Source organism: Brachyhypopomus gauderio, chromosome 9, assembly GCF_052324685.1.
Source record: "Brachyhypopomus gauderio isolate BG-103 chromosome 9, BGAUD_0.2, whole genome shotgun sequence".
NCBI classification, from domain to species: Eukaryota; Metazoa; Chordata; class Actinopteri; order Gymnotiformes; family Hypopomidae; genus Brachyhypopomus; species Brachyhypopomus gauderio.
This window is the reverse complement of record NC_135219.1, coordinates 2,650,293-2,722,381: the sequence shown is the minus strand read 5'-3', so window position 1 is coordinate 2,722,381 and position 72,089 is coordinate 2,650,293. Positions and strand designations below refer to the sequence as shown.

The window sequence follows — 72,089 nt, the reverse complement described above, 5'->3', positions numbered from 1 at the left end:
GTTGTTATGTACTGAGGCATTAAATGTATTTCAATTTGTTATATGACATTACTACATCTTTTCCTTTTCTTTATTTCTTTCTGTTTAAATTGTTGTTGTTGTCATGGTGACCGGTGTCGGCCAGAGGAGGATGGGTTCCCCCCCTGAGTCTTGGTTCCTCTCAAGGTTTCTTCCTCATGCAAAAACTAGGGAGTTTTTCCTTGCCACTGTCGCCCTTGGCTTGCTCACTGGGGGCTAGGACTCGGTACTTGTAAAGCTGCTTTGTGACAACAACCATTGTAAAAAGCGCTATATAAATAAAATTTGATTGATTGATTGATTGATTATAAATAAATAGATAGATAATTTCATTGTTCTACAGAAAGTAAAAAAAATGAGTTAAAAATAGCAAATTCACTTAATTATTTCATGATTGTTTATAAGTTAACACCCAGGTATTTGTCATGATTCCGGGGTGTGAGTTCGGGAGGGAAAGTAAAATAATGCGAGAAGTGAGTTAGGAAGTGTTGTGCTTGATCCTCTTTCACCTTAGCGCAGCATGTTCATTGATGCAAGAGAAAACATTACCAGTCTTGTCTTTAACCGTTTATTATAAGCAAGTAAAAATACAGAGATCTCTGGAGAGAGAGTACGCAAAACGCTAACTACTCTACCCTGTAGCATTGTGCGCAGGTCTCTCTGACAGACACTTTTTCCTTCTGTACTTTATAGTATGATCTGGGTATAAGCCCCCACATACTCTGTGATGGAATCTCCCTGTCTGAAGACTTGTCTGCCTAATTCTCAAAATAGAAAACCTGTCAGCCACGCTGCCCCCCCCCCCCCAGTGCACTTGATCTGAGCTTTTACTCTTTTGCACGTCTCACAGAAGCTGACGACTTGTTTTCAACTTAAAACATATTCTGTGAACTTGCACAGGTGTTAACACATTCTGTGGAACATCCTGTTTGTCTGTTGCTGAGGGCACACTAATATGCTGCTTTAACTCTTGTAATGCCCCTTCCAAAATTAGGAATATACTTTTGTAATTTAATGCACCTTATGCAGCATTCATATCTAACTTTAATATCAAGTTTACTGGTAAGCACTATATATTGTTGCTAATGTTACTGCTAAGCAAACACCCACTATCTCAACACAATAGATGAGGTCATTCTATTTTCTTCTCACTTGCTATAGCAGTTCACACCTCGGGGTCACAGACGTCAAATACACACATACATTTTCTTCTCTAGAACTAAAAGCGATGTTCCAGCTTTCCATTTCCAAATGTCAACTCGTTTTGCAAATGCAATAAAGCATCCTGTTATTACAACTTATAACATGCTTTGTTGGCTCTTTTGAAGTGTCTGTAAGACACTTTTGATACTAAGCAGACAAACAGTTTGATTTACATTGTAAATATAAAGAGATTAAAATAAGCAGTTTGATTAATACTGTAATGCTAATTAATTTTAAATAGAATTTCCAACAATTCCCCCTTTTGATATCTTAAGATATCACAACTTGGTTTCTTCCAAAACTACCTTCTCATCTTCTGACTCCAACAATGACATCATACCCTATCATCCTTGTGGTTCCTTCCTTTCAATCTTTCTGCTGATGAAACGTTCCACTAAGGTTCTTATGCATGGAATACAACAACATCCTCATATAATCACAATACTCAAAATACTGCAATAGACGTTAATGCTGACATAAGAACTTTATGCTTGCTAGATGGCCGTTCCAGCCGGCCAGTAATAGGATTATCAACCCCCAAATCTTTATGTACTCTCTCCAAGCGTACTCAATTTTGCAGTTACTATTATGACAATAATGGCCTTGATCCACCATGGACCCACATACACAGGGGGCAGTTCCCTGGAAGGTCCTGGTGACCCAAACAGTGTATGGCCAACATGCTGTTGAATAATAATAATCACACTGCTGCTAGTTTTAATGATAATGCAAAAACATGTAGTCAAATAAACAATGTTAAACAAGGCCTGTAAAACAAAATTAGATAATATTAGCAAAAATCCAAATACATCCCAAAACGTTTACTTCATCAGCTGCCAGCGTCCTCTATTCTTCTGCCCTCGTTGGAGGCCGGGATAGACTCCCCATGACGTGCCTCTGCTCTCGGGAAAAGATGTAGTAATGTCCATCATGGCTTATCCAGTCAGGCAGTAGGTGGCTGGCACAGGATGGATCGCTTGTCTCTCCTTGTCTCATTTTTCCACGAGCAGGCGGGCAGCCATGTGGAGAAAATAAAACAGGGAGAATTAGCGCTGTACGGGGACATATACAGGACAGGTGAAATTATAAACATTTCTGGAGTGTGGCAGCAACTCCGGCATTAAGTTAAATTATTACAGCCTAGCTAAAAAGGCAGAACCAGAAGGTAACATAGGCTTGGGGGCATTCTGAGACAAAGGCATCCATCCACTGCACTGTCAACAAACTTGAGTGACCACGAGCAGTGACAGGATGACAGCACCAGCGCCCCAGTCTACCATAAAACCCTTCGTCTATGAGCCCCCTGCTCCGTCCAGGGGAAGTTGTGGTGGCCGGTCAATCGGCGCTCCCTCAGCGGCGGTCCCTGTAACTTCATAGTTAGTTTATTTACTTCAAACTTCATAGTTAGTTCATAGTACTTCATATCATAGTTAAGTGTGTGTCCAACTATACTCTCACTGGGGTTATATAGTGACCTACAATACCTTGTTTTAGTTAGAGAGCATTCCCCATCTAGCTCGCCTATTGTTTGTGCGTGGTGTTTGTGGCTGTAGTGGAGAGCTCGGTTTGGTTTCCACGCCGTCGAGTTTCTCTTAGTCTGAAAGACCTCCTCCCCCATATGCATGTACACATGCACGCGCACCCACACGTACTCAAATACACAACCACACACACACTAGCCGACTCTTTTGCCCTTTTTGTTTGCTATGTTTTTATTATGGAATGTAGTAAATAAATGTTTTCGTTTAAACACGACAGCTGTCGTCTGAGTCTGAGTCGTTGCTTCCCAGTTACGACCTGAAGCCAGAACTATTCTTTGAACTGTAATTGTCAGATTTATATTTTGTTAATCAAACTAATTGGGCTATGGGAGTTGACCACAAATAGTGGAGACCTTAGTTAAATTGAGTTAATATCAAATTGGGTAAATTTGACACTGTCTAAACTTTCGCCATTTCGTAGGTAATTTTATGAGACTGATTACTAAATAAATTTGGCCAGCACCTACACCACAGATATACATACACACCAAAAAAGAATCCTGATGCTACTGAAGATATGGAGGGATGGATGAACACGTTATGTAGTGCTTCCATTTTCACTAGGTTAATTCAAACGACTATTTAGACTGTTTCTGCACACTTTAAATCCGTCTTTTTTTCTCGCTGTGACCATTTTACGTTCGCCACCCAGCCCCCCCCCCCCCCCCCCCCCCCGTCAACAATTTACGTTCGCGTATGACAGAGTGTCCTTGTTTTTTGTCAGACCGAGGTGGCAACCCTAGTTTGAGGAATGATTCACTTACTCTGGTTGGCGTTCAGCCTCCCCCTTCTGAGTGAGACGGTCGAGTGGGGCAGTGTTCACGGAAGTGTCCTTCTTCACCAGTACAGGCATAACCCATCTGGGAGTCGTCTAGTCCTCTCCTGGGGAGTTAAAGGTGCCCTACCCAGCTGGATGGGTTTAGGCGGTTCTTTCGGATTTTCGGAGAAATGATGGAGGTCACTCGACGAGGTGGCGGCAATGGTATTCCTCCGAGGGCCGGGATAGTGAGTTTGTAGGAGCTTGTCTACATTCACCGCTAACTGAATGAACTCGGACAGTGAGGATGCTTCTCCTGTGCAGGCGAGTTCCACTTGTAAGTTCGTACCAAGGCCTCTGCCTTTAGGTCCTTTTCACTCCATCCATTCCCGGCTGCTACAGTCCGGAACTCTCAGGTGTATTCTGCTGCACTGTGTTGCCCCTGGCGAATTTCACCCAATGGTGTACCCACGTCATGACCAACTGCAGGGTGATCAAAAATGGATTTTAACAAGTGGTAAAACGGGGCTTCAGATTTTAGGGAGGGGTCGTGGCTGTCCCAGGGGGCCATGGCCCAGTTACCCGCGTCTCCCATCAGATAAGACAATATGAAGTGAATTCTTTGTTACTCAGTTTGGTATTGTGTCAGGTGATAGGTAAAATACAGGGAGCACTGCATTAGAAAGTTCCTGCATCGCTTGGGGGAGCTGTCATATCTTTCCGGTGTTGTTGCTGCCACAGTGGTTGTTGGGGCTGGAGGGAGTGTCCCAGCAAGCCTCAGGGTGAGCTCTTGAAACTTTAGTTTAGTGATCAAAGCTTCCTGTTGGGCCAGGAGTTGTTGCATCTCCACTGGATCCACAAAGAGTAGTATTCTGTAACGTAAGAATGAGGCAGAGAAGGATCCAAATATGGAATATAATTCCTGAAAGATACTGCAGGCATAGGCAGGGAGTGGCACTGAGCACAAGTCTCATCACTGAACACTGCCGTGCAGAGTTCATTGTCAAGCTGGTCCAGGGTCAGTTCGGAGTAGCAGAGTCTGGGAGGTACAGGAGGGCTAGGCTGGAGGCTAAGTCGATAGGGAAGGCAGAGGTCAGAATACCAGGAAACTACATGGAGAAGAGAACGCTCGGTATGCAGCATGAGTCTTACTTTTAGCATCTTTAAGGTCCCCTTTAAGAAAGTGCTTGTACCCCTAGCAGATCATGTGTGTGGACTACCAGAAACAGCACGTGTGCATCTAGTCTGTTACAGTCCACATTGAAATGTTAAAACAGGTTTCTGAGGAAACAGCTCCACCTGGAGGCCACAGCATGTATGTGCATCCCACAGAGCGAGTAGCAGGGTGAGACTGGGTCAGTGTGCTGTGAAGGGTTAGAAAAGAGAAAAAGGAAGTGTTCTCACACCACATGGGTGTGGTTATGTGAGACTAAAATAACTGCTGATGAGAACATTAAAGGACAGAAGAGCTCTGGTGAAGTTCATCTGTTCTCAGTTCCTCTCTGCTGGGTGGACACCAGGGTCTGGAGGACTGAAGTACTGCTGAGAGACGTCTGGAGACAGTGTGTGTCCACAGTGCTAGTGGTGTTCTGGGTGGAGAGTTGTCAATGTGTGTCCACAGTGGTAGTGGAGTTCTGGGTGGAGAGTTGTCAGTGTGTGTCCACAGTGATGGTGGATCACCAGTGATGTTTCCATAGTGACAATGCTGTCGAGTTTGTGTCTTCTCATCATTCTTGTTCATTTATGTGAAAGTGAGTTAAAATTATTTCATAATACTGAATTGTATTTAGTATTTGGTATATTCTTCATTAATTATTTGTTAATTTCAAATTGGTTAAATCTGCTAATCCTCTGATGTAAATTAACGTCTTGCATGTTTAAACAGTATAATGCATATAAACAGTTAAAGTACTGATTATTGCATGTTAACACAGTATAATGTTAATAAACCTTTAACGTACTGGTTTGTGCTTCTGCAGGCTGCACTGTGGTAAAAAGTTCTCAAGCCGTTCACATCAGAGCTCATGTAGGAGAGTCGGTACTGCTGCCCTGTTCCTGCACCAACACACACACCAGACCTGAGAGATTCACCTGGGAGAAATACAACACACACACAAACACATGGGACGAGATCTCCAGTGAGAGTGAACAGTACAGAAACAGAGTTCAGCTGGGTACTGCTCACTCTCCAGGAAATCTCTCTCTACTCATATCACACCTCACTAAAGAGGATGGAGGAGTGTACAGGTGTGATCTTGGAGGACAGGAACACACAGACAGGATACTCACTGTGGAAGGTAAAGTCATTCTTAAGATCTGTGTTCCTATTTTCATTTTAAGACTAAATTATTACTAAACTAAATCATGTGACATCTTGCAAATAGAGATTTTGAAAGATTATGAACTCAGGTGAGTTATGAACTCAATCATCCTGCCAGTAAAAAACCAACCAAGAAAACAACAGTAGTAAAACCATTGCAAATTATCTCATAACAAACTGGTGTCTCTGGTGAGAAAGCGAATACCAATAACTGAATTCATCCTGTGTCCTTAAATAATGAGGAGATTAATGAGGAATCTGTGTGCATCGTTTGTGAGATGGTAACTATGGTAATTGTAACGGGGGAGGAGTCACACTGAGGTGTGTAGGAGGGTGTGGGTGTGTCCTGCTATCTGAGTGATAACTGGACAGTGACACAATCATGGTGATCATAGATCGTAGACAATACAAAAACATCTGTTTTGATTGACCTTTGTGGCAACATTGTGTTGAGTTGCGTTGAAATATAACAGCGGATTCAATCATTTTAATGAACTGAACAGGTAAATTATCAGCAAATTCAGCTCCAGGAGGGTTCAGCTCCAGTTAAGATCAGGAAAATGCTCTGTTGTCTTCATTGTTATAGTGAAATTTCAGTTTGTTGGAGACAAACATTAACACACAGACTAACGCGCACACACACACACACACACACACACACACACACACACACACACACACACACACAATCAATGACAAAAGTACTTTTTTCTCAATGTTTCAGGCTCCTCGGACACCTTTAACAAGTACTTCCTCATTGCTATTCCTGTTTTGTTGCTGTTTTTGGGACTCGGAATCATATTTTGGACATTCAAAGGTACACACACACACACACACACACACACACACACACACACACACACACACACACACACACATATACAAAGTATCATCAGATCTATCCATCATATTTGATGCGTCCCACTGTCTGGCCTCCTGATGTAGTTCAGAGACGTGGACAGACGGCAACCAGTGTGGGACAAACAGGACAGTGGAGAGATCAGCAGACACAGGTGAGTGTTCACATACCGTCTGTCTTGGCTTGTATCTAATACCTGAATGTAGTATCAGGTTCTTATTAGTATCAGTGGCAACTCAACCCAATCTGTCCTCAGCTGTTTTATGGCTATGAACATAAACATTTAGATAGTTGAGCTCATCTGACTGGTCTGTACAGACGTACATGGTGTGGTTTAGGACCATGAAGGATAAAGGCACATTGTTCCTTAGTTAAAGTATTAGAGGAGGTGTTGGAACTTTCCTTCAGAGACAGCAGTACCAGACTGTGTGGTTGTGTGTGAGCATTAATGTTTGCTGTGTTCGCTTTACAGGACGATGTGATGTACTGTACAATCGACTCCAGTAACACAGCCAGAACAGTCCCAGAGATGGAGACTGGAAATAAAACATATTATGCAACCATCAATTCAAATTAATGTCCATATTGTTCACTTGAAACCTGATCAGCAGACCAGCTACAGACCTACACACCTGTTTACAACACAATCCACAAATTTATAGACCCGATCAGCAGACATGCAGACAAAGAGTACAGTTATACTTGTTTTATACTGTTTTGTCAGTAAAGCATATTGAAGCTTGTATTTCATTAAAATGTCTCTGACTATGGATTATGGGTTCTTGCTGCATATTTTTTATATATTACTATATTTAGTTGGTGTCACGCTGTCTAACATGGACTCCACTACCCAGAATCAATCTACCAATAATCCATCCAAGTATTGTGATCTTGCCAGATCTGCATCCTCTGATTATTGATTACCTTCACCTCTCCATCTCCCCATTTAAACCCGCTACACTCACCCAGCCGATGTGAAGTATTGTATTGTTAGTATTGTTAAAGTATTGTCAAGGTGTTCTATTATCTGGTTTCTCTGGTTATCATTCTGCATTGGCTTCTGGTTTTCGACTTTACTCCTTCCTTGTCTGGTTTGTTAGTTTAGGCAGATTGACTCACGGCTTCAGACCCATCAGACTGTTCTCACGTTTACCCCCCTGTGTCTGCTCCTGTGGTTTTGATCACCATCTCAGTGCGTAAAGAGACCAGAACGAGAAGAAAAGTGTTTCCCCCTTTAATAAAATGAGTTTAACTGTCTGCAAGCATTTAGTTTTTGATGTTCTCGTTACAATAAGACATCTATCCATCCATTATCTGAACCGCTTAATCCCGCTAGTCAGGCGAAGGAAGGGTACAACATGGGCAGGTCGCCAGTCCACTGCATGGCCAACACACACGCACGCACTCACACCTACGGGCATCAGAGTGTTTAGAGTGATCAATCAACCTAACACGCATGTCTTTGGACTGTGGGAGGAAACCGGAGTACCCAGAGGAAACCCACGCAGGCACAGGGAGAACATGCAAACTCCACACAGAGCAGCCCAGACCTAGAATCGAACCCAGACCGCCTTGCTGTGAGGCGACAGTGCTAACCACCACACCACCATGCCGCCCTACAATAAGACATTATTCATAAAATAAAATATTATTTCTAAAGTTGCGCTTTAATTTATATTTATATCTAAAATCAAGTAGTAGTAGTCAAGTAAGAGACTGAGAATTGTTCAACAGAAGTCAATAACGTCTTTATGTCATAAACTACACGACCCAGATCACCTGAGGCTTCACTGCGTCTGAAGCCTTTGTCATGTCCCAGAAGCCTTTGCACTCTGGGTTTGAACTTTGTAACTGAAGCCAATATAGAAATAAAGATAAATGTGCCATAAGTGGTTCGTTCACCTCAGTAAAACAAATAGCTTGTGTTTTCTTGAAAACAGATCAAATTGTCTCCACTGCAGTAATGAACTGAATGCTGTTCTGGCTCTGCTGGGATTTCAGCTGTCAGAACAGCCCTGGCTGCCTCATTTGTCTGGAAAAATTAATTTATTCAATGTTAGTTCAGCACTTAAACCTGCAGTGAGTTCTGCCCCTCCTCTGATCTCCATAGTAACACACAGTAAAAGGCCTTGGATAGGTTGGCTGTGTTAATATTCATGAGATCAGAACTCACTGTAGCCCTTCCCCCAAATCCACCCCACTCCCCCCTTGGGAAAATGCGCAGAAACACCAAACACCTACATCATACCCCACATGTAAAGTACTGCACCACATATACAATCAACCACAATGAGGTGGGACCTCTGTCACAGACAGCTGGATACAGAAGTGGGTAGAGGACATAGAGATGAGTCATACACAGAATAAACAAGTGAGAATAAATAACAAACATAAATTAACCAGTGAGCACATTTCATATACCAAACCATGTTGACCCAGTTAAGCAATACATGTCTGAGAAGGAAGAGGTGCATGCTGGGAATTCTCACATACAGTAAACATGTAGCATGGCCACAGTGACATCAGAATAAAACATTTCTAATTAGTGTAAAAAAAGACTTTAAACTGGAGTCACTGGACTGAGTTACTGAGTCAGTTAGTGATTGGCTGAATAAACCATGAAGGTCAGAACTGAATCACAGTCACTAATGAGGATTTGGAGGTTGTTTGACCGTCTTCATGGAGGTGTGAAAGAAGAAAGGATGTCTGTACACACCACTAGAAGAGGAACAACACAACAGAATATAAAGCCCACAAACCAAACAAGGAGTGTGTGTGTGTGTGTGTGTATCAGGTGTCACATATAGGCTACCATATATCATATGTGGGTCTGGATATCCTACAGGAGCCATACATGTATGCATGTGTGTGTGTGTGTGTGTGTGTGTGTGTGTGTTAGCTATGTACTACTAAACAGTGCACCATCTTTAGAAAAACATGTAATTTCCATTGCATTGCTAGATGTTGCACCATGTCTAGTAATACACATGTAAGGAGGAAGTGGTGGATGCTGGGAAACTGTACTGCCTTCGTGGTCTTACAGTTTTTTACCATTTTTAATACAAACCCTGTGACCCCTAAACAGAACTGACGCTAACTCCTGTAGCCTACTGATCTATTATACTAAGCACATTCTCTGATGTACTTTGCAAAAAAACAAACTTTTTACAGAACACTAAACACAATTCTCTACATTACTCCCATAATTCACAACTGAAATACACACGTTTCATCTTGAATACACTGCCATACAAATGACACACCCGTTTACCAATGACCCAAACCCAGTCCTCACAGGGAAAAACATGTGTAGCCAATTTGAGAGCATTTGGAGGCTGATTGACAGTCTTCATGTGTGTGTGAAAGAAACATGGACGTCATTCACACACCACTGAAGAGGAACAAAAGAGGAGACTTGAACCCAAACAAGGAGAGAGAGAGAGAGAGAGAGAGAGAGAGAGAGAGAGAGAGAGAGCTATACATTGCTAGATGGTGCACCAAGTCTAGCAATGCATATGTAAGGAGGAAGAGGTGAATTCTGGGAAACTTTGTGGTGTTCATTTTTTCTCTGAGGTTTTTCATTTGTAAACCCCACCAGTTTTTATAAACTTCTGCAATAAGAGGAACAGCACAGCACAACAAACCATGAGAGCTCAAAGAGGAGTGTGTGTGTGTACACATGTACACACATGTACACACACACACACACACACACACACACACACACACACACACACACACACACACACACACACACACATCCTACAGCACCAATACACTGTCCTCATCCATCACTCAGATCAGTGAGAACCTGAAAATGTCCCACAAAGCTGCTGAGAAAGAAGCTGATGGGTTTTGTAGTTCCCGTGTGTCACTGGCTACTGATTCAGGAAATAATGTCAGTGAGCTTCAGCTAAGTGCAAACTAGCATATTGCTAACTTGCTAATGGTTTACAGCTTAAGGTTTTGGGTGGAAACTGCACTGGAGATGGTGGTGCATCATCTTCATCAGTGTTCACATACAGACTACTGCATATTCTCCACAGGACCACATGCACCAAACCATAATGAAATGGCTACATACACTTATGTAACGGAGTTAAAAATGTGCCTAGCGATTTATGAATTAATTCAGCCAAAATTGCAAGGTGTCAGTCCGTCAAATCTAATTGTTTCTTTTCTTTCTAACATTTCATTGTTCATTACAAGTTGTATACTTCTGTTATACAATAACAACATCCTGCCAGTCAGCTACGTAACTACTTTCGCGCGTTTTGTTCCTCTGGCTTTCCGCATTCTGGCAGAATTTTAGAACATCGCCAGAGGTGAGTCGTGAAAATGAGCGCCAGAAATGATTTCACCATTTCAAGTCAGATAATAATTTAATAACTTATAGGTTTAATACATGCTCTTCTTTAACATTAGTAGCATCGAACCAATATGAGATTTTTCTGTGTAGCGAAGCGTTTTGATTGTTTAAAACCTCCGAGACTTAACCACGCTATGCTAGCGGACTCCGCCATTGAAATCACTCACTAGACAAATGTTTTTATTGCCAGAGAGAGGGTACGAAAGCCGCATCTAAGTGGTGTTACTGCTGATTGTGTGCAGGTATGTTGTAAAGTGTCTGTATTTTGTTTCACAATTATTCCTTGAAATATTATCCATTTCGGGCTAGTCAACGGAGCTATGTAAAAAGAACGGCACGTTGTCTTAAATCACTATACGATCACGTATATGGAGATGATTCCGTGCCTATTCGAAATGTAATCGCTACTAGGCAAAAATGGAAATGCAATCCACAAAATGCATTGCTTTTCCATACAAACATGCAGAATACGTGTCACAATGAAATGCAAAAGCACTATTACATTACGTTTCAATGCACTTTATCTCTTTATTGAAAAACAATACACAAGAATTACCATTCAAAACCAAAACGCTGAATTTGTGCCAGAATTGAATATAATACAGCTCGAAATGTAATCACGGCACCGATGTATTGCTTTTCACCGTACGGTATTTCTGACATAAATGTCTCCTTTAAATGTAATGATCGCGAGATTGATTTAAACACTGATGTGATGAAAACGTGCCACAATGAAAAGTAAAAGCTTCAGTGTATGTGGATTTGTATTTAAAGAAAGAAACGCTGAATTCGTGCCAGAAGCCACCTTGAAATGCAATCGACTGAACGTCATTGTATTTCACTGTGTGTGTCTCTGCGAATGTGCAAAAGCAAATCACAATGTGTAGGATTACATTCCGTCTAGAGGCAGCGCTGTATTCGTGCCAGAATGAAATCTAATCACTGTCCAATAGGAACGCTCGCATGAATTTGGGGAGGGGCATATTGGACCATACAAACATAATCGACCACCGATTACTGGAACACTCAAGTCAACCGATCAATCAAAATTTATTTGCATAGCGCTTTTCAAAACACGTTGTCACAAAGCAGCTTTACAGGATTTACAAGTTTTAACAATACTATGGGTCCAGATCCCTAATGAGCAAGCCAAAGGCGACAGTGGCAAGGAAAAACTCCCTAGATGGTGGGGAATAGGAAGAAACCTTGGAAGGACCAAGACTCAAAAGGGAACCCATCCTCCATTGGGCGGCCCGTTAACTCACAAATTACACAAAAACAAATTATACAGACGAATACACAAGTTATAAACAAATCACACAATCAGGTATAAGGTATAAGTATAAGGTAACTAGAATGAAAGTTCTGGGTGTTGATATTGTCAATGTAAATGTCTGTTGAACGCCAGGTTTTCATTCCGTGTCGGAGCGATGACACTGATATTGTAGGCTCCGACTGCAGTTACTCCCCAGGTGAACCTCGGAGAAGAAAGATATGATGTGGAAAATATGTAACAGATTATTCAAAGGCCAAACTAAACAGATAAGTCTTTAGTCTATATTTATTAAACATTGAGACCGTGTCTGAGTCCCGAATAAAGGCAGGAAGATTATTCCAGTTGTGGAGCTTTAAAAGAAAAGGCTGTTCCACCTGCTGTGATCTAGGAACAGTTAATAACCCTGCGTCCTGCGAGCGAAGTGAACGTGCTGGGTTGTAATGATCAATAAGTTCACTAAGATACTCTGGAGCTAAGCCATGCAGTGTTTTATATGTTAATAAAAGTATTTTATAGTCAATACGGAATCTAATTGGCAGCCAGTGTAATGACAATAGTACGGGACTAATGTGATCAAACTTTTTAGTTTTCGTTAAAACTCGCGCTGCTGCGTTCTGAACCAGCTGGAGTTTGTTTATCGATTTACCAGAACATCCAGCTAGAAGACTATTGCAATAATCTAGACGAGAGGATATGAATGCATGAATTAGTTTTTCCGCATCACTATTAATATGTTTCAAATTTTAGCAATGTTGCGTAAGTGAAAGAACGCTACCCTAGTTATATTATTAATGTGTGTATCGAACGAGAGATCTGGGTCTATTGTGACGCCTAAGTTCTTTACCTCTGCGCTGGGGGTTATAGTAAAGGAATGTAGATTCAATGCTACATTACGTATCTTGTCTCTCGCTGCCCTAGACCCAACTATTATTAGCTCGGTTTTATCTGGATTTAGTGCTAGAAAGTTACACGCCATCCAATGTTTTATCTCTTCTATCAGTGGCGTGCAGACATAGACATCAGGTGGTGCTAAAGCACCACCAACTCTGCCCTTTATCAACGAAAGTGCCCTTTTGAAACTTCGGTTTGAAAAATATATATAATTATTATTTACATTTTACTGAGGTCGATTTAAAATGATCTTTTGAAAACCTGAGCGATTAAAAACAATGCCCTGAAATGAGCCACCACCTCGCACACACCCGACCTCTCTCTTCCTTTAACACCAGATGCGCTGCAGCTGCAGTTCAGTTCAAGGAAGCGTCTTCAGCACAATACGCACGCTCACAGATAGACTTCTTCTCCCGTGCCCCACCAGCCAGGTCACATACACATCAAGTCAAATCGTACCGTTTGCCCTCTAAAGCTGGGCGTACACTGTACGATATTTTAAATCGTGTATTCAGCTCCAACTCAAACTGTACGACTAAATCGCAGGGTTTAAAATTCACAGCTCACGATTCATATACTCACACTATACGACCCGACGCTCTCATGCGATCTCACGAAGAGCGATTTGAATTTCAAACATGTTTGATATTCTTGCGACGCTGCGATTTCTGATTGGGAGTTGGTCGTTAGGTGTGAATCGCTCCTCGTTTACCTGTGTAAACTATACGATGCGCGACACGCGATTGAGCCGAAACTCGGCCCGATCGCAAAAATAGTCGCACGAGTGAAAAATCGGCTGAAAATGGGCCAAAGATCGCAGTGTACGCCCAGCTTAAGCCCAACGTGAAATCATTTTCTTGTGCTGTAAAATGTCTCATACAGCACCAAACTACTAAGCATTTTTAGCCGACTGGTCACTTGATAAACTAGTCGCACTAGCCCAAATCAGTGATAGATAACGTGAGGACGACCACACACAAATAATTAAGGTAGAGTTTGCAAATCTATGTGTTAAGCTGAACGTTTTCTGTTGTATAGGTTTTGTTAGGCAACATAAATTAACACATTCGTTTGTGAAAGAAGAAACGGGAAGTTCCCCAATACCTGTGAAAAATGCCCATCTGCATTCGTGTAATGAAAACACTCAGTAGCCTATAACTCCTTCTCGTACTTTTTGGTCTTTTTACTGTCTTAATTGTAGGCCTATATTATAGATTTACTAATTGGAAAATATATGCAACAAGGCCTGCAGACAGTGGAGGGTAAACAGAAGTTAACTGAAGGACTTAACAATGACTGTATATAGTTAATATTGGATATGGATTTTATCAGTTGGTGGTGTGACTTTTTTTCCATTGAAAACTCACGTTTAGAGAATGTTACAAATAAAAGTCAAATTTCATTCAACATGTGCTTGTAATGTTTTAAATAATGAAGTGTTCCACGTGCGCTAAAAAGTGCACGTGGAAATGGTTCAGAGGGGCAAGTTGAGTTTTGAGGTTTGCCTGGCCCAGGACCTTACAGGCATACAGCAAGCCTCTGAGCTTGCCCCTCTGAACCATTTCACCTGTGCGCTTTACTCAATATGCCATGTTTCCTGTTAGATTTGAGGCATAAAATGATGTCGGGCCAGGCCAAAATGAGGTTTCTCTTACAGATAGTAACCGTTTACGTATGATGCATGTGTTGCTTGTCTGGCCCGACGCATTATAGGCATACAGCAGACCTCTGAACTTGCCCCTCTGAATCATTTCAGTGCGCTTTCTGTGCGCTTACCTACTCAATATGCTGTGTTTCCAGATATATTTGAGGTATAAAATGATGTTGGATCAAGCTAAAATCAGGTTCCTCTCCAATTTCTCTGGTCCACCATCAATAAGGCCTTCAATAAGAAACCATATAGATACCATAGAAACCATTTTAAATAAGGAATGCTTTCATTATATTTTTATTTTTTTTCTACATTCACAAAATCAGTATCGGAAACAATAACCTCTTAAATGTATGCTCATATGCTCGTTTGTTTAATCTATCTTTTTTAAACAAAGCGCGCAGCAAACACGCATCGTGAACACAACCTTTTTGAATAAGGAACCAACTTCAGCCGCCGAATAAGGAGCTGCGAATAAGTAACCAAACGAATCTCAAACTGCGAAAATTGTGGAGTGTAGTGGAGTGTTGTGTACGATAAGCTCATCTCGGCAACGCGATCGCCAGAGCCGGAGTGGCTAATCAGGAGATTCGGGAGGATTCCCGATGGGCCGGCTCATGGCCCATCGGGCCTAGTTTGGGCCGATTGGGGGGGGGGGGAATAATTTTGGGCCGGATTTGGGCATGAAACTCCCGGGCTGAAAAAGTGTCCCACTCCGGCCCTGGCGATCGCTCTCTCACGCTGTACGCACGAGAACATTGTTCGTTTTTTTTATACTGTATTTATGCGTAAAAATTAAAGCGTATCTAAATCTAGGTGCACGCTTAAAAACAAAAGCTGCTTTACGACAGACATTTCAGTCTCTAAACCCATCGTTAAGCGGGGACTCATTGTACATTTAACTGAACTGATCAGTTTCTGAACAGTGCCTGACAGTTCAGAGTTCATGCCTGTAAGGTCTTTCGGCCGGTGTTGTGTTGAATTCGTTTATCCGCGCATAAAGACGCTACAGATTATATTGTCGATTTATGTTTCTATGCATAAATAAGAGATAGACTTTAATTATCCATCACAGCAAACGGCACGGAATTATCTATGTCCAAAGCCACACTGGCTCAAGGATGTTAATTATTTTAAATAAAATACACACTGGCTATACGAAGTTCACCTCTGACCACGACTTTGCAGTATTACAGCAGTATTATGTCTAAATATCTAGTTAGGACAAAACTAGAGTGCTCAATGAACTAAGTTAAAATCACTGTAACTCCGGAATATCATCTGTAGTGTTTTTATGCATGTGCAGTATATGCATGTTCGTTTGAAAAAAATTCTCCGTCGTGCCTTCTGCTTGCATGAGTTAAATGAAAATGAGCACTTTCTTCTTTGATTTACCACTTTGTCCTACCACCTGATTAACTTTCTGTTCCACCCCTGACGGGTGAAGAAACATCTACAGAAAAGCCACACCTCATTATAAGTCGCATGGTTCAAAGCGTGAGGGAATAAGTAGCGGTTTATAATCTGGAAAATACGGGTAGCAATCGCGGGGGCTCCGCTGTGGTGTGTCGAGGTCGCGTTCCGCTCTTCAGCGCTGTTTGCAGGGTTCATCCACCTTTACAAGGTGGAATTCAAGCACATGTACGACACTTTCAAGGTCCATTTTCAATATTGTCCAGCACCTTCAGCTTAATTAAGTTAAGCACGTAGTCATCTATAACTGCACCAGCCTCAATTTGTCCAATTTGACTGTTTATTTCCTCTTTTATTCTGTCGTGAAAAGACATTTCTGCTGCTTTCAAGTCAAACTACGAGCGATTGCTTCTGACTGGAGTCTAAGCCCCGCCCCAAATTCGGCGAGCGTTCCTATTGGACAGTGATTAGATTTCATTCTGGCACAAACACAGCTTTGCAGAGACACACAGTGGAATACAATGACGTTCAGTCGATTGCATTTCAAGGTGGCTTCTGGCACGAATTCAGCGTTTCTTTCTTTAAATACAAATCCACACACACTGGAGCTTTTACTTTTCATTGTGGCATGTTTTCATCACATCAGTGTTTAAATCAATCTCGTGATCATTACATTTAAAGGAGACATTTATGTCAGAAATATCGTACGGTGAAAAGCAATACCTCGGTGCCGTGATTACATTTCGAGCTGTATTATATTCAATTCTGGCACAAATTCAGCGTTTTGGTTTTGAATGGTAATTATTGTGTATTGTTTTTCAATAAAGAGATAAAGTGCATTGAAACGTAATGTAATAGTGCTTTTGCATTTCATTGTGGCACGTATTGTGCATGTTTGTATGGAAAAGCAATGCATTTTGTGGATTGCATTTCCATTTTTGCCTAGTAGCGATTACATTTCGAATTGGCACGGTATCTTTTCCATACACGTAGCGTTGTATTTTCTTTTCATGTCTGAGTAGTAATGTCTACCGTCACTTCGGTGGCGTAGCGTTCAAGTGTGTATGTGGACACATATCGAGGGTATGTGTGTTCTGGCAGAATTTTAGAACATCGCCAGAGAGAGAGGGTACGAAAGCCGCATCTAAGTGGTGTTACTGCTGATTGTGTGCAGAAATAAAGACCGACTGCCCGGGAAGAGAGTTGTCTGTGTCCTTCATCTGACACACACTTCGTCGCGCTGTTACTGCGTATTACTGGCGTAATACCTCCGTCACACTTACACTCCTCATACAGAACTATTTCACATCGGCTGTTTCTCAATTCAGGGGCTGCAGCCCACGAAGTGCGCATTTGTAGGCCGGTTACGTCACTGCGCCGCGACGAGGCTGTCCCAATTCGTGGACTCCTTCTTAAGCCTGGTTTATACTTTCGCGAGCGACCGTAGCGCGCGACTCCGCCCACCTCGCGCGACCCTGCGCGAGCGGTGTAGGCGTTTATACTTTCGCGAACGTCGCTGCAGTGTTCTCCGAAACGATAGGTGGCGATAGGTGGCAGTGGAGAATAAAAAACCTCTGCAAAACCGGGGAAAGAACATTTTTACCTGACCAGAGACCGTATATATACATTAGGTATCAAACATAAATATGGCTTTGCAATGTTGTCCGAAACGATATGTGGTAGTATAAAGAAACACCCCTCAAAAAAAGGGGAATGAACATTTACCTGACGCATTTTGATGTTGCTTTGTGTTTCAGGTTTGAAAAGTGCTGGAATTTAGGCTAAAGTACATTAAAATGTTGAAATTACGTTAACAAATACTAGCCTCTTGTAATTCCAGGACGAAACATGAGAGAACGTGAAGACATTAAGATTGAGCGTTTTGAAAATAAACAACCATTAAATAATGTGATAAAAAGCGAATTATTTCGACTATATGTATTAATATTTAACTTAATTATGTTTATCGTGCTGTAAAATATTGAAATGGACCTTGAAAGTTCCGTACAAGTGCTTTAATTCCACCTTGTTTAGGTGTATGAACCCTGCAAACATGACTTTGTCGATCGCGCTGAAGCGCGGCGCGCGCGCGAAGTTACAAAATTCGATAGGTGCACGACCTCGCGCCGCGACAGCGCGCGAGGCCCTCGCGCACGGGCGGAGCCACCGCGATTACGTCATTTTCGCCGCGCAGACCCTCGCGCCGCTCGCGGCGCGTCGAGTATAAACCAGGCTTTATGCGGCCGACGAATGTAGCCTTCAAAACCCCGAAAACGAAGGATGCATCTGAGTATCCTTGGCGTCCCACCATATCCCAGGATTCATTGCTCTATGAACAATAAACAGGCGGAGTCTAGTGTACGGGCCGAAGAATTCGTTTTTAAATGTCGGTATTTTTTAAATATGGACATTTATACTGTAATGAGATGCTAAATAACATGCCAGTTATTAATGACATTGCAGGTAAACATGTGCTTTGAGTATTTACTAAACGTTTTTACGTAAAAGTAACGTAAAAGTAACGTTTATAAAAATACATTGAATTTTGTTATGAAGTTATACTTCCCGTCAAACGTGAATACATGTTCAACGCATTTTCTTTTAGGCATTTGTTTGTGGGTGATGTGATATTTGTCGGACAGCTCGCTAACACGTATGTAACGTATGAAACGGGGCAGAGCGTGGTCACGCAAACATACGTCTTGCGAAGACTAGACCGTTTCATTTAACAGCCGTGAGATGCAGCCTACCCGGCCTTCGAAGTGTGTGGCCACCGTGGGTTGCGGTCTACGCGGTCTACGTAGGCTGCAGCCCCTGAATTGAGAAACAGCCATCATCTATCCACGATTTTCCTGAACTTTAACCTTTCCCATGATTCGTAGCTGAATCCGGTTGTTGGTTTCCGGTTGTAGTGTTTACGTTAAGAGTGAATCAGAAAGTGGACGTTCGTTGCGGATTTATTAATAAAACATGGCCAAGAATACTAGGTGGCTGCACAGTACGAGCGATTTAAAAAGTTGTGGTGACTGTGTTTTAACAGTGCCCCACCCCTCCGCGCTCTCAGAGTGGGTTGATGACATGAAGCTGTGGCCTGAAGTTAGCTATATTGATATAGTTAATTACTTCGTCTTTTCCGAGGGCGTAGATGGCGAAGCGCTACGGAACTATAAAAGCACAGAGGCATACAACTACCTTTATAGCAACAAAATAGGAAAGGTGTTGTATAAAAAACACGGTGACTTCATTTTTTTGAAAGCTGAGGTAGAGCCTGTGTGAGATTAACTTTAGACACCATAGAGCAGAGGAGACATATGACTGCAAGGACAGGACTAGAGAGTCTCAGTCACTCCCAAAAACACCACATCACCTGTCACACAAAGAGTTTAAAGAGAGTGTAGACACAGCTCCTAGCAAGCCACTCTTTCTTTTAAAGAATACTTTACTGGAGAAGTGTTACAGTGCCACTCCTTCAAAGGCACAACCTTGCAGGGAAACAAACACAGTAGATAAAAAAATCTTTATGGCACACCAAACTCACAGTAACGATCTAATTTGTGAAGCATGCAAGGCATTCTACCAGGCATATATTGAGGTTACTGATATAAAAGCAACTCAAATTGAATTTGAGACGAGAGCAAAGTGCATCTGATTTGTGGCACAGTGCAAGAAAACTCAGAATTACAGCTAGTTCTGCAAAAAAAGTTCCAGTACATACTACCACAAAAAAAGACAAATTTCTATGTGAGCACATGTACCCTACCTTTAGAGGCAACTATGCAACCAATTATGGAAAAGAAAGTGAACTTGCAGCTTGCAAACAACTGAAAGACAAGGGCATAAATATTTCACACAGAGGGACTGTTATAAGTCTCCAAGAACCTTGGCTCTCAGCAAGTCCAGATGGAGTCATTGACTCCAGTGTGCTTCTTGAGATAAAATGTCCTGTGCCAAACAAAAGCCACATGTCACTCATTGATCAGCTTACTCATAAATGCAGTGACCTCAAATTAGTGGATGGAAAGCTTCAGCTGCAGAAAACTGGTAGCAGAGGATACTACATGCAGTTACAACTTGCAATGTTCTGCACATGTCTGAACACAGCCAGATTGTTCATCTGGACACCTAATGAGAATGTCATTCTTACAGTTGAGTTTGACAATGTGTATGTACAGGAGCATGTACAGCGTCTGAAAGGTTTTTACTTTTCATGTATGCTGCCTCACCTTGTAGATGAATTTGTTGGGGGACGGTTTACACTGAATAGCAGATATGTTGACATTATGAGAAAGGTATAGATTAAAAGTATAATGTGTGCTGTACAACAGAATCAAATCTCTGAATGCATTTGAGCTGTGTAAATAAATTATTCATTGTAATGTAAAGCATGTACAACATAGCACAGAAATACAATTTATTCAAATTGTCTTCACTGCAATAACAATACACTTCACAAGTTAGAGGTTATGTAAACAATTCATTACATATAACATGTTCAAAATATACCAATGGTTTCCATACGGCTATGATAATACTAAATATTTTACAAATACATTTATCTTCAGTAAATAATCAACTTTGTTCCAAGATATCTTTCTCTAGACATTTATTTGTCTGTGTTTTGATAAAATATACTTCTCAAAAAGGAGAATCAGTGTCAGATCTGGTGCTTTGTATGACCACAACTTTTTTAATTTAATGTAGAATACATATAGTAGTGTTACTTGTACCCTTAAATAAAATTACTCAGAATCACGAATAAGTTCATCCCTTAGGTTCACAAGGGCAGCACATACTCTGAGAATTTTGTCTATCTTAGATGCCATGGTAATTGGTACAACCTGTGACAGAATTTTATATACTTTCAAACGTCGAATTGCTCTTTCCACATGGATTCTAACATTTGCAATTCTTCTAGTTGCAGTGACCTGTTCTTCAGTGAGCTGAGCTCCTTTTTTAGTGAATGATGGCATTACTAACTTTACTTTTCTTTCGAAGAGTACATCTCTTATTAAAAAGCCCCGGTCTGCCATTACTTCATCTCCAGCATTCAAGTAATCTAAAATCCCACAGTCCATTGTTATAAATTTATCACTGGATCTGCCACCATAAGCTGCAGAGATGAACATGATAAGTTCACATGGGGCAACTGCTACAAGATATTTTACTGTGTTGTGTGAATAGTAATGGCTATATGATTCACCCCTTGAATCCAAGTTTTTGGGTTTTTGTAGTAGGCTCTCGCTGCAGTCTAAAATGCATGTAATATTTGGAAATGTTTTAAATGCTGCTGGCATTGTTGCCTGTATAGTTTCCTTTGGAAGCCATGGAATAAGGGGTCGTAAGACCTCCTCCAATTTGTCAATCCAATATGAGATGATCTTACTTGCCATGCTCTGTGATACACAGAATTGCCTACTCAGGTCTCCTAACACACGGTTCAGTTTCAACTTCATAAGCGTCAATAGCAATTGGTCTCGTATGGGCATTTTAAAAGCACTGCTGCTAAACATTTCCAGTGTTGAAACAAGGGTGTCGAATGTTTGAAGTTTTAAGCCAGTGTACAGCAGGGAATCTGTGTCATTTTGTAACATGAAGTACCCAAAGTCATTACACTGTGTCATCTGGTCCCGCGTAGCCTTTTCCTTGACTGTCTTTGTGTAATCATGATCAAGCAGGGTGCAGTCTTCCCACTGTGTGTGAACAGAGTGGCACTGTGAGGCAGATGTACATTGAATGCTTGATAGTTCTATGTCAGAGGGTTCCAGGGGGAGGGCCACACTGCAATCTGATAAGACAAGTGTAAACACAAAGTAAATACAGGAAAGAAAATTATACATGTATATCTAAATAGCAAGAGGAGAATAATATCACATCACTTCTTAGATCCCTGCTAACAAATACAACATGTCCAACTCAAGCTGGTTAAGATGGTCAACTACCTTTTGATTTTGACCTGCATATGGTATGTTATATTTTCAGTTTGATGGCTTAGCTGGTCAAGAAGCATGACCAACTTGACCAAGCTAGATAACAATTATGACCGAGCTTAACCATGCTGGTAGACTAGTATGACCAGCAAAAGCATACTGGCCAACCAACACGACCAACATCTAATTCCACATACACTATGCTGGTAAAAAGCTGGTTAACCTGTTGCAAGACAGTGTTGTAAAACCACAGAAAGAGTTAATAAGAGTTCCGCACAAGAGAAAGAGTTAATCACACTCACGAGGTTCACCGTCTGCATCTTCATTGAGGTTGGTGGTTGTAGATGCCGTTTGGCTCATGCGAACTAGCTTCCGTCGCTTCTTTTGGGGTGGTCCATCATAACCCAAATACAGCTCCGGGTCAGGATGTAGCTCTGTAGGCTTCTTTTCAACGAAGTGAAACGAGCAAACATATATCTTCTTTGGAGGGTATTTGAGTTTTAAAGCTGCAAGCCACGCTAGGCTCCTTCCCTTCGGCATGGAATGCAAAGCATAAGGAGCTGGACACGGACAGTGTTTACGAAGCTGGTGATGTTCAAAGCATGTATTTTCCAACAACAACTTCAACTTTTTTGAGTTGTAATGGCACCCGACAACGGCACACGTCGAGCCTGAACTCATACTTGAAGGACGAAATCCAAGCTACTTTTATTCGTCTCAAAGCTCAGTCACTATCACCAGCAATGTTTTGCTTAGCGATGCTGAAACGCTAGCGAGAGCGGAACTAAGGAACCGTAAACCGGAAATAGTGAGACGTCATGGCAACCCCCATTGGGATTCCAGGAATAACGTGGATACTTTCCTCAGCACCATCTCCTATAACCAGCTTACGTTCACACTGTATCTACCCTCCACACAGAGCACTGGACCACAGTCACCTGTGTGGGATAAACGGTGGTTTTGACATTTGGTGTTTCTGTTTGAGTCTGAGTGAGACTATTTATGTCACTGATCTGGTTTTACACTGTACGGTTCTGGAGAGTCATCTGCTCCTGTGTTCAACCCTCCTGATCAAGTTTGTCTGTAATGTGTAATGTGCCAGTACTGTGTGTATGTGAACCAGACCACAACTCAGTAAGAATGGTTTACACTTTAAGGTCCTAAAGAGAGAGAAACAGACAGTGTTCTGTCCAACTGCTGTCAGTGAACTGCACTCTACACACATTCTGCTGTCAGTGAACTGCACTCTACACACATTCTGCTGTCAGTGAACTGCACTCTACACACATTCTGCTGTCAAACTGCCTCACACACTCATTCATGACGTATGTGGTGGTCAGTGGTTGTAAACAGAAACCACAATTCTCTGTCCTGCTTAAGCTCTTTATTATGAAACTCTAACACTGCAGATGTGTACAGACAACAGCATTTGACTTAAATAAACATGCTTAGCAATAGATAATAATTGTGCTACTAATTAAAGGTCAAATATACCTTCAATAGACACACAAATAAAATGCCAAAAAATATTCTGCTGAAAAAAACCTACGTCATGAGACATTGACATAAAAAAACATAATAAATTGTTTTGCAAACAGGAGTTTTGTAGATTAAAATGACATTTAGCATGTTTAGTATTTAGCTTAGAAGTTAGCCTCCTGTCCCAAGTGTAAAATGTGTAAAAGCGCATATGCTTGTGTGTGTGTGTGAGTGTGAGTGTGAGTGTGAGTGTGAGTGTGTGTGTGTGTGTGTGTGTGTGTGTGTGTGTGTGTGTGTGTGTTCGTACTCATATGTCTTCCTCTTTGTTACTTTAGTTTGATAGTGACATATTCTGTATTCTCTCCTTTATCCATTGCTCTTGGTGTTGGTCTGGTGGTGTTAATATGGGTTACAGTAGAGTACATCACATCATCCTGCAGAAAACATCACAATAACAAGATAATAATCCTTGTGGATTAATATCGTTATTAATTTCCATGGTTAATATAACAATACATTACAATGTTCTTGTCAAAACCCAAACTAACCAAACGGCACGTTTGTACACATTAAAACACTCATCCAAAAATGTACACCTAGATACCTAGACTCTACACACACACACACACACACACCAGGCAATTGCCATACATTTGACAATCCTTGACAATGACAATACATTTGGAAATTTGTAACCCATCACAGCTGTTGTGCTATGGGGTCCAGAGACTGACAGTTCAGATTACAGCAGAGTGGCTGGAGTTTGTACACAAGTGTAACTGTACTGTAGGTCTATAAAGCACCTAGAAGAGAACTGGATGTAGGTGCAGAGGTGGTTCTAACAACCACAACTAACAACCTAATCACATACATACTGTCACCTCCCCATTCTGAATTCAAATGATAAATGTGCATGTTCCTCTTTAATGAATGAGTGCTTAGTGAAGAGACCATGAGGACTAGTCAGACTTTAAGGGTTCTTGTCTCATTCTGGTGCCAGTTGAAGGTCTAAGAACAATAACACTGACGTTATTTCCACTCACCCTAGATGGGGCAGACAGGTGTTTCTCCTTCAGTTTACAACAAGAGCTGCTAATGTTGTTAACAAACACTTAGAGACAACAGCAACACCAGCTAATAGTCTTTGTAAATACGTTAGACAGTTACAAACTTCTCTCCACCTGCTCAGACCTGATCCAGGCTGCTGCCCGTAGTGCTGACATGTTGATTCACTTTTATAGTTCACAGTCATACTCCACACCGACTGCTCTGTGGGACCTTTATTAAGACCTGGATGTGGTGTAAGAGATGGTTGTGGGCCTGTATTATGAAGGTTATATTTGGCGTGCTGTCGATCATGTTTTTATCAACATTAGTTAACACCTTTTGTTCTAAACTAAAGGAAGAAAATTTGGACTGCAGAAATAAATCCTGAATGTTTTGCACTGTAATTCTCTTTTAAATGCCTGAGCTCTCCCCTCTGGGTCTCTGAAACAGACACTACACCTTACAGAAACATTAATGCACGTCATGTTTCCTTCACTACTGACACTGTAGAACATCCCTGTAGTGACACAGAGTCCAGTGATGTTACAGCACGGACGTGAACACTCACCTGTGTCAGCTGATCTCTCCTCTGTCCTGTTTGTCCCTCTCTGCTCACCGTCTGTCCACGTCTCTGAACTACAAAATTAACTCAGTGTGAGATGGATTTGTGTGTGTGTGTGTGTGTGTGTGTGTGTGTGTGTGTGTGTGTGTGTGTACCTCTGTATCTCCAGTATATGACTCCTCCTAATCCCATCAACACCAGTATACCCCCCACACCAGCTACATAAGGTGTGTAGTGTGGAACAGTGTGTCCTGTATGTGGGAATATTTGTTATTATATTTCTGTATTGGGAAGTGCAATTGAATGTGTTTTAAATTTAGATACATTAAATATTATGTTGAAGGCACTTTATAACAAACATGCAGCACAATTTCTCTTATTGTTGTCCCAGAGGTTTAGTCTCTCTCTCTCTCTCTCTCTCTCTCTCTCTCTCTCTCCTCTGTTCTAATCACCCACATCACCTCCTGTCATGTCTCTGTTGTACTGGGACTGACACGTCCTCTCACTCTTACTCCACCAATCCCAGTGTCTGTGTTTGTCTGTCCCCAGTCCTGTGTGAATCTGTCCCAGTCCCAGTTGTGGTTCCAGTTCCTGTTGTTCTGTCCCTTGTCCTGTCCATCTCCCAGTCTGGTCCTGTACAGACTCCTGTCCCTCCTCTCAGCTGCCTCCAGTCTGTCCCACTGTCCAACCTGGAATCCGGACTTGTCCTGTCCATCCCTCTGTCAGGTCTCTGGTTGTGGTACAGGGTCATGTTTCCATCCCTCACACTACAGACCTTCTCATTTGTCTCCTTTCCCAGTTGTCCCTGTCCAGGTTTCTGTCCCTGTCCAGGTTTTTGTTTCAGGGAACAAGGACCTTAACTTTAACTGTAGAACCATCCTACGCACCACGGACTTGTGGTAATGGGCCGCCCAATGGAGGATGGGTTCCCTTTTGAGTCTTGGTCCTCCCGAGGTTTCTTCCTAATCCTCACCATCATAGGGAGTTTTTCCTTGCCACTGTCACCTTTGGCTTGATCATTAGGGATTTGGACCCATAAGATTGTAAAGCTGCTTTGTGACAACATGTGTTGTGAAAAGCGCTATATAAATAAATTTGACTTTGACCCCCTATGTCAGCTGGTACACATACTGGGAGTTGTATGTTAAGGGAGGGGGGAGGGCTGGGGGAGCTTTCATTTCCATCAAAAACCAAATCAACCCAAAACAACTCACACTTACATCCTGCCCAACACTTGTTACACAGATCTTACCTTTAGTGGTAGTTGATGGACTGGATGAGTTATTACAATATTGAGATGTAGTAGGAGATGTTGATGATGTCCTGTGACGACACTCCTGTTTCCTGTTTTCACCGGCGCACGGCAGCACGCTCGCACGCAAACGCGGATTCACGTATCACATTAGCATAGCTTAGCTATAGCCTAATACACTTACATTAAACACTACAATTCTAAATCAGTATAATACACTTACCGACATCTGATTATTTTATCTCGTTTCTGTTTTCTCGTCTCTTTTTTCTCCCTCTGTTTTCTCCCCCTGTTTCTTTCTTTCTCCCTCTGTTTTGTCTCCCCTGTTTTTTCATGGCTACCGCGGAGGAACGGGCTCTCGTCAAGCTCGGCTCGGAGCTGGACAAGCTGGGTCGGCAGATCCAGCGTCTTCTGGAGAAGCAAGCGGAGCTCACCCAGGAGAAGACCAGGCTCGAGGCCGCCCGCGACGCTGCCTACTCGGCCGTCTCCACTCCCTCGTCACGGCGGCTCAGCGCGACCGCCATCTTGACCCGGGCACCAGGCTGGGAGCGCCAGCGAGGACGCGGAAGGCAGCCAGCGTCGTCACCCCTACCTCAGCCGGACTTCTCCTCTGCGAATCCGTTCGAGGTGCTCAGCTCCAGGTCCTCCGCCTCGCCCTCACCCCTGCGTCCGACACCACCCTCACCAGCGCCGGCACCGAAGAAGAATAAGGGCGGTATCCTTGTTATCGGCGACTCGATAACACGACACGTGAAGATTCACCTGCCAGGCGCTAAAAGAACCCCCACTGTGTCATGTTTTCCAGGCGCTCGTGTCCTGGACGTGGCCAGGCGGCTTCCCTCGGCGCTGAAGCAGCGAGACGACTTCGGCACCGTCGTCCTTCACGTGGGGGCTGTCGACACCTTCGCCCGGCGCAGCGAGATCCTGAAGGAGCACTACCGATCGCTTCTGGATACCGCGCGGAAGAAGACGTCGGCCAGGCTTGTTGTCTCCGGTCCGCTTCCAACGTTCCGGCGAGGGTGCGAGTCATACAGTCGTCTTTTCTGTCTCCACAGCTGGCTCCGGGACACCTGTAGCAGCGCCGGCGTGGACTACGTCGACAACTGGGAGAGTTTCCGAGAGCGTCCATCACTCTACCGCCGAGATGGACTTCACCCCAGTCGCCTAGGCTCGGCAGTCCTCTCCAGGAACATCGAGGACGTGCTACGTCGGGCCTGACCAGCCACAACAAACCACGCAAATCAGCTAAGTAGAACTTACTTCCCTAACTACCAAACCATTGAGACTGTGTCTGTTAGCCGTGGCAGGTATAAGAATAACAGGGCGATATGTTTTAAAAATCTAATTAAAATTAAATTAAATAATCAACATGAAGTGAGCAGCAATATTAAGCTAAGGCTAGGACTTTTAAACATTAGATCACTTGCATCAAAAGCTGTGATAGTAAACGAAATAATCTCAGATAACAGACTAAATGCACTCTGTTTAACAGAAACATGGGCTAGAGTAGGCGAATATGTAAGTTTTAATGAAGCAGCTCCTCCTGGATACAGTTATGTTCATCAGCCCGTATCACAGGGCGTGGAGGTGGAGTAGCCACAATATATGACACAGACATAGGTTTTACTGTAAAACCAACCACCTCTATTAACTCATTCGAGGCTTTGATAGGTGAAATAGGCAATAATCGTATAGGCAATAAAACAAAGCTTAAATTAGTGACCATCTATCGACCGCCGGGTCCCTACTCAGAATTTCTTCAGGAATTTGCTGAGTTTCTTTCGGAACTAGTCTTAACCATCGAGAGATTTGTAATTGTGGGTGATTTCAACATTCATTGTGAAAATGAATCAGACCCACTGAAAATTGCGTTCGACTCCATACTAGATTCAGTAGGTATAGCCCAAAATGTGACAGGGCCTACCCACCGCTGTAAACACACCTTAGACTTAATACTTACTTACGGATTAAACATAGAACATCTGGCAGTCATCCCCCAAAATGACGCCATTTCAGATCATTTCTTACTAATATATGAAATGACTTTATACAATGTACATCAGATGCGCCATACAAAAACCACGCGCACTATTACATCCGACACTGCAGCAACATTTATAAACTTACTGCCAGAGCTACCGAACACTATGCCACTGCAGCCCAATGAATTGGAACAGGCAACACAACAGTTTTATTCCACACTCAGCAATACCTTAGACAGTGTAGCTCCAATTAAAACAAAATTAATTAGGGAGAAAAAGCTATCACCATGGTATGACGAACACACTCGTCTTCTAAAACAGGCAGCTCGAGCAGCGGAGCGAAAATGGAAATCCACCTCACTAGAAGTGTTTAGAATCACATGGAAAGACGCCATAGTCAAATATAAACATGCCCTAATAAAAGCTAGAGCCGCATACTATTCGACACTAATAGAAAACAACAAGAATAACCCTAGATTTCTCTTCGCGACGGTATCTAAACTAACAAGAAATATCAACGACACTAGTTCTAACACAGCACTTACACACACTAGCGATGAATTTTTAAACTTTTTCAATAATAAAATAGATAATATCCGACTACAGAGTCATAATACATTGCAGCCTAACCTCCAATCCAACCCCAGTAGTTCAGCTATTAGTAACTATGCATCCAAAAATATTACTGAGCTAAATATCTTCAATCCTATATCGCAAAAAGAGCTCACAACATTGATTAATTCGTCTAAGCCTACATCATGTATATTTGACCCAGTTCCAACCCGTCTATTTAAAGACCTACTCCCAGCCACTGCAGGGCCCTTACTTAATATGATTAACTCCTCCCTTAACCTAGGTTACATGCCCAAACAATTAAAATGCGCCGTAATTAGACCCTTGATTAAAAAACAGAATCTCGATCCGCAGATTTTAGCCAACTATAGACCCATTTCTAATCTCCCATTTATCTCTAAAATTTTAGAAAAAGCAGTTTCCAATCAGTTAAACCACTATCTCCAATCAAATAGTATCCATGAAAAGTTCCAATCAGGATTTAGACCAAACCACAGCACTGAAACAGCTTTACTCAGGGTAGTGAATGATCTACTAATATCGGCCGATAATGGGCTCGTCTCGTTCCTTATACTGTTGGATCTTAGTGCAGCTTTTGATACTGTAGACCACAACATTTTGCTGGATAGACTAGAAAACACAGTAGGTATTAAAGGAGTCGCACTCTCCTGGTTTAGATCATATTTAACTGACCGCTTCCAATGTGTAAGTGTTAATAATAAAACCTCTAAATCTGTGCAGGTTAAATATGGTGTCCCACAAGGGACAGTCCTAGGACCACTTCTATTCGCACTGTACATGTTACCCTTAGGCGAAATTATGCATAAGCATGACATCAGTTTCCATTCCTACGCAGACGACACTCAGCTATATTTATCGGCAAAACCCGATGATTTAGGCGCAAACAGTAAGATTGAGAAATGTGTAGAAGAGATAAAACATTGGATGGCATGTAACTTTCTAGCACTAAATGCCGATAAAACAGAATTGATAATAGTTGGGTCTAGGGCTGCGAGAGACAAGATACATAATGCAGCATTGAATCTACATTCTTTTACTATAACCCCCAGCGCAGAGGTAAAGAACTTGGGCGTCACAATAGACCCAGATCTCTCGTTCGATACACATATTAATAATATAACTAGGGTAGCGTTCTTTCACTTGCGCAACATTGCCAAAATTAGAAACATATTAAATATTAGTGATGCAGAAAAACTAATCCATGCATTCATATCCTCTCGTTTAGATTATTGCAACAGTCTCCTAGCTGGATGTTCTGGTAAATCGATAAACAAACTCCAGCTGGTTCAGAACGCAGCAGCACGAGTTTTAACAAAAACTAAAAAGTTTGATCACATTAGTCCCGTACTATCGTCATTACACTGGCTGCCAATTAGATTCCGTATTGACTATAAAATACTTTTATTAACATATAAAACGCTGCATGGCTTAGCTCCAGACTATCTTAGTGAACTTATTGAACAATATAACCCAGCGCGTTCACTTCGCTCGCAGGACGCAGGGTTATTAACTGTTCCTAGGATCAAAAAGATCACAGCAGGTGGAAGAGCCTTTTCTTTTAAAGCTCCACAATTGTGGAATAATCTTCCTGCCTCTATTCGGGACTCAGACACAGTCTCAATGTTTAAAACTCGATTAAAGACTCATCTGTTTAGTTTGGCCTTTGATTAATCTGTTACATATTTACTACATCTCGTATCTTTTCTCCGAGGTTCACCTGGAGAGTAACATTGCAGTCGGAGCCTACAATACCAGCATCGCTGCTCCGACACGGAATGAAAGCCTGGCGTTCATCAACAGACATTTACAGTGACAATATCATAACCCAGAACTTTCATTTTTACCTTTACTTAGTCTGATTGTGTGATTTGTGTGTGACTTGTGTATTTGTCTGTATTTTGTGTAATCTGTGTGTTAACGGGCCGCCCAATGGAGGATGGGTTCCCTTTTGAGTCTTGGTTCTCCCGAGGTTTCTTCCTATTCCCCACTATCTTAGGGAGTTTTTCCTCGCCACTGTCGCCCTTGGCTTGCTCATTAGGGTTCTGGACCCGTAGTATTGTTAACCTTTTAAATCCTGTAAGGCGCTTTGTGACAACATGTGTTGTGAAAAGCGCTATACAAATAAACTTTGATTGATTGATTGATTGATTGATGTAGTAGGAGATGTTGATGTAGTAGTAAATGTTGATGTAGAAGTAGATGTTGATGTAGTAGGAGATGTTGATGATGTGACTGTTGTAGTAGGTTTACCTGAAACTGTTGGACATGAATTATCAGTGTCCACTGTAGTAGGATTTCGGCCCTCTGCAAGAATAGAAAAATGTGATCAGTTGAAAGTAATGAGACATGTTTACCTTTAGATTTTGTTCTACAGAATTGATGTATTTACATCTTGTCCAAGTAGAAGTGTTCAGTGTGCTATGTGTTAGTGGAGGGTATAAGTGTTCAGTGTGCTGTGTTAGTGGAGGGTAGAAGTGTTCAGTATGCTGTGTATTGGTGGAGGGTAGAAGAAGTGTTCAGTGTGCTGTGTGTTAGTGGAGGGTAGAAGTGTTCAGTGCGTTGTGTGTTAGTGGAGAGTAGAAGTGTTCAGTGTGCTGTGTGTTAGTGGAGGGTAGAAGTGTTCAGTGTGCTGTGTGTTAGTGGAGGGTATAAGTGTTCAGTGTGCTGTGTTAGTGGAGGGTAGAAGTGTTCAGTGTGCTGTGTGTTAGTGGAGAGTAGAAGTGTTCAGTGTGCTGTGTGTTAGTGGAGGGTAGAAGTGTTCAGTGTGCTGTGTGTTAGTGGAGGGTAGAAGTGTTCAGTGTGCTGTGTTAGTGGAGGGTAGAAGTGTTCAGTGTGCTGTGTGTTAGTGGAGAGTAGAAGTGTTCAGTGTGCTGTGTGTTATAGATCTAAATGTAGTTACTAAATGTTAACCACATTTCATACACACTGTACATATACAAGAGGTTGGTTTACCTTTGAGCTGGATGTGTATAACATGATCACTGCTGATCTTACACCTGTACTCTCCCCAGTCCTCTTTAGTCAGGCAACGTATGAATATAGAGAAATTTCCTGGAGCAGTAACCAGCTGAATTCTACCAGTGTAGCGGTTTGTCTGGTCAGTTGGGTAGATGATGTTAGATTCATCAGTAAAACTCCATCTGAGCGTCTTTGGGTTGGTCAGCAGTTGAGTGCAGTAACAGGGCAGCAGGACAAACCCTCCCACGTATCCACTCACCACTGTGAGATGATTCTCAACATCCTTACAGACTAGAGAGAGCACAAACACTCACATGTTACACTACTGTTATGTAACCTGGACAAGCAGTGAAATTCATTTGAGAACCAACATGTGAAGACAAACCATATTTGCTCAATTTAGCATCCTTTTGTTTTTGTAAACAGTTTATACTCCATGTCACATGTATTAACATATGAATGAATCAGAATAATCTTGTATTTGTAGAGTCAGGGTCTGTAGCCCATCTGGTGCAGTACAGTTAGTGTGATCCATCCTCCAACTCCAGTCATGGTCAGTGTCTGTCCACTGAACCACTGCTGGCTGTATCTTTCACTGACAGACCACTCTCCACCTCCCAGTAGCACTGAATCCAGCACCACTGCTGGACCTGAACCACTCATACCAGCACAACACCCACTACCAAGACACCAGCACTGTAGTGGGACTGACGTGTGGAGAACGCTTCAGCATCCACATGTACCAGCCATCTGTGGTCAGAAACTGAGCAGTGATGTTCTGGTGCTCAATGACACACAAAATGTGTGTGACACCTGGTGGACACCTGGTGGACACAGTCTGTTATTACACCTACACACAGGCCCGTCGCGATGGGGCAGGCAAACCAGGCAATTGCTTGGGGCCCCAAGCTGGCCTGGGGCCCCCAGACAACAACAGGTTAAGAATTAAATGCAGCGACAAACTGTGTGAGCCCCCTTTACATTCTCAAAGTCATGAACAATGACACTGTTCTCAGAATCCTCCTCAAGGGGGCCCCTCCCACCAGCTGCTGAAGGCAGGCAGACACTGTCCTGGCAGACAGCCAAGTTTTAGACGCCGGCAAATATGAAACTTAACCATGAAGTGAATTTATCCATCAGGAAGCCAAAAGAGAAAACAAAAGAAGGAAGAGGAACACAAAAAAACTAGTGGTGGGCCGTTAACGGCGTTCGTTAATTTGATACTCTTATCGGGCGATATAAAAATTATCGCCGTTAATCTATCTACTAAATGGGTAAGCAAACTATGATGACTTTCAACTTGACAGTTTAGCTCGGCTGTAATCCTAACCAAATTGCACAGTAGGGGCGAGAACGAGTTTTCAAACCTGTGAATTAAAAATCGTACGTGTGTTTACATGGATGCAGCCACGAAGTCGCCAGGTTTGCTTCATGGAAAATTCATTTTTAGGAACGTAAAATATTACCGGAGCGGAGCTCGGAGCGGTCGTTTTCTGCATGGTCCTAGCGCTAGATTCGTCGCTATTTAAATATTTATTTTTAACCGTTAAAACTGCAGAGGACCAAACCGGCTTTTGAAAAAGTCCCCCCCAAATTATGTCCGTGAGGTTAAATGTACTAAATGTTGGCTTACATTTCAAATATCATGTTTAGCTGAATAAACATGTTATCAACCCCTTTTAATGTACAGTATGTAGGCTTACAAATTCATGTTTAACTGAATAAACCGTTGAACATGAGTAGCCTACATTTTATTGAGTATGTTTTTTTTCTTCAAGTATCAAAGTAGAACAGCTTCCTCAAGCAGTCATTGATGCATTTTGGAAACAGGAGATGAGCCCCTGGTCTAATGCACCCTCTGTATTAAGAAACCCTATCTCAAAAGCTGACTTTTAGTTATTACTTGGGTAGCACACATATGAGCCATTTTAATATAGATTAATCTAGATTAATTTCAAGATTTCAGTGAGATTAATCTAGATAAAAAAAATTAATCTATGCCCACCCCTAAAAAAACACAAGACAGTGGTAAGTGATGATTTACACTGGATAAATTAGGCCTACCTGTACAAATGGTGTAATTTAGCAGCAGGTAGGCTAAAAACAATATATACTCCCGGGTAATCCCATACTTAAATCTGCTATGTTCAGCTACAAGTAGTAAATTTGTAAAGTAGTTAGTTTGAGGTGTATATGCTGTGGTTCTTGAAGGTGGACTGCGGCCAGATATGTTTTTTTTTTTTTTGGCCGGAGGGGGGTTTGGGCATAAGATTTCTGGTGTGGAGGTTGGGGGGGCCCCGGTTGGTGTCTTTGCTTGGGGCCCCCAAATACCTTGAAACGGCACTGCCTACACATTCACTTATTAGAGCAGTGGTTCCCAAAGTGGGGGGCGCGCCCCCTAGGTGGGGCGCGGAGCTATTGCAGGGGGGGCGCGGAGCTTGAAAGTAAAACGTGCACATGTGTCAATATTAGGGATGCACCGATTCCGATATTAATATCTGAAAAAATTCTAGATCGGGTATCGGGGACAATGTGACCGATCCATAAAAACAGATCTATTCAGTCTAATTCTATGCTTGTATTGCTTGCTTTTCGGAGTTAGTTCAACCTAATACTCGCGCTGGTGGTATTCCACTTATTCCGTTGATTTGCTGGTTGACCAAAATAAACCTGGGCTCCAGCAATACTTCACTGTTCATACATGAACTGGTGAGTTGTCCAAAGCTCATTTAATGCGTTACTTACAGAAATAAAATAAAGAGCAGTGGTCTGACTCGGTCTACGACAGAAAGCTAAAAAAACAATATTCCATACGCGCGCTCAACTCGCTCCCTTAAAGAGACAGTACACATATTTCTGGCCGTTACATGCTTTGTGCTCTGCGTGATGTCTGCGCTTGCAAACTAGCCGCATATGTATTGCTGTTTCTCATATTTCATCTCCTTATTTATTTTAAATTATATTTAGAATTCTTGAACCATTTAAAAGGTTTCTTGCAGTTTATTTTTTCACGTTTGACCAAAGTTGTGAACCTATTGTTTTTGTAAGTTTCAGGTTCTTTGGTATTATTTATTTTACATTCAATGTTATATTCATAATTGCACTGACTGAACAAATGCAAGTTGTGTTGTTTTTACATGTTTTATGTGTGTTTAAGTGTGCTATACTGGTGCAGAGTTTTCAATAAACTTGTAATTCAGTATGTCTGTGTTTAAAAAAAAAATGCTTTAAGTCGATTCAGCACAGTTTTACTCTATCAGATCGGTATCGGCAGAGGCGGTCTTTGCATAGAGGCATGGCTAGGCAACTGCCTTGGGCCCCTCCCACTGCAGCCCACTGTAGCGGCCCCCTGATTAGCTGACTTATTTTTCGCATATTAATGTTGATGGGCCCCCTACCTAATTTCGCCTTGAGCCCCCAAATTGCTAAGTCCGCCACTGGGTATCGGATCAGTATCGGCCGATACGAAGCCTCAGATATCTGAATCGGTATCAGAAGTGAAAAACGTGAATCGGTGCATCCCTAGTCAATATGAGGGGGGGGGGGGGGGGGGTGTAGGGGGGGCACAAAAATATTCTCATCTACTAAAGGGGGGCACGGCAGAAAAAGTTTGGGAACCACTGTATTAGAGGGACTGAAAGTGTTTTCAGTTGAGTTTGTGTTTAACTGTGTGTTAGACTAATGTCAGAAGATGTGGTGATTAATATTTGAAAGTAGATTGTTGGATTTGTTTTAAAATGTACTGATTGCGGATTTTTTGTAATATGTGTTATAGGTTTCTAAAAGTGTGTGCTAAATGTATTTATATTCCATTAATTTTTATGTTTTAAAAACAAAAACAAAAGCTCATGCTAGTGATCTAAAAGGTTAAATGTCCTTCTGAGATTTTAATTGTATTGTAAATGTGTTTGTTAATAGTATTTTACCTTTAACATAAAGAGTGATGTATCTGTATTCATTCTCTTTAATATGACACCTGTATTGTCCTCTATCCTCTTCAGTGAGGTGTGATATGAGTAGAGAGAGATTTCCTGGAGAGTGAGCAGTACCCAGCTGAACTCTGTTTCTGTACTGTTCACTCTCACTGGAGATCACATCCCATGTGTTTGTGTGTGTGTTGTATTTCTTCCAGGTGAATCTCTCAGGTCCGGTGTGTGTGTTGGTGCAGGAACAGGGCAGCAGTACTGACTCTCCTGCAAATCCAACAACGTCTTTTTTGTGATGATCCAGTGTACAGCCTGCAGAAACACACATGTAGAAGACCTTCACTATCAATCCCCTCAGCACATGTGTATGTTCCAACATTTAAAATCCAGCATGTTGTACCAACATTTAAAATGTACTTTATGACATGACAAACATACTGCTCTAAACACATTATTATAAGTAGAAAGCATCCTAATCTTGTCCGCTCTGGTACGTTGCATCAGTTCTGAACTGGTATTGTACTGACTCCTCTCTCACTCCTCTCTGACATCTCTCACTAATCTCTCACTCCTCTCTCATTCCTCTCTTACTCCACTTTGTCCCTTTGTCCAACACTCTGTCCCTGTGTTGGTCCTTCCTATGTCTCCCTTGTCCTCCCAGGGACCCAGTCTTAGACGGGACTGTTGGTCTGCTCTCTCCAGGGGAGGCAACTCCTGGAAATGATGTAAAACTCCTCAGTAATCATGCAGGTAAGATGTGCTGCTACAACGTGATCCCCTTCAGTGATCAGGTAAGATGTGCTGCTACAACGTGATCCCCTTCAGTGATCAGGTAAGATGTGCTGCTACAACGTGATCCCCTTCAGTGATCAGGTAAGATGTGCTGCTACAACGTGATCCCCTTCAGTGATCAGGTAAGATGTGCTGCTACAACGTGATCCCCTTCAGTGATCAGGTAAGATGTGCTGCTACAACGTGATCCCCTTCAGTGATCAGGTAAGATGTGCTGCTACAACGTGATACCCTTCAGTGATCAGATAAACTTTTGCACTAAGTGATCAACAGGGCTCTCAAGTTTAGAATTCATTTCAGAGTGTGAGAATCGGAGGGGGGGGGTGGCGAACGTAAGTTGTTGAGCGGGCGGGGGAGGGGGGGGGGGGTTTGGTGGCGAAAGTAAGTTGTATATCGCTTGTATATCGATCAGAGGTAAATAAACTAGATATTTTTTTTTTCGCCGTGTGAAGTGTGGCGTGTGAAGACGGTCAAATGCGTGTGTCACACGCTCAATGCGTGAGACTTGAGAACACTGGTGATCAGTGGCGTGCACGGAGATTTTGGGGAGGCAAGTGCTCGGGGGGGGGGGGGGGGGGGGTTGAAGGGCACTTTTTAGTGCACGTGGTACATTAAAAATTACGAGCACATGTTGAACCAAATTTGACATTTTATTTGTAACATTCTCTAAAAGTGAGTTTTCAATGGAGAAAAGTCACGCAGCCAACTGATAAAATTCATATCCAATATTAACTATATACATTCATGTCCTTCAGTTAACTTCTGTTTACCCTCCACTGTCTGCAGGCCTTGTTGCATATATTTTGCAATTAGTAAATCAATATAGGCCTACAATTAAGACAGTAAAAAATTGACAGTACCAAAAAGTACGAGGAGTTATAGGCTACTGAGTGTTGTCATGAATGCAGATGGGCATTTTTCACAGGTAATGGGGAACTTCCCGTTTCTTCTTTCACAAATGAATGTGTTAATTTATGTTGTCTAACAAAACCTATACAACAGAAAACGTTCAGCTTAACACATAGATTTGTAAACTCTACCTTAATTATTTGTATGTGGGCTAGAGCGACTAGTTTATCAGGTGACCAGTCGGCTAAAAATGCTTAGTAGTTTGGTTCTGTATGAGACATTTTACAGCACAAGAAAATGATTTCACGTTGGGCTTAGAGGGCAAACGGTACGATTTTACTTGATATGTATGTGACCTGGCTGGTGGGGCACGGGAGAAGAAGTCTATCTGTGAGCGTGTGTGCTGTGCTGAAGACGCTTCCTTCCACTTGCTGAACTAAACTGCTGCTGCAGCGCATCTGGTGTTGAAGGAAGAGAGAGGTCGGGTGTGTGCGAGGTGGTGGCGCATTTCAGGGCATTGTTTTTAATCGCTCAGGTTTTCAAAAGATCATTTCAAACCGACCTCAGTAAAATGAAAACCTAAGTTTCAAAAGGGCACTTTCCACTGCTGGTGATCAAAGTGCCAATCTGAATGTGTATCTTAGCAAATATTAGAGAAATCAGACAGGAGCAGATCCTACACACTACACACTGATCACAATAAACATTCATCCTTTAAAATAACATAAGACCATAAAATAGATACAACTTCATGCTTTTCTACAAGTGTGAAGAAACTAGGCAGGTCCTTTAATCATATATGTATTATTTTTGGCACACTGTAGGCTAGACAGCATGACAGATGCTTAGTGGATGTTTTTGTGCATATACATAAATACATATATACATACATGGAGTATAGCAAACAGTTCATCAGCTGTACAGGATCAGATTGAGAAGGTGAATAGAAAGACTGCTAGCTTTAGCTGTTTACACTGGTGTTGGCGCTAATGCTGTCACTCTCCTCCACTTTGTATGGAGATAAATCAGTGTCACAAGAACCTGAACCTGAAAACATGATTTCTTGAAATAAAAGTATGCCAAATGTAGTCAGGTATCCAAAAATTCAGGTAAACAAAATTCAGGTGATAAATCGGACATTAAGGTAATTCGAGTTAAGGTTGAAAAAATGAGTCTGATGGGGAGAATCACAAACAGAACAGACCAAGTTCTGCAGTTACATGCACTTACTGAACTGGAACCAGGTTTCAGATATGTAGTACACGTGGTCTCATTTGGATGAATATGCTTTGTGTGTTTGCAGTGTGAGGGGTCTTGTCAGGAACCTCAGCCCTTCCATAGATACAGCTCCACCCAGAGACGCTACATTCTACAACAAACGTTCCCAACCTCCAGAATACCAACACCAACACCTTCATCCACTACCACACCCACACCAGTCCTATAACATTACAGTGGTGTCACTTCCTCATTGTGAAGCATTACCTACGTATTCGCTCTACTAAACATTTCACTGCTCAGATGGTTCTTCTGTGTTGCACCTCTGTCTCCTCCTTAGATCTCACACCCTGCCCAGTCCCTGGTCTTCTCATGGTCTCTGCTCTCCTAGCTCCACTCTGGACTGATCTGGCTGCTCTATCACTGCAGCTGATTCTGTAGACAGTGTCGTGCTTTCGCTACGCCTGATTTGTTCAAGTGTTGTTTTGCCTGTGGCGGCTGTCTACTTAAAATGAAATGAAACCCGCTCTCTGTATTTGGATCTGTGTGTGTCTCGTCTCTCTCAGAACATTACAGGTCTTCATGGCCACAGTAGAACTGGCCCTGACCAACTCTTTGTCTATTCAGTACCAGTTTAATTCACCTGCAGGTAGTGAGTTCTGCCCTTATGATGGAAATGATGTCAAATGTAATGAGAACTCACTGTAGCCTCATGCACAGAGACACCAAACACCTACATCATACCCCACATATAAAGTACTGCACCACATATACAATCAACCACAATGAGGTGGGACCTCTGTCACAGACAGCTGGATATAGAAGTGGGTAGAGGACATAGAGATGAGTCATACACAGAATAAACAAGTGAGAATAAACAACACAAACACAAATGAACAAGTCAGAATAAACAACACAAACACAAATGAACAAGTGAGAATAAATAAAGCCAATAAATAACATTGGTTTGTGTCTTCGTGTGTGTGAAAGATGTGAGCATGTCATTCACACACCACTCAAAGAGGAACAACACAGCAGAATTGTGTGTGTGTCTGTGTGTGTGTTTGTATTGGTGGAGGGTTCTTGCATTTACAAGTATGACTTTGAATGTGCATTTACTGTGTGTGTAATATATATAATATATATATATGTCTATATATGTCTTGTCTTTGTACCAGTTGACTGCTGGTTATTATATCCATGATTTGTATCATGTCACAGGTTTTTGGTTTGTGCACTTTCGGCATTAAATTCTCCTTTTTCCCTGATACTTGGCGGGATCGCTTTTTTTATTTCAAACTCCCTGCCCGTCAAACTTTGCAATCCTAAAACATCTTTTTTTTTACAGAAAACTAAGCACAATTCTCTACATTACACCCATTATTCACAAAATACACATTCACTGAATTCCACATGTTTCATCTTGAATACACCGCCATACAAATGACACACCCATTTACCAATGACCCAAACCCAGTCCTCAAAGGGAAAAACATGTGTAGTCCATTTGAGGCCACAGGTTATGTGTGTTGGTTTGGATATCAGTGGAGGGCAATACTGGAGAGAGAGGAAGAGGAAGAGGAAGAGCAGCCATCACAGACGAGATGGCTTTGTTTGGACAAAATAAACCATGTTTTCAGGAAATGTGTAAAACACTGTAAACACACACAACTAATTACTGTCACTGAGGAGGATTTGGAGGCTGATTGACAGTCTTCATGTGTGTGTGAAAGAATCATGGACGTCATTCACACACCACTGAAGAGGAACAAAAGAGGAGACTTGAACCCAAACAAGGAGAGAGAGAGAGAGAGAGAGAGAGAGAGAGAGAGGGAGAGAGAAAGCTATGCATTGCTAGATGTTGCACCAAGTCTAGCAATACATATGTAAGGTGGAAGAGGTGCATGCTGGGACTTTGTGGTGTTCATTTTTTCTCTGAGGTTTTTCATTTGTAAACCTCACCAGTTTTTATAAACTTCTGTAATAAGAGGAACAGCACAGCACAACAAACTATGAGAGCTCAAAGAGGAGTGTGCGTGTGTGTGTGTGTGTGTGTGTGTGTGTGTGTGTGTGTGTGTGTGTGTGTGTGTGCGCGCGCGTTTCCTCCAGTCCCACTTCAACTCCCCATATTATACTCACTAACAGTACAACTCACTCCAGACTGTATATATGAAGTCATGTACACACAACATGGTGTGATGAGTCATTGTAAGTTAATACTGGATTGCATCTATGGAACATCTGGGTAATGCCAGTGTTTTCACACACACACACACACACACACACACACACACACACACACACACATACACAAATACACATACCCACACACAAACACATCATTCACTGTCACTTACTGTCCTCCTGTGTCTTTAAAGTGTATTTTATATGTGGTCAGACTTGTAAATGTTGCCTCTAACTGGACTCCTACTAGATGTGTGAAGTGTTTCTTATAAAGTATCTACTGAGAGGATATTTGATGATGTTCAGAAGTAGAGAGAAAGTCACACTCACCATCTGCAGCATGGAGCACAAAGAGCAGATACACACACACCTGCATTCTTACTGAGTTCAACACACTACACACACACACACTGCAGGACTGATACACAACACACTCTTCAATACTACAGGCTACTGAATACTCTGACAAACACACTTATAGTGGAGAGGAAGTGTATTCAAATGAAGGTCTGATGTCCTTCTAACTTCAACACACTCCAAATATAGTGGTGCAGTGGGGGTGTGTAGTTGTCATTTGGTACGTCCTCTTTATCCTTATCAGTCAGTGATCTAGCAGATATTCTCACATCCTCACAGCCAATGTTGTCATTCTGTGTTAAATGGCTCATTGTCATAGAGACAAGACGTGGTATCTGGTAAACACACACATAGAGTTAGGGGCTGTATGTCACACCAACAGAATAACACACGAAAAAATAAGCAAACCTAAGTCCTACACTAACCAAGAGTCGACCAAACCAATATTTTTATATTATTGTATTATTTATGTTGCCAGGTGAATGATAAAGTTATTACTTCTATATGAAGTAGATATCATTCTCTCCTGTGCCTCGCATGCTATTTTAAGTGTCCAGTAGGTGGCACTGTCGTGATATGTAGTATGACAGAGTTTCTCGCGCATGTACGTAGTTGCACTCATGACGTCACTCAGCACGAGAGCCCAACTGAAACTGTAACTGAGTGAAACGTTGCTAAGTAGCGCCAACCGCCTCGCTGGAAATATGAAGTAGCAAGACGGCGTGAATGTTTAAAGTTAAGATTTATTGAATGTTTGTATGTCGTGTTCATGTGGTAACGATGTAAAAATGAGTTTTAAAGACACAGATGTACATTTGTTTGGTTTAGAGGGGAGATAGCACTGTCCACTGGAGTGTGTCCTAACGTTAGACAGACTGTCCGCAATTTTGAATGTAAGCAAGCTGGTATCGTCAGAGGCGGTCTTTGCATAGAATAGAGGCGTGGCTAGGCAACTGCCTTGGGCCCCTCCCACTGCAGTTGTTGTCACAAAGCAGCTTTACAAGTGCTGAGTCCTAGCCCCCAGTGAGCAAGCCAAGGGCGACAGTTGCAAGGAAAAACTCCCGAGTTTTTTTTGCATGAGGAAGAAACCTTGAGAGGAACCAAGACTCAGGGGGGGAACCCATCCTCCTCTGGCCGACATCGGTCACCATGACAACAACAACAATTTAAACAGAAAGAAATAAAGAAAAGGAAAAGATGTAGTAATGTCCATCATGGTGTAGGCTCATCCGGTCAGGCAGTAGGTGGCTGGCACTGGATGAATCGCTTGGGTTTCCTCATCTCATTTTTCCTTGAGCAGGCAGGCAGCCATGTGGAAAAAATAAAACAGGGAAAATTAGCTCTGTATGAGGACATATACAGGACAGATGAAATTAAACACATTTCTGGAGTGTGGCAGCAACTCCGGCATTAAGTTAAATTATTACAGCCTAGCTAAAAAGGCAGAACCAGAAGGTAACATAGGCTTGGGGGCATTCTGAGACAATGGCATCCGTCCACTGCACTGTCAACAAACTTGAGTGACCACGAGCAGTGACAGGACGACAGCACCAGCGCCCCAGTCTACCATAAAACCCTTCGTCTATGAACCCCTGAATCTGTACCTTTATCTAAGGGGGGATGTTAATTTATCAAACGCTAAACCAAATAGATGGGTTTTCAACCTAGACTTAAAGATTGTGACTGTGTCAGAGTCCCGTACGCATTTTGGAAGGTTGTTCCAAAGCTGGGGGGCCTTATAAGAAAAGGCTCTTCCCCCTGCTGTTACCTTATTAATTTGTGGAACTAATAAAAGACCAGCACCCTGTGATCTTAGTTGACGTGGGGGTTCATAGTAGGAAATAAGTTCCTGGAGGTATTCAGGAGCAAGCCCGTGCAGTGCTTTATATGTTAATAATAGAATTTTAAAATCAATACGGAATTTAACTGGGAGCCAATGCAGGGCTGATAGGACTGGTCTAATATGCTGAAATTTTCTAGTTCTTTTTCTAGCACTTGTTATAGTTGTAATTATTTTTAAGTATCCAAATCAAACATAATTTGATTTGGATACTTAAAAAGCAGACAGTAAATAAAATCCTACATTAATTTTGGAGCTGTCTGGTTTGTGTGATTCTCTTCTACTACACCTGGCCACAATATTTTAAATTTGGCACAAACCAGAAACTGCAACACGAAACTAAACTAAACGGACATTGTGGAAGCTACTGTACTGTACTAAACAAAAGCTGCTTTCGAGCTAGTTTATTGTACTAATTTTATGACGTGACGTGCAAATGTCACCACACTGATTTTTCTCCGTTCCGTCCTTTGTGCAAGAGTCGCCATCTCGCGGTAATTATGTGTCAGTACCATGTTCCTCTGTTTAGACCAGGGGTGTAAATCACAAGCTTCATTGCCATATGATCCTATATCAGTTATTTTATCCACCAATTCGATACTTTTCGATACCTCAAGATTATCTGTAATACAATGCGATTTGGTTTGATACTTCAGTCTAGAATCAATATAAAATGTTATGGTTAAATTTCACATAATTGGGTAGATTTGTATGAATTCAAACTAGTGCTGTCAATTCCAGGTGCCGCGATTAAAAGTCCTCACCAGGATTTTGCTCAAGCTTGCTAGATTTTCTAATTAGCAATCCAGGTAAAATTAGTGGAATCAACACAATCCAGGAAGCCTGAGCAAAATCCTGGTGAGGACTTTTAATCGCGGCACCTGGAATTGACAGCACTAATTCAAACACAAACAAAATGTGTTTTGAATATTTTATTAGTAAATGTCAACAACAGAAGTTCTAAGTAAACAACGTCTCAGTACAAGTACAATTAAGCAACTTTGTAAAGTGAATGAGGTAGGCTAACCAATACTAGTCCTACTGCAAATCTCTACAGAAGCAGATGCTTTGTTCACTACTATTGTTTAGTAGTACTAAATGACATTTTAAGATAATCAATGAATGCATTTCCATAACACAACCAGATAAAATGAAGTAAACTAAAGTAGCATGGATATATGTAATAGATATGGATTGTATATTGTAATGTCTATAGGGAAGAAAGTCTTTTAGTGGTATTCTTTGAGAGGTTTTTCCTGGAAGCAGAATCACATTCTAGAATGACACAGCAACTTATGTTGGAAAAATATTGTTGAATGTCGTGGAGATTCTCCGTCACAACAACCGGGGTCTCTCTGTAAGAAGAGTTACGAGCGCTCGGAGAGTGTCAGTCAGTGAAAGCAACACATGCACACAGAATTGTTACTTCACCAAAATCACTCTAGTTTATTGCTCATGCAGCCAGTCCTTATATACCATGAGTTACAAAGTTATTACAAAGTCATATGATTTACAGTCATAAATGAGATGTATGTTAGTACCAAATATAAGAATAAATTCTGCACTCTTGGGGAAACTTGCTCTTGTTGGGCACAGGTCTCCTGTCTGGGACATGTCTCCTGTCTGGACATGTCTCCTGTCTGGGACATGTCTTCTGTCTGGGACATGTCACCTGTCTGGAACATGTCTCCTGTCTGGACAGTGCCGTTTCAAGGTATTTGGGGGCCCCAAGCAAAGACACCAACCGGGGCCCCCCCAACCTCCACACCAGAAATCTTATGCCCAAACCCCCCTCCGGCCAAAAAAAAAAAAACATATCTGGCCGCAGTCCACCTTCAAGAACCACAGCATATACACCTCAAACTAACTACTTTACAAATTTACTACTTGTAGCTGAACATAGCAGATTTAAGTATGGGATTACCCGGGAGTATATATTGTTTTTAGCCTACCTGCTGCTAAATTACACCATTTGTACAGGTAGGCCTAATTTATCCAGTGTAAATCATCACTTACCACTGTCTTGTGTTTTTTTAGGGGTGGGCATAGATTAATTTTTTTTATCTAGATTAATCTCACTGAAATCTTGAAATTAATCTAGATTAATCTATATTAAAATGGCTCATATGTGTGCTACCCAAGTAATAACTAAAAGTCAGCTTTTGAGATAGGGTTTCTTAATACAGAGGGTGCATTAGACCAGGGGCTCATCTCCTGTTTCCAAAATGCATCAATGACTGCTTGAGGAAGCTGTTCTACTTTGATACTTGAAGAAAAAAAACATACTCAATAAAATGTAGGCTACTCATGTTCAACGGTTTATTCAGTTAAACATGAATTTGTAAGCCGACATACTGTACATTAAAAGGGGTTGATAACATGTTTATTCAGCTAAACATGATATTTGAAATGTAAGCCAACATTTAGTACATTTAACCTCACGGACATAATTTGGGGGGGACTTTTTCAAAAGCCGGTTTGGTCCTCTGCAGTTTTAACGGTTAAAAATAAATATTTAAATAGCGACGAATCTAGCGCTAGGACCATGCAGAAAACGACCGCTCCGAGCTCCGCTCCGGTAATATTTTACGTTCCTAAAAATGAATTTTCCATGAAGCAAACCTGGCGACTTCGTGGCTGCATCCATGTAAACACACGTACGATTTTTAATTCACAGGTTTGAAAACTCGTTCTCGCCCCTACTGTGCAATTTGGTTAGGATTACAGCCGAGCTAAACTGTCAAGTTGAAAGTCATCATAGTTTGCTTACCCATTTAGTAGATAGATTAACGGCGATAATTTTTATATCGCCCGATAAGAGTGTCAAATTAACGAACGCCGTTAACGGCCCACCACTAGTTTTTTTGTGTTCCTCTTCCTTCTTTTGTTTTCTCTTTTGGCTTCCTGATGGATAAATTCACTTCATGGTTAAGTTTCATATTTGCCGGCGTCTAAAACTTGGCTGTCTGCCAGGACAGTGTCTGCCTGCCTTCAGCAGCTGGTGGGAGGGGCCCCCTTGAGGAGGATTCTGAGAACAGTGTCATTGTTCATGACTTTGAGAATGTAAAGGGGGCTCACACAGTTTGTCGCTGCATTTAATTCTTAACCTGTTGTTGTCTGGGGGCCCCAGGCCAGCTTGGGGCCCCAAGCAATTGCCTGGTTTGCCTGCCCCATCGCGACGGGCCTGGCCCTGTTCTCGACATTGCCTTTGCCTAGCCCTCAGGGTTGCCAACTCTCACGCATTGAGCGTGAGACACACGCATTTGACCGTCTTCACACGCTCTCACGCCACACTTCCGATATCTCACGCTGAAAAAAAATCCAGTTTATTTACCTCAGATCCACATATATGATTCAATGAGTTACTAGTTCGCACTGGCAATCGATAGATCGCGATATAATACTTAATTTGTGTAATTTGCTTACGTTACGTATTCTTTAATTACACCTTATAGAGGTGTATGTACCCTGCAAACATGACTTTGTTCATTGCGCTGAGGTGCGGCGCGCGAAGTTACAAAATTCGAGAGGTGCACGACAGCGCGCGAGCTCCTCGCGCACGGGCGGAGCCACCGCAATTACATCATTTTCGCCGCGCGGACCCTCGCGCCGCTCACGATGCGTCATGTATATAAACCAGGCGGGAGCAAGGCAGCTGAACGTCATCTTCGCTGATTGCGTCTACGTGACGTAGATCGCGTGCGCCCTCTGGTGGTCATAGGCGAGGCAGTGCCTGCCCTGACATCAGGAGTCTGCCATGTTACAACTGCATATTTATTTGTGTCTGTGTCAAGTGCTGTGTCATATGTCCTAATCTGCCTGTGACTGCTGTTATGTTCTTTCTGGGCTGCAGTACATACAGTATTCAGTATGTCATTTACATATTTCCTATTGAGATCATCTGTTTGTCCATCTACATATACTCGTGTGTTTCATGAATAAAGTGTGTGTGTGTGTGTGTGTGTGTGTGTGTGTGTCTCAGTGTAACTCTGTGTCTTTCATAATGAGATTTGTGGCACCCCAGGACCCTGAAGGAGGAACAACCGGACAAGCGAGACAGACGGTGGGACTAGACGTGCAGGTTCAGTAACACTGGGAGTTTATTCCTTACAGGAATCATTAAGGAGTTAATTGGAAAATGTTATTAAACAAATATGTCTTACCTTGAGATGTCACTGTTGAAGCAGATTTAACTGTTTTGTCAATGTCCACTGGAGGAACATTTACAGTTTTATGTGGGGCCTCTGCAAGAATCGAAAAAGTTTGAGAGAAATTAAAGGTCTGAGCGTTTTTATGTTTACCATGATAACTTTTAGACTTCATACTGAAGGTCTGATAGATTTACAGCGTGCCCAAGTATAAGTGTTCATTGTGCTGTGTTTTAGTGGAGGATAGACGTGTTCCGTGTGCTGTGTGTTAGTGGAGGGTAGAAGTGTTCAGTGTGCTGTGTGTTAGTGGAGGGTAGAAGTGTTCATTGTGCTGTGTTTTAGTGGAGGATAGACGTGTTCCGTGTGCTGTGTGTTAGTGGAGGGTAGAAGTGTTCAGTGTGCTGTGTGTTAGTGGAGGGTAGAAGTGTTCAGTATGCTGTGTGTTAGTGGAGGGTAGAAGTGTTCAGTGTGCTGTGTGTTAGTGGAGGGTAGAAGTGTTCAGTGTGCTGTGTGTTAGTGGAGGGTAGAAGTGTTCAGTGTGCTGTGTGTTAGTGAAGGGTATAAGTGTTCAGTGAGCTGTGTTAGTGGAGGTGATATGATGGCTCATTCTGAGGATACAGAGATTTGTATGTGCAGTGTTTCCTTTCTGAAACGTTTTCTGTGTTTTCTGTGAGTGAATCAAATAAACACAGAGACAAGGAGGAGGGGCTTAATGATCTGACTTATGTTCTCTTATTGGTTCTAATCACTTGATGCTCAAACAACCAGATATGTTATACTATTAAAACGACAATATTTGTCTGTTACTATTCTGTGCTGTTTATACTGTAATAGTAACACCTAGTATGTGCGCAGTTAGAAACTATAGTCTGTCTGTTGTCATGCATGATGTGTTTTACACATCTAGTTGTCTAGATGGCTGTGTATGTAATCATTTTTTTCAGTAGTCCAGTAGTTATTGATGCAAACCAGTTACTAAATGTTAACTACATTTCATACACATTTTAAATATTTAAGAGGTTGATTTACCTGTTACTTTGAGCTGGACGTGTATAACATGATGAGTGCTGATCTTACACCTGTACTCTCCCCAGTCCTCTTTAGTCAGGCCACGTATGAATAGAGAGAAATTTCCTGGAGCAGTAACCAGCTGAATTCTACTAGTGTAGCGGTTTGTCTGGTCAGTTGGGTAGATGATGTTAGATTCATCAGTAAAACTCCATCTGACCGTCTTTGGGTTGGTCAGCAGTTGAGTGCAGTAACAGGGCAGCAGGACAAACCCTCCCACGTATCCACTCACCACTGTGAGATGATTCACAACATCCTTACAGACTAGAGAGAGCAGAAACACTCACATGTTACACTACTGTTATGTAACCTGGACAAGCAGTGAAATTCATTTGAGAACCAACATGTGAAGACAAACAAAATTTGCTCATTTTAGCATCCTTTTGTTTTTGTAAACAGTTTATACTCCATGTCACATGTATTGACATATGAATGAATCAGAATAATCTTGTATTTGTAGAGTCAGGGTCTGTAGCCCATCTGGTGCAGTACAGTTAGTGTGATCCATCCTCCAACTCCAGTCATGGTCAGTGTCTGGCCACTGAACCACTGCTGGCTGGATCTTTCACTGACAGACCACTCTCCACCTCCCAGTAGCACTGAATCCAGCACCACTGCTGGACCTGAACCACTCATACCAGCACAACACCCACTACCAAGACACCAGCACTGTAGTGGGACTGACGTGTGGAGAACGCTTCAGCATCCACATGTACCAGCCATCTGTGGTCAGAAACTGAGGAGTGATGTTCTGGTGCTGGATGACACAAAAACTGTGTATGACACCTGGTGGACACAGTCTGTAATTACACCTACACCTTCACTTATTAGAGGGACTGAAAGTGTCCAGTGAGGACACTTTAATGTCTGTCAGTTATGTGTGTTGAACTGTTTTTTTTACTGCTGATGGATGGGGTCTGGTGACAGTCTGTAATTACACCTACACTTATTAGAGGTGTCAGTTGTGTTTGTATTTTACTGTACTTTTGTCACGGTGAGGCGGCCCCCTACCGGCCGCCTCTGTCCACAGCGGCTGTGTTTTTGTTGTTTTGTGACGTCGTGTACGCCCCTCAGGTGGGCGGAGCCCGTGATCCGTTCCCACCTGATGGTCGTTTGTCTGTCTATATATGTCTTGTCTTTGTACCAGTTGACCGCTGGTCATTATATCCTTAATTCGGATCTATTGCACGGGTTTTAGGTTTGCACACTTTATATTAAACCATCCTTTTTCCCTGAGACTTGGCGTGATCGCTTCCTTTTTGTTGCTCACACCTGCCCGTCACAGAATGACCAGCCACCCTTCGGAAGCCGCCGAGTCTCTTTTACTTTCTCCTTCGTTCGTGGTCATGTCTCGTGGTAAGTGTTTGTCTGCGTGGTGTTTGTTTGAAGAGATCCGCCGTGCTTTTGTGTTGTTTGTGGCACGGCGAGGGACAGGGCTCTCGCCCTGGAAATACTCTTCGTTTTTGTTGTTTGTTTGTTTGTTTGAAGAGCTCCGCCGTGTTTGTGTTTGTGGCGCGGCGAGGACCAGGACGTCTTCCCTGGGAGCGCTCTTCATGTTTTGTGTGGGAAAAATGTGTACATGTTGACGAACGTGTGGATCTGTGTGCGTGCTCGTTGTTTCATGTTAAATGTTTCATGTGTGACGCGGTCGCCGCTCGTCACTGTCGCCTCGCTCCCCGTGTTTCTTGTGTTTTATGTGGGGAGCGACTGCGACTTGGAGCGGCGCGTCACTATTGTGTATGTGTATGTAGAGCGCGCATGTGTGGGTCCCGTCTGTCTGTTTGTACACTGTTTTGTTTGTCTAGTAGTTGCGTGTGTGTTTTGTCCTAGCGTGTTGTCAACTGTTACATGTAATTCCATGCATGCTCCTCCCCTTAAATGTGTGTTTGGGGGGGGACCGGCTGTGGTCCCGTGCCAGGGGGTGTGGCACGGAGGGCGTCTCTCCCAAGGGAGGCCCTGAATGGGGTAAGGGCGCGTTTGTGTTTCTTGTTTGTATATGTGTGTGTGTGTGTGTGTGTGTGTGTGTGTGTGTGTGAGGTTGTGTTCTTTGTGCAGGTGCTTCTCCTTGGCGGTGTTCCTGGACCTTGTGGGGGTCTCCACCTGGCAGGAGCCCCCTTGTGTTGTGGGGTGACCGGAGCCCGGTCGTGAAGAGCCCCTCCCTAGAGGGCTGGGGCCCCCGGATGTTTGGGGACCATGGGGCTCCGGTCTGAAAAGCTCCTGCTGGGGATGGAGATCCTCCCTCCTGCCCGGGGTGACCAGGAGGCCCTTGGGGCTGCTCCCTAGCCCGCGTCGGGGGTGCTCTGGGCCTCGGTCTCTGGCGCTCCTGGGTTGGGTGGAGGAGTCCACCTTGAGATGAGAGGCCCCGGGAGGGGTTGGCTCCCCAGGAGGCTGGGGTGACCCCTAGCAGAAGGCAGGGGTCAGCTCTGGGAGGAGGTAGGTCCAGGAGGTGAAGTAGCCACGCCTTGGAGAGGTAGCCTGCACACCCACACACACACAAGGGACGAGAGAGGAGCCGTAGCCCCTCGTCCTCACACCCATGGGGCTTACCAGCTGAATGCCGGTTAGGGCGTGAGGGCCCTGTGACCGACTGGGGCGTGGTTTTGTGTTGTTAACGGCCCGGTCGGTCCAGGGTCCCGCCCAGGGAGGTGAGCTGACTAATGTTATGTGTTTTGTGTTTCAGCTCGTGGACTGCAGGAGGTGTGTCCCTGCCTGTCCTTGCCTTCCTGCCCCTTCGTGTTGTTGTGCAGCCGCTGTGTGCCACACACCCAGTGGAGGGGAGTGCGGCTTGGTGGGGGGGTCTGTCACGGTGAGGCGGCCCCCTACCGGCCGCCTCTGTCCACAGCGGCTGTGTTTTTGTTGTTTTGTGACGTCGTGTACGCCCCTCAGGTGGGCGGAGCCCGTGATCCGTTCCCACCTGATGGTCGTTTGTCTGTCTATATATGTCTTGTCTTTGTACCAGTTGACCGCTGGTCATTATATCCTTAATTCGGATCTATTGCACGGGTTTTAGGTTTGCACACTTTATATTAAACCATCCTTTTTCCCTGAGACTTGGCGTGATCGCTTCCTTTTTGTTGCTCACACCTGCCCGTCACAACTTTAGACTGATGACAGACTGTGTGCGGTGATTATCAGAGGGTAATGTAAAGTGTTGTTTCTTTGTTTTTACATTTCCTGTTTGGTTTTTTTTTTGTAATGTGTCATAGTTGTTTCTAATAAAGTGTGTGCTACATGCATTTATATTCCATGTTATTTTTATGTTTTAAAAACAAAAACAAAAGCTCATGCTGGTGATCTAAAAGGTTAAATGACCTTCTGAGATTTTAATTGTATTGTAAATGTGTTTGTAAATAGTATTTTACCTGAAACATAAAGTCTGATCTCCTTGTATTCATTCTGATTATTATGACACCTGTATTGTCCCTCATCCTCTTCAGTGAGGCGTGATATGAGTAGAGAGAGATTTCCTGGAGAGTGAGCAGTACCCAGCTGAACTCTGTTTCTGTACTGTTCACTCTCACTGGAGATCAGGTCCCATGTGTTTGTGTGTGTGTTGTGTTTCTTCCAGGTGAATCTCTCAGGTCTGGTGTGTGTGTTGGTGCAGGAACAGGGCAGCAGGACTGACTCTCCTGCATATCCAACAATTCCTCTTTCACTGTGATGTTCCAGTGTACAGCCTGCAGAAAAACACATGTAGAAGATCTTCACTATCAATCCCCTCAGCACATGTGTATGTACCAACATTTAAAATCCAGCATGTTGTACCAACATTTAAAATGTACTTTTTGACATGACAAACATACTGCCCTAAACACATTATAAGAAGAAAGCATCATAATCTTTTCCACTCTGGTACGTTGCATCAGTTCTGAGCTGGGATTGTACTGACTCCTCTCTCACACCTCTCTGACATCTCTCACTAATCTCTCACTCCTCTCTCACTCCTCTCAGACATCTCTCACTCCTCTCTCACTCCTCTCTGACATCTCTCACTAATCTCTCACTCCTCTCTCACTCCTCCCTCACACCTCTCTGACATCTCTCACTCCTCTCTCACTCCTCTCTTACTCCACTTTGTCCCTCTGTCCAACACTCTGTCCCTGTGTTGGTCTCTCCTCTGTCTCCCTTGTCCTCCCAGGGACCCAGTCTTAGACGGGACTGTTGGTCGGCTCTCTCCAGGGGAGGCGACTCCTGGAAATGCTGTAAAACTCCTCAGTAATCATGCAGGTAAGATGTGCTGCTACAACGTGATCCCCTTCAGTGATCAGGTAAGATGTGCTGCTACAACGTGATCCCCTTCAGTGATCAGGTAAGATGTGCTGCTACAACGTGATCCCCTTCAGTGATCAGGTAAGATGTGCTGCTACAACGTGATCCCCTTCAGTGATCAGGTAAGATGTGCTGCTACAACGTGATCCCCTTCAGTGATCAGGTAAGATGTGCTGCTACAACGTGATCCCCTTCAGTGATCAGGTAAGATGTGCTGCTACAATGTGATCCCCTTCAGTGATCAGGTAAGATGTGCTGCTACAAAGTGATCCCCTTCAGTGATCAGGTAAACTTTTGCACTAAGTCAAAGTGCCAATCTGAATGTGTATCTTAGCAAATACTGGAGAGACCAGACAGGAGCAGATCCTACACACTACACACTGATCACAATAAACATTCATCCTTTAAAATACCTTAAAAACCATAAAATAGATACAACTTCATGCTTTTGTACAAGTGTGAAGAATCTCGGCAGGTCCTTTAATCATATATGTATTATTTTTGGGACACTGTAGGCCAGACAGCATGACAGATGCTTTGTGGATGTTTTTGTGCCTATACATAAATACATATATACATACATGGAGTACAGCAAACAGTTCATCAGCTGTACAGGATCAGATTGAGAAGGTGAATAAAAAGACTGCTAGCTTTATCTGTTCACACTGGTGTTGGCGCTAATGCTGTCACTCTCTTCCACTTTTTATGGAGATAAATCAGTGTCACAAGAACCTGAACCTGAAAACATGATTTCTTGAAACAAAAGTCTGCCAAATGTAGTCCGATATCCAAAAATTCAGGTAAACAAAATTCAGGTGATAAATCGGACATTAAGGTAATTCGAGTTATGGTTGAAAAAACGAGTCTGATGGGGAGAATCACAAACAGAACAGACCAAGTTCTGCAGTTACATTCACTTACTGAACTGGAACCAGGTTTCAGATATGTAGTACACGTGGTCTCATTTTGATGAATATGCTTTGTGTGTTTACAGTGTGATGGGTCTTGTCAGGAACCTCACCCCTTCCATAGATACAGCTCCACCCAGAGACGCTACATTCTACAACACACGTTCCCAACCTCCAGAATACCAACACCAACACCTTCATCCACTACCACACCCACACCAGTCCTATAACACTGGAGTGGTGTCACTTCCTCATTGTTAAGTATTACTTACGTATTCGCTCTACTAAATATTTCACTGCTCAGATGGTTCTTCTGTGTTGGACATCTGTCTCCTCCTTAGATCTCACACCCTGCCCAGTCCCTGGTCTTCTCATGGTCTCTGCTCTCCTAGCTCCACTCTGGACTGATCTGGCTGCTCTATCACTGCGGCCGATTCTGTAGACAGTGTCGTGCTTTGGCTACGCCTGATTTGTTCAAGTGCTGCTTTGCCTGTGGCGGCTGTCTACTTAAAATGAAATGAAACCCGCTCTCTGTATTTGGATCTGTGTGTGTCTCGTCTCTCTCAGAACGTTACAGGTCTTCATGTCCACCATAGAACTGGCCCTGACCAACTCTTTGTCTATTCAGTACCAGTTTAATTCACCTGCAGGTAGTGAGTTCTGCCCTTATGATGGAAATTAAGTCAAATGTAATGAGAACTCACTGTAGCCTCATGTACAGAGACACCAAACACCTACATCATACCCCACATGTAAAGTACTTCACCACATATACAATCAACCACAATGAGGTGGGACCTCCGTCACAGACAGCTGGATACAGAAGTGGGTAGTGGACATAGAGATGAGTCATACACAGAATAAACAAGTGAGAATAAATAACACAAACGCAAATGAACAAGTGAGAATAAATAAAGCCAATAAATAACATTGGTTTGTGTCTTTGTGTGTGTGAAAGATGTGAGCATGTCATTCACACACCACTCAAAGAGGAACAACACAGCAGAATTTTAATTGTGTGTGTGTGTGTGTGTGTGTGTGTGTGTGTGTGTGTGTGTGTGTGTGTGTGTGTGTGTGTGTGTGTGTGTGTGTGTGTGTGTGTGTGTATTTACACAGTATTTACATACTTGCATTTACAAGTATGACTTTGAATGTGCATTTACTGTGTGTGTAAAATGAGGTTATTCTCTACATCCTGCAGATGTGTTTGCATTCCTAGATGTTGCACCATGTCTAGTAATACACATGTAAGGAGGTATGTATTCAAATGATGTGAGTGTGTGTTTCCTCCAGTCCCACTTCTACCCCCATATTATACCCACTAACATATCATATCACCCCATATCATTTTCAACAGTAAAACTCACTACAAACACTCCAGACTGTATATATGCTGTCATATTATTATTATTATTATTATTATTATTATTATGTACACACAACCACAACATGGTGTGATGAGTCATTGTAAGTTAATACTGGATTGCATCTATGGAACATCTGGGTAATGCCAGTGTTTTCACACACACACACACACACACACACACACATACACACAAAGACACACACACTCCACATACCTTATTAGAAACTCATCATTCACTGTCACTTACTGTCCTCCTGTGTCTTTAAAGTGTATTTTATATGTGGTCACAAATGTAGATTTAGTCTCTAACTGGACTCCTAATAGATGTGTGAAGTGTTTCTTATAAAGTATCTACTGAGAGGATATTTGATGATGTTCAGAAGTAGAGAGAAAGTCACACTCACCATCTGCAGCATGGAGCACGAGGAGCAGATACACACACACCTGCATTCTTACTGAGTTCAACACACTACACACACACTGCAGGACTGATACACAACACACTCTTCAATACTACAGGCTACTGAATACTCTGACAAACACACTTATAGTGGAGAGGAAGTGTATTCAAATGAAGGTCTGATGTCCTTCTAACTTCAACACACTCCAAATATAGTGGTGCAGTGGGGGTGTGTAGTTGTCATTTGGTACGTCCTCTTTATCCTTATCAGTCAGTGATCTAGCAGATATTCTCACATTCTCACAGCCAGCAGAATGTGTGTAGAGTGCAGTTCACTGACAGCAGAATGTGTGTAGAGTGCAGTTCACTGACAGCAGTTGGATAGGACACTGTCTGTTTATTTCTCTTTAGGGCCATAAAGTGTAAACCATTCTAACTGAGTTGTGGTCTGGTTCACATACACACATTACTGGCACATTACACATTACAGACAAACTTGATCAGGAGGGTTGAACACAAGAGCAGACGGCTCTCCAGAACTGTACAGTGTAAAACCAGATCAGTGACATAAATAGTCTCACTCAGACTCAAACAGAAACACCAAATATCAAAACCACCATTTATCCCACACAGGTGACTGTGGTCCAGTGCTCAGTGTGGAGGGTAAATACAGTGTGAACGTAGGCTGGTTATAGGAGATGGTGCTGAGGGAAATATAGATGATGTGAAATAGTTCTGTATGAGGAGTGTGTTTGTAATGCTTTCATTATGGTTTGGTGCATGTGGTCCTGTGGAGAATATGCAGTAGTCTGTATGTGAACACTGATGAAGATGATGCACCACCATCTCCAGTGCAGTTTCCACCCAAAACCTTAAGCTGTAAACCATTAGGAAGTTAGCAACATGCTAGTCTGCACTTAGCTCAAGCTCACTGACATCACTTCCTGAATCAGTAACCAATGACACACAGGAACTACAAAACCCATCAACTTCTTTCTGTAGGGTGTGTGTGTGTGTGTGTGTGTGTGTATGATATGGGGAGTTGTAGTAGTGTAGTGACTGCAGTGACACACGCACATGTACACACACATGCATACACACACTCCTCTTTGAGCTCTCATGGTTTGTTGTGCTGTGCTGCAGAAGTTTATAAAAACTGGTGAGGTTTACAAATGAAAAACCTCAGAGAAAAAATGAACACCACAAAGTTACCCAGCATGCACCTCTTCCTCCTTACATATGCATTGCTAGACTTGGTGTAACATCTAGCAATGCATAGCTCTCTCTCTCTCTCTCTCTCTCTCTCTCCTTGTTTGGGTTCAAGTCTCCTCTTTTGACGTCCATGTTTCTTTCACACACACATGAAGACTGTCAATCAGCCTCCAAATCCTCCTCAGTGACAGTAATTAGTTGTGTGTGTTTACAGTGTTTTACACATTTCCTGAAAACATGGTTTATTTTGTCCAAACAAAGTAAGGCCATCTCACCTGTGATGTCTGCTCTTCCTCTTCCTCTTCCTCTTCCTCTCTCTCCAGTATTGCCCTCCACTGATATCCAAACCAACACACATAAACAGTGGCCTCAAACTGGCTACACATATTTTCCAATTGTTCATTGGTAAACGCGTGTAATGGTAAAAAAACAGTTTTTGTTTTGTCGTGTAACCCTTCGTTTCCAGTTTCAAATTGTCTTTACCACACAGGAGAAGACAGATTCAGTGTTAGACTCACAGTTGGTTTCCAAAGAATCCAAGGAAAATATGAAATGCAGAATGATACCGGAGATTTATTGTAAATAAATAAAATTACAAATGAAAGATGCGATTGTAGCATGGTATTGCATTAATAACTGTTTGATGAGCTCAAAGTATAGCAGAGTTGTTTTAGTAAGGCTCCAATAGCAACAGGCCACACAGCAAGCATGATGTAGAACGCCTACTGAGCCAACTGAGGTTGATGACAATATTGCTGGTCTGCCTCCTGTCGCGTCACGCATCACGTGACAAGTCAAATTTATAGGGTCACGCCCATTACATATAGAGGGCACACACTCAGAAACCAATGAGACAAATGCATGCAAAGCATCATTTATGGCTCCTACACACCTTCCCCTTAATTCATCTTATATCAATTAATTTTACATGTACAAAAGGAGTCAAAATTAGTCAACTCAGTAGTCAACTCAAGTCAATACACTTTTTGTACAATTTTCTGCATGAAACGTATGCTAAATGTATGATGTACATTACTTTCCTTTCAGGAGACACTGGTCACTCCTCAGCCTTGAGAATTTGACATAGCTTGGTAATGGGTCTCTCAAGGACAGTTGTCTTTGTCTGGAGCTTAACGGACTGGACTAGCCCCTTGCCATCAGGCTTGGTCTTCAGCACACTTCCTAATGGCCAGGACCCTCAAGGAGCAGTGGGTCCACCACTAGAACAATGTCTCCAATGTCTTTATTGTTGTCCATTTTTGTCTTTCTTGCAGTAAGACAAGGTATTCTTTGGTCCCTCTGTGCCAGAACAGATCAGCCGTATACTGGCACGTATACGTTTTCAGCAGCATCTGGCGTAGAGGTCAGACTTCAAGAAGGTTCCTGGAGGCAGGATGGGCATAGATTTGAGCAGGAGGATGTAGTTAGGGGTCAGCAGTTCCAGGTCATGTGGGTCTGAAGACACCGTTGAGAGGGGACGGCTATTGAGAATTGCCTCTGCCTTGCAAAACATTGTCTGAAGACCTTCATCAATGGACTGCTGATGGAGTTTGGAGTTCAACACTTGCCGGATGGAGCTAATGAGCTTTTCCCGGACTCCGCCATGGTGGGATGCAGCTGGTGGGTTGAAACTCCATTCAATTCCTTCAGGAAGCAGAGCATCTTGGATTTTGTCCTCATTTAGTGACATCGGGGCTCTTTTTAGCTCTGCATGAGCTGCCACCAGGTTCGTCCCATTGTCGGACCTGATGTGCTTCACCTGACCTCCCCTGCACACAAATCTCAACGCATGAATGCATGAGTCAGTGTCCAATGAATAAACAACTTCCAGATGTATTGCTCTACTAGACATACAGGTGAAAAGAACTCCATACCTTTTGACTGTACTTCTTCCTCGTCTTACCTCAATAGGACCAAAACAGTCCATTCCCACATTAGTAAAGTGAGGGAGGTCTTTTAGACATAACGGTCTTTTCCTGTAACTTCATTGAAGTCCTGATTATACTGTGAAATTAGCAGCTTTTCCAGACTCGTCACTGAAATCCTATTTACAGACATACAGCCACCATTACTAACAGTATTTCTTGAAGGCCCATTTACAACCCACCCCAATAGGGTTTTAAGTGCATAGGGACCCCCATTTTGACTGAACGTCAAGTCCTTCTGCTTGGGGATGCTATTTATGGTGACAGGCATATCCTTTTGAGTAAAGGTATTTGGAAGAGAAATGAAGTCATCCCCATCCAATGCTTAAACTTCCAATCCTGAAGCAACACGAGTAGGAACAGACATTTCTTGATTCATGGTTCGAGGAAGAATGTGTTTCCTTTTACCTTTCATATGGAGGAGCAACATCAGCTCTTCAGTGCAGAAGGTGGCAGAGGATCCAGGATTTAAGAGAGCGTAGACCTGCAAGACACGACTGCCCTTTGGCTGCCTTGACTTTAATGGGAACAATGGGAAGAACACTCTCTTGGTCTCCAGCTCCTATATGACCTCATAACTCTACTGATGCACTGCCTATAACATCAGAGGGCTTGTCTGCTTATTGGGCCATTTTCCTCTCAATATGAGAGACCTACACACCTGATCACAACATAATGTCGTTTTACAGACCTGCAGACACAGAGTACAGTTATACTTGTTTTATACTGTTTTGTTAGTAGAGTGTATTGAAGCTTGTATTTCATTAAAATGTCTCTGACTATGGATTATGGGTTCTTGCTGCATATTTTTTATATATTGTTGCACCAAGTCTAGTAATACACATGTAAGGAGGAAGTGGTGGATGCTGGGAAAATGTACTGCCTTCGTGGTCTTACAGTTTTTTGCAATTTTTAAGACAAACCCTGGGACCCCTAAACAGAACTGACGCTAACTCCTGTAGCCTATTGATCTATTATACTAAACACATTCTCTGATATACTTTGCAGTCCTAAAACATACGTTTTACAGAACACTAAACACAATTCTCTACATTACTCCCATAATTCACAACTGAAATACACGTTTCATTTTGAATACACTGCCATACAAATGAGACTCATTTACCAATGACCCAAACCATGGGCGCAGATGGAAATTCTGAAGTGAGGGGGACCAAGCTGTACAATATATACGTTTATGCTTGTAGATGCTAGATTTTGGATGGGGTCAATATAAATCTGGAGGGGACATGTCCCCCCCGTCCCCAGTGCCATCTGTGCCCCTGACCCAAACCCAGTCCTCACAGGGGAAAACATGTAATTTGAGGCCACAGGTTATGTGTGTTGGATTGGATATCAGTGGAGGCCAATACTGGAGAGAGAGGAAGAGGAAGAGGAAGAGGAAGAGGAAGAGCAGCCATCACAGACGAGATGGCTTTGTTTGGACAAAATAAGCCATGTTTTCAGGAAATGTGTAAAACACTGTAATCACACACAACTAATTACTCACTGAGGGGGATTTGGAGGCTGATTGACAGTCTTCATGAGTGTGTGAAAGAAACATGGATGTCATTCACACACCACTGAAGAGGAACAAAAGTGACTTTAAAGCCCATGAACCCAAACAAGATTGGGATATATGTTCACCTGGGGAGTAACACTGCAGTCGGAGCCTACAATACCAGTATCATCACTCCGACACGGAATGAAAACCTGGCGTTCATCACAAGACATTTACATTGACAATATCAACACCCAGAACTTTCATTCTAGTTACCTTATACTTAGTCTGATTGTGTGATTTGTGTATGACTTGTGTGTTCGTCTGTATAATTTGTTTTTGTGTAATTTGTGTGTTAACGGGCCGCCCAATGGAGGATGGGTTCCCTTTTGAGTCTTGGTCCTCCCAAAGTTTCTTCCTATTCCCTACCATCTAGGGAGTTTTTCCTTGCCACTGTCGCCTTTGGCTTGCTCATTAGGGATTTGGACCCATAGTATTGTTAACCTTGTAAATCCTGTAAAGCGCTTTGTGACAACATGTGTTCTGAAAAGCACAAATATATTTGATTTGATTTGACACAACACAACAAACCATGAGAGCTCAAAAAGGAGTGTGCTTCACAGAGCACTGGGCCACAGTCACCTGTGTGGGATAATATGTGATTTTGACATTTGGTGTTTCTGTCTGAGTGAGACCATTTATGTCACTGATCTGGTTTTACACTGTACGGTTCTGGAGAATCATCTGCTCTTGTGTTCAACCCTCCTGATCAAGTTTGTCTGTAATGTGTAATGTGCCAGTAATGTGTGTATGTGAACCAGACCACAACTCAGTAAGAATGGTTTACACTTTAAGGTCCTAAAGAGAGAGAAACAGACAGTGTCCTGTCCAACTGCTGTCAGTGAACTGCACTCTACACACATTCTGCTGTCAGTGAACTGCACTCTACACACATTCTGCTGTCAGTGAACTGCACTCTACACACATTCTGCTGTCAAACTGCCTCACACACTCCTTCATGACGTATGTGGTGCTCAGTGGGTGTAAACAGAAACCACAACTATGTCCTGCTTCAGCTCTTTATTATGAAACACAATTAGACTCTGCAGATGTGTACAGACAACACTTTGGCATCAGACTTTAAAAGACAAGCTTAATTGCAGACAAAAAATTTTAAAGGTAAAATATCCAACACATATTTAGCAGAGACATCATTATAGTTGAAAATTGGTAATATTTAAATTGATATTTACCACAGTGAGCATTTAGATTTAGCAGTTAGCGTCCTGTCCCAAGTAGAAATAAACTCAAGTTCTCTGTGTCTGGGAAAAAACATTAGTATAACAGTCTAAGTCCTGACACCATGTTAATCTGTGTGTGTGTGCGTGTGTGTCTGTATGTTTAGCTTTATTACTTTAGTTTGATAATGGTGTATTCTGTATTATCTACTTAATCCATTGCTCTTGGTGTTGGTCTGGCGGTGGTAATATACAGTAGGTTACAGTAGAGTACATCACATCATCCTGCAGAAAACATCACAATAACAAAATTATGACAGAATAATAACAGAATAATGCACACAATGTCTTGTGGATTAATACCATTATTAATTTCCATGGGTTATATTACAATACATTACAGTGTTCTTGTCAAAACCCAAACTAACCAAATGGCACAACTTATGTACACATTAAAACACACATCCACAAATATGTGTACACCTTGACACCTAGACTCTACACATACACACACCATAATACATAATAAACTGTCATATATTTGATAGTCCACTGTAATTTCTAACCCACCACTGCTGTTGTGCTATGGGGTCCCTAGACTGACAGTTCAGGAGTTTTGTACCCTTTGATGCATAGATGGGGCAGACAGGTATTTCTCCTTCAGTTTACAACAAGAGCTGCTAATGTTGTTAACAAACACTGAGAGACAACAGCAACACCAGCTAATAGTCTTTGTAAATACGTTAGACAGTTACAAACTTCTCTCCACCTGCTCAGACCTGATCCAGGCTGCTGCCCGTAGTGGTGACATGTTGATTCACTTTTATAGTGAGTCATACTCCACACCGACTGCTCTGTGGGAACTTTATTAAGACCTGGATGTGGTGTGAGAGATGGTTGTGGGCCTGTATTATGAAGGTTATATTTAGTGTGTTCTTGATCATGTTTTTATCAACATGAGTACTTAACATATTTTGAAAAAGAAGTAAATTTGGACTGCAAAAACGTGGCGAACGTAACACTCAAATGGGTGGTGAACGTAACACTCGTCTGAAAATAAATTCTCCGGTTTAAAATATAATCTCCCGTTAAAATTTTTTTGGCATTTGGGATCCAGTTAATCAGGAATGTGATTGGGTCCGGACAGGACGGCGTTCGGGTCCGGATCCGGACCGCGGTCCGCCATTTGGTGATACCTGCTGTAGAACATCCCTGTAGTGACACAGAGTCCAGTGATGTTACAGCACGGATGTGAACACTCACCTGTGTCTGCTGATCTCTCCTCTGTCCTGTTTGTCCCTCTCTGCTCACCGTCTGTCCACGCCTCTGAACTACAAAATTAATTCAGTGTGAGATGGATGTGTATGTGTGTGTGTGTGTGTGTGTGTGTGTGTGTGTGTGAGAGAGAGAGAGAGAGAGAGTGTGTGTGTGTGTGTGTGTGTGTGTGTGTGTGTACCTCTGTATCTCCAGTATATGACTCCTCCTAATCCCATCAACACCAGTACACCCCCCACACCAGCTACATAAGGTGTGTAGAGTGGAACAGTGTGTCCTGCATGTGGGAATATTTGTTATTCTATTTCTGTATTGGGGAAGTGCAATTAAATGTGTTTTAAATTTAGATACATTAAATATTATATTGAAGGCACTTTATAACAAACATGCAGCACAATTTCTCTTATTGTTGTCCAAGAGGTTTAGTCTCTCTCTCTCTCTCTCTCTCTCTCTCTCTCTCTCTCTCTCTCTCTCTCTCCTCTGTTCTAATCACCCACATCACCTCCTGTCATGTCTCTGTTGTACTGGGACTAACACGTCCTCTCACTATTACTCCACCAATCCCAGTGTCTGTGTTTGTCTGTCCCCAGTCCTGTGTGAATCTGTCCCAGTCCCAGTTGTGGTTCCAGTTCCTGTTGTCCTGTCCCTTGTCCTGTCCATCTCCCAGTCTGGTCCTGTACAGACTCCTGTCCCTCCTCTCAGCTGCCTCCAGTCTGTCCCACTGTCCAACCTGGAACATAGACTTGTCCTGTCCAGCGCTCTGTCAGGTCTCTGGTTGTGATACAGGGTCCTGTTTCCATCCCTCACACTACAGACCTTCTTTGTCTCCTTTCCCAGTTGTCCCTGTCCAGGTTTCTGTCCCTGTCCAGGTTTCTGTTTCTGTCCAGGTTTCTGTCCTTGGTCCAGACCTCATCATGTGACGCCTCCCACGGCCCCCATGTCAGCTGGTACACATACTGGGAGTTGTGTGTTAGGGGTTGTGGGGGATGAAGGGGCACTGTCTGCTTTCATTTTCATCAAAAACCACATCAACCCAAGACGACTCACACTTACATCCTGCCCAACACTTGTTACACAGATGCATCTTACCTTCAGTGGAAGTTGATGGACTGGTTGAGTTATAACTATATTGAGATGTATTAGGAGATGTTGATGTAGTAGGAGATGTTGATGTAGTAGGAGATGTTGATGTTGTCACTGTTGTAGTAGGTTTACCCGAAACTGTTGGACATGAATTATCAGTGTCCACTGTAGTAGGATTTCGGCCCTCTGCAAGAATAGAAAAGTGTGATCAGTTTAAAGTAATGAGACATGTTTACCATTAGATTTTGTTCTACTGAACTGATGTATTTACATCTTGTCCAAGTAGAAGTGTTCAGTGTGTTCATTCTGAAGGCAGAATATCTCATCTGTGTATAAATATTATTTAATACATGTTTTCTGTGAGTGAATAAAATAACTACAGAGACAAGGAGGAGGGGCTTAATGATCTGACTCATGTTCTCTTATTGGTTCTAATAACTTGGTGCTCAAGCAACCAGAGCTGTTTGTTAAACTGTAATATTAAAACAACAATATTTGTCTGTTACTATTCTGGGCTGTTTATACTCTTAATAGAAACACCTAGTATGTGTGCAGTTAGAAACTATAGTCAGTCTGTTGTCATGCATGATGTCTGTTACACATCTGTTACACATCACGTCTGTTACACAGTTGTCTAGATGGCTGTATAGGCAATCAAATTTTTCAGTAGTCCAGTAGTTAATGATACAAACCAGTTACTAAATGTTAACTACATATCATACACACTTTACATATACAAGAGGTTGGTTTACCTGTTACTTTGAGCTTGACCTGTATAACATGATGACTGCTGATCCTACACCTGTACTCTCCCCAGTCCTCTTTAGTCAGGCCACATATGAATAGAGAGAAATTTCCTGGAGCAGTAACCAGCTGAATTCTACCAGTGTAGCGGTTTGTCTGGTCAGTTGGGTAGATGATGTTAGATTCATCAGTAAAACTCCATCTGAGCGTCTTTGGGTTGGTCAGCAGTTGAGTGCAGTAACAGGGCAGCAGGACAAACCCTCCCACGTATCCACTCACCACTGTGAGTTGATTCTCAACATCCTTACAGACTAGAGAGAGCACAAACACTCACATGTTACACTACTGTTATGTAACCTGGACAAGCAGTGAAATTCATATGAGAACAAACATGTGAAGACAAACCAAATTTGCTCATTTTAGCATCCTTTTGTTTTTGTAAACAGTTTATACTCCATGTCACATGTATTAACATATGAATGGATCAGAATAATCTTGTATTTGTAGAGTCAGGGTCTGTAGCCCATCTGGTGCAGTACAGTTAGTGTGATCCATCCTCCAACTCCAGTCATGGTCAGTGTGGCCACTGAACCACTGCTGGCTGGATCTTTCACTGACAGACCACTCTCCACCTCCCAGTAGCACTGAATCCAGCACCACTGCTGGACCTGAACCACTCATACCAGCACAACACCCACTACCAAGACACCAGCACTGTAGTGGGACTGACGTGTGGAGAACGCTTCAGCATCCACATGTACCAGCCATCTGTGGTCAGAAACTGAGGAATGATGTTCTGGTGCTGGATGACACACAAACTGTGTCTGACACCTGGTGGACACAGTTTGTAATTACACCTACACCTTCACTTATTAGAGGGACTGAACGTGTGGGGGCAGATGACGTGTGTGTTAGTTGTGTTTGTGTGTTAGACTAATGTCAGAGGGTGTGGTGAATAATGTTTGAGGGTATTGTGGATTGTTGTCTTTGTTTTAAAATTTACTGATTGGGGACTATTTGTAATATGTGTTATAGGTTCCTAAAAGCGTGTGCTAAATGTACTTATATTCCATTTATTTTTATGTTTTAAAAACAAAGCTCATGTTGGTGATCTAAAAGGTTAAATGTCATTCTGAGATTTTAATTTTATTGTAAATGTGTTAATAGTATTTTACCTTCAACATAAAGAGTGATGTATCTGTATTCATTCTCTTTAATATGACACCTGTATTGTCCCTCATCCTCTTCAGTGAGGTGTGATATGAGTAGAGAGAGATTTCCTGGAGAGTGAGCAGTACCCAGCTGAACTCTGTTTCTGTACTGTTCACTCTCACTGGAGATCACGTCCCATGTGTTTGTGTGTGTGTTGTATTTCTTCCAGATGAATCTCTCAGGTCTGGTGTGTGTGTTGGTGCAGGAACAGGGCAGCAGTACTGACTCTCCTGCATATCCAACAATTTCTCCTTTACTGTGATGATCCAGTGTACAGCCTGCAGAAACACACATGTAGAAGATCTTCACTATCAATCCCTTCAGCACATGTGTATGTTCCAACATTTAAAATCCAGAATTTTGTACCAACATTTAAAATGTACTTTTTGACATGACAAACATACTGCCCTAAACACATTATAAGAAGAAAGCATCCTAATCTTGTCCACTCTGGTACGTTGCATCAGTTCTGAACTGGGATTGTACTGACTCCTCCCTCACACCTCTCTGACATCTCTCACTAATCTCTCACTCCTCTCTCACTCCTCTCAGACATCTCTCACTCCTCTCTCACTCCTCTCTGACATCTCTCACTAATCTCTCACTCCTCTCTCACTCCTCTCAGACATCTCTCACTCCTCTCTCACTCCTCTCTGACATCTCTCACTAATCTCTCACTCCTCTCTCACTCCTCCCTCACACCTCTCTGACATCTCTCACTCCTCTCTCACTCCTCTCTTACTCCTCTTTGTCCCTCTGTCCAACACTCTGTCCCTGTGTTGGTCTCTCCTCTGTCTCCCTTGTCCTCCCAGGGACCCAGTCTTAGACAGGACTGTTGGTCTGCTCTCTCCAGGGGAGGCGACTCCTGGAAATGCTGTAAAACTCCTCAGTAATCATGCAGGTAAGATGTGCTGCTACAACGTGATCCCCTTCATTGATCAGGTAAGATGTGCTGCTACAACATGATCCCCTTCAGTGATCAGGTAAGATGTGCTGCTACAGCGTGATCCCCTTCAGTGATCAGGTAAGATGTGCTGCTACAACGTGATCCCCTTCAGTGATCAGGTAAGATGTGCTGCTACAACGTGATCCCCTTCAGTGATCAGGTAAGATGTGCTGCTACAACGTGATCCCCTTCAGTGATCAGGTAAGATGTGCTGCTACAGCGTGATCCCCTTCAGTGATCAGGTAAGATGTGCTGCTACAACGTGATCCCCTTCAGTGATCAGGTAAGATGTGCTGCTACAACGTGATCCCCTTCAGTGATCAGGTAAACTTTTGCACTAAGTGATCAAAGTGCCAATCTGAATGTGTATCTTAGCAAATATTAGAGAGACCAGACAGGAGCAGATCCTACACACTACACACTGATCACAATAAACATTCATCCTTTAAAATACCTTAAAAACCATAAAATAGATACAACTTCATGCTTTTGTACAAGTGTGAAGAATCTCGGCAGGTCCTTTAATCATATATGTATTATTTTTGGGACACTGTAGGCCAGACAGCATGACAGATGCTTTGTGGATGTTTTTGTGCCTATACATAAATACATATATAACATACAGGGAGTATAGCAAACAGTTCATCAGCTGTACAGGATCAGATTGAGAAGGTGAATAAACAGACTGCTAGCTTTAGCTGTTCACACTGGTGTTGGCGCTAATGCTGTCACTCTCTTCCACTTTTTATGGAGATAAATCAGTGTCACAAGAACCTGAACCTGAAAACATGATTTCTTGAAACAAAAGTCTGCCAAATGTAGTCAGGTATCCAAAAATTCAGGTAAATAAAATTCAGATGATAAATTGGACATTAAGGTAATTCGAGTTATGGTTGAAAAAACGAGTCTGATGGGGAGAATCACAAACAGAACAGACCAAGTTCTGCAGTTACATGCACTTACTGAACTGGAACCATGTTTCAGATATGTAGTACACATGGTCTCATTTTGATGAATATGCTTTGTGTGTTTGCAGTGTGATGGGTCTTGTCAGGATCCTCACCCCTTCCATAGATACAGCTCCACCCAGAGACGCTACATTCTACAACACACGTTCCCAACCTCCAGAATACCAACACCAACACCTTCATCCACTACCACACCCACACCAGTCCTATAACACTACAGTGGTGTCACTTCCTCATTGTGAAGTATTACCTACGTATTCGCTCTACTAAACATTTCACTGCTCAGATGGTTCTTCTGTGTTTGACATCTGTCTCCTCCTTAGATCTCACACCCTGCCCAGTCCCTGGTCTTCTAATGGTCTCTGCTCTCCTAGCTCCACTCTGGACTGATCTGGCTGCTCTATCACTGCGGTCGATTCTGTGGACAGTGTCGTGCTTTGGCTATGCCTGATTTGTTCAAGTGCTGCTTTGCCTGTGGCGGCTGTCTACTTAAAATGAAATGAAACCCGCTCTCTGTATTTGGATCTGTGTGTGTCTCGTCTCTCTCAGAACGTTACAGGTCTTCATGGCCACCGTAGAACTGGCCCTGACCAACTCTTTGTCTATTCAGTACCAGTTTAATTCACCTGCAGGTAGTGAGTTCTGCCCTTATGATGGAAATTATGTCAAATGTAATGAGAACTCACTGTAGCCTCATGCACAGAGACACCAAACACCTACATCATACCCCACATGTAAAGTACTGCACCACATATACAATCAACCACAATGAGGTGGGACCTCCGTCACAGACAGCTGGATACAGAAGTGGGTAGTGGACATAGAGATGAGTCATACACAGAATAAACAAGTGAGAATAAATAACACAAACACAAATGAACAAGTGAGAATAAATAAAGCTAATAAATAACATTGGTTTGTGTCTTTGTGTGTGTGAAAGATGTGAGCATGTCATTCACACACCACTCAAAGAGGAACAACACAGCAGAATTTTAATTGTGTGTGTGTGTGTGTGTGTGTGTGTGTGTGTGTGTGTGTGTGTGTGTGTATTTACACAGTATTTACATACTTGCATTTACAAGTATGACTTTGAATGTGCATTTACTGTGTGTGTAAAATGAGGTTATTCTCTACATCCTGCAGATGTGTTGCATTCCTAGATGTTGCACCATGTCTAGTAATACACATGTAAGGAGGTATGTATTCAAATGATGTGAGTGTGTGTTTCCTCCAGTCCCACTTCTACTCCCCATATTATACCCACTAACATATCATATCACCCCATATCATTTTCAACAGTAAAACTCACTACAAACACTCCAGACTGTATATATGCTGTCATATTATTATTATTATTATTATTATTATTATTATTATTATTATTATGTACACACAACCATCATTCTAAGGTAATACTGGATTGCATCTATGGAACATCTGGGTAATGCCAGTGTTTTCACACACACACACACACACACACACACACACACACACACACAAACACATACATACACACAAAGACACACACACTCCACATACCTTATTAGAAACTCATCATTCACTGTCACTTACTGTCCTCCTGTGTCTTTAAAGTGTATTTTATATGTGGTCACAAATGTAGATTTAGTCTCTAACTGGACTCCTACTAGATGTGTGAAGTGTTTCTTATAAAGTATCTACTGAGAGGATATTTGATGATGTTCAGAAGTAGAGAGAAAGTCACACTCACCATCTGCAGCATGGAGCACGAGGAGCAGATACACACACACCTGCATTCTTACTGAGTTCAACACACTACACACACACTGCAGGACTGATACACAACACACTCTTCAATACTACAGGCTACTGAATACTCTGACAAACACACTTATAGTGGAGAGGAAGGGTATTCAAATGAAGGTCTGATGTCCTTCTAACTTCAACACACTCCAAATATAGTGGTGCAGTGGGGGTGTGTAAGTTGTCATTTGGTACGTCCTCTTTATCCTTATCAGTCAGTGATCTAGCAGATATTCTCACATTCTCACAGCCAGCAGAATGTGTGTAGAGTGCAGTTCACTGACAGCAGAATGTGTGTAGAGTGCAGTTCACTGACAGCAGTTGGATAGGACACTGTCTGTTTATTTCTCTTTAGGGCCATAAAGTGTAAACCATTCTAACTGAGTTGTGGTCTGGTTCACATACACACATTACTGGCACATTACACATTACAGACAAACTTGATCAGGAGGGTTGAACACAAGAGCAGACGGCTCTCCAGAACTGTACAGTGTAAAACCAGATCAGTGACATAAATAGTCTCACTCAGACTCAAACAGAAACACCAAATATCAAAACCACCATTTATCCCACACAGGTGACTGTGGTCCAGTGCTCAGTGTGGAGGGTAGATACAGTGTGAACGTAGGCTGGTTATAGGAGATGGTGCTGAGGGAAATATAGATGATGTGAAATAGTTCTGTATGAGGAGTGTAAGTGTTTGTAATGCTTTCATTATGGTTTGGTGCATGTGGTCCTGTGGAGAATATGCAGTAGTCTGTATGTGAACACTGATGAAGATGATGCACCACCATCTCCAGTGCAGTTTCCACCCAAAACCTTAAGCTGTAAACCATTAGGAAGTTAGCAACATGCTAGTCTGCACTTAGCTCAAGCTCACTGACATCACTTCCTGAATCAGTAACCAATGACACACAGGAACTACAAAACCCATCAACTTCTTTCTGTAGGGTGTGTGTGTGTGTGTGTGTGTGTATGTGTGTGTGTATGATATGGGGAGTTGTAGTAGTGTAGTGACTGCAGTGACACGCACATGTACACACACATGCATACACACACTCCTCTTTGAGCTCTCATGGTTTGTTGTGCTGTGCTGCAGAAGTTTATAAAAACTGGTGAGGTTTACAAATGAAAAACCTCAGAGAAAAAATGAACACCACAAAGTTACCCAGCATGCACCTCTTCCTCCTTACATATGCATTGCTAGACTTGGTGTAACATCTAGCAATGCATAGCTCTCTCTCTCTCTCTCTCTCTCTCTCTCTCTCTCTCTCTCTCTCTCTCCTTGTTTGGGTTCAAGTCTCCTCTTTTGACGTCCATGTTTCTTTCACACACACATGAAGACTGTCAATCAGCCTCCAAATCCTCCTCAGTGACTGTAATTAGTTGTGTGTGTTTACAGTGTTTTACACATTTCCTGAAAACATGGTTTATTTTGTCCAAACAAAGTAAGGCCATCTCACCTGTGATGTCTGCTCTTCCTCTTCCTCTTCCTCTCTCTCCAGTATTGCCCTCCACTGATATCCAAACCAACACACATAAACAGTGGCCTCAAACTGGCTACACATATTTTCCAATTGTTCATTGGTAAACGCGTGTAATGGTAAAAAAACAGTTTTTGTTTTGTCGTGTAACCCTTCGTTTCCAGTTTCAAATTGTCTTTACCACACAGGAGAAGACAGATTCAGTGTTAGACTCACAGTTGGTTTCCAAAGAATCCAAGGAAAATATGAAATGCAGAATGATACCGGAGATTTATTGTAAATAAATAAAATTACAAATGAAAGATGCGATTGTAGCATGGTATTGCATTAATAACTGTTTGATGAGCTCAAAGTATAGCAGAGTTGTTTTAGTAAGGCTCCAATAGCAACAGGCCACACAGCAAGCATGATGTAGAACGCCTACTGAGCCAACTGAGGTTGATGACAATATTGCTGGTCTGCCTCCTGTCGCGTCACGCATCACGTGACAAGTCAAATTTATAGGGTCACGCCCATTACATATAGAGGGCACACACTCAGAAACCAATGAGACAAATGCATGCAAAGCATCATTTATGGCTCCTACACACCTTCCCCTTAATTCATCTTATATCAATTAATTTTACATGTACAAAAGGAGTCAAAATTAGTCAACTCAGTAGTCAACTCAAGTCAATACACTTTTTGTACAATTTTCTGCATGAAACGTATGCTAAATGTATGATGTACATTACTTTCCTTTCAGGAGACACTGGTCACTCCTCAGCCTTGAGAATTTGACATAGCTTGGTAATGGGTCTCTCAAGGACAGTTGTCTTTGTCTGGAGCTTAACGGACTGGACTAGCCCCTTGCCATCAGGCTTGGTCTTCAGCACACTTCCTAATGGCCAGGACCCTCAAGGAGCAGTGGGTCCACCACTAGAACAATGTCTCCAATGTCTTTATTGTTGTCCATTTTTGTCTTTCTTGCAGTAAGACAAGGTATTCTTTGGTCCCTCTATGCCAGAACAGATCAGCCGTATACTGGCACGTATACGTTTTCAGCGGCATCTGGTGTAGAGGTCAGACTTCAAGAAGGTTCCTGGAGGCAGGATGGGCATAGATTTGAGCAGGAGGATGTAGTTAGGGGTCAGCAGTTCCAGGTCATGTGGGTCTGAAGACACCGTTGAGAGGGGACGGCTATTGAGAATTGCCTCTGCCTTGCAAAACATTGTCTGAAGACCTTCATCAATGGACTGCTGATGGAGTTTGGAGTTCAACACTTGCCGGATGGAGCTAATGAGCTTTTCCCGGAC

General features: G+C 42.5%; 1 protein-coding gene and 3 long non-coding RNA genes across 6 annotated transcripts; 1 reads left to right on the top strand and 3 right to left on the bottom strand.

Annotated features, from left to right (window-relative positions):
* The first annotated feature begins 4,982 nt into the window (after positions 1-4,982).
* On the top strand, positions 4,983-7,448 carry LOC143522424 (uncharacterized). The gene is made up of 5 exons (XM_077016145.1): positions 4,983-5,270; positions 5,499-5,816; positions 6,564-6,656; positions 6,785-6,852; positions 7,171-7,448. The coding sequence occupies exons 1-5, from the start codon at positions 5,222-5,224 to the stop codon at positions 7,273-7,275; spliced, it is 633 nt and encodes a 210-aa protein (XP_076872260.1). The 5' UTR covers positions 4,983-5,221; the 3' UTR covers positions 7,276-7,448.
* Positions 7,449-23,599: 16,151 nt separating this feature from the next.
* On the bottom strand, positions 23,600-26,629 carry LOC143522694 (uncharacterized). Of its 2 annotated transcripts, XR_013133105.1 has the most exons (4): positions 26,566-26,629; positions 25,469-25,564; positions 25,320-25,387; positions 23,600-24,138 (listed from the first exon to the last, which is right to left on the bottom strand). It is a non-coding gene; the product is annotated as an uncharacterized LOC143522694 (long non-coding RNA). The 2 variants fall into 2 exon arrangements; XR_013133104.1 differs by having other exon boundaries at positions 25,469-26,629.
* Positions 26,630-32,124: 5,495 nt separating this feature from the next.
* On the bottom strand, positions 32,125-41,533 carry LOC143522696 (uncharacterized). Its single transcript, XR_013133108.1, has 3 exons — positions 41,399-41,533; positions 36,026-36,337; positions 32,125-32,390 (listed from the first exon to the last, which is right to left on the bottom strand). It is a non-coding gene; the product is annotated as an uncharacterized LOC143522696 (long non-coding RNA).
* Positions 41,534-48,448: 6,915 nt separating this feature from the next.
* LOC143522695 (uncharacterized) lies at positions 48,449-63,834 on the bottom strand. 2 transcript variants are annotated; one of them, XR_013133107.1, is made up of 5 exons: positions 63,665-63,834; positions 62,757-62,852; positions 62,564-62,631; positions 51,844-52,158; positions 48,449-48,745 (listed from the first exon to the last, which is right to left on the bottom strand). It is a non-coding gene; the product is annotated as an uncharacterized LOC143522695 (long non-coding RNA). The 2 variants fall into 2 exon arrangements; XR_013133106.1 differs by lacking the exons at positions 48,449-48,745; positions 51,844-52,158 and adding an exon at positions 61,261-61,585.
* Between the last annotated feature and the right edge of the window lie 8,255 nt (positions 63,835-72,089).

Excerpts from the sequence above, each read along its gene's own strand:
- LOC143522424 (XM_077016145.1), top strand. The coding sequence starts at position 5,222 with ATGCTGTCGAGTTTGTGTCTTCTCATCATTCTTGTTCATTTATGTGAA. Across the intron at positions 6,657-6,784 it reads CATATTTTGGACATTCAAAG|TTCAGAGACGTGGACAGACG; the intron begins GTACACACACAC and ends CTCCTGATGTAG. Across the intron at positions 6,853-7,170 it reads GGAGAGATCAGCAGACACAG|GACGATGTGATGTACTGTAC; the intron begins GTGAGTGTTCAC and ends TTCGCTTTACAG.